The sequence below is a fragment of the Helianthus annuus genome, chromosome 7 (assembly GCF_002127325.2).
Source record: "Helianthus annuus cultivar XRQ/B chromosome 7, HanXRQr2.0-SUNRISE, whole genome shotgun sequence".
NCBI classification, from domain to species: domain Eukaryota; kingdom Viridiplantae; phylum Streptophyta; class Magnoliopsida; order Asterales; family Asteraceae; genus Helianthus; species Helianthus annuus.
The window spans coordinates 61,242,698-61,314,786 of NC_035439.2; positions in this window are offsets into that span (position 1 = coordinate 61,242,698).

The window sequence follows — 72,089 nt, forward strand, 5'->3', positions numbered from 1 at the left end:
CTTTGAACAGTAGAACATATGTTGAATTAATTGTTATGCCATGCTTGGTGATGAACATATTCGTGTAATACTACGTGTTGTGCCGATATGCAAACTGACTGTTATGTGAACATTAAATTGCATGCGTATCGTTGTGAACATGAACTGATTTGTTATACGTGCATACGATAGGACGTGAATGAATTACTTGTGAGTGCATAACCTAGCATACCGAGCAAACCAAGGTGAGTTCACACAGCCAAGGCATGGGTTCCCAGGGTGGGAATGGGTTGGATGATTACTTGTGCATACTTTGATACTGTAACGAACGACTAAACTGTTGATGCTTACGAACTACTCAACTGCCTTCGCACACACCCTGGTCGGTAAGGACTATGGTCGCGAACGAACTGATAAATTGCCTTCGCACACACCCTGGTCGGTAAAGACTACGGTCGCGAACTAACGAACCTAATCTTCGCACACATGCCTGTGAGGCCGCGATGGAACTGATACGATATGATACTTTATTGAACAAACGCACTATTACCCAAACTAAACTATTAACTGTGAACTCGCTCAACTAGTTTGTTGATTATCTGCTGCATGCCTTGCAGGACCTTAGGTACATATTGGAGCTTGCACACGGAGGAGCTGGTCGTTGTGGGGCTTGGATCTTGATCATCTTATTGAACACTTTTGATATTTGATACTTAATTGCTATGGGTTTTACAATAATACGCTTCCGCTAAACAATGACAACTTACTTATGTTTTGGAAACACCTTTCATATGGAAATGGTTTGGATTATATTGCATTTACTTTTATTGTATACAATGTTCTGTATGATTGGTGGCTTGATCCTGGTCAGTCACGCTCCCAAGCGGTGATACTCCGCAGGTGGATTTTGGGGGTGTGACAAAGGATATGTTTCGTGGCCGAAGGATGTCGAAGGATAAAGTCCTTGGTCGAAGGATATGTTTCGAGATCCTTCGAACCGAAAGTTGATCCTTCGAATCGAAGGATATGCTTCGATCTAGACTAAGTGTATTAAATAATAATTCTAATATTATCTTTTACAACCACAAGTAGTTACATGTATGCACAATGACAACACGTTTCATTAAAACACAACGCGTACAATAACAAGTCCAACAAGTCAACTACTAAACAGTCAAAGTCAACGCGCATTTAATGCGAAAGCAAAAGTCAGAAACTCGAGTTGTCACAATAAGCTTCAAACCGCCAGATGGCTTCTCGCCACGAACTTCCAAAACATCGCCAGACGGAAGAGGAATACGAACAATCTTATCGAAACAAACCACCTCAGCATGTTGTGTGGTTAACCAATCCATTCCAACGATAATGTCGAAGCTCCCAAGTTGCATTGGCGTGAGGTCAATAGGAAAAAGATGGTTATTAAGGTTCAACTGACAATTACGAATAACAGAATCGAGAACAAGAGGTTTACCAGTAGCAACTTCGACAGACAAGGGTTTCCTCAATTTAGTTCTAGGTATCGCAAGCAAAGGCTCAAAAGATAACGAAACAAAACTTTTATCGGCACCAGAATCAAAAAGAATAGATGCGGGTCGATTGTTGACAAGAAACGTACCATTGACAACCTCGTTGTCAGCCCTCGCTTCGTTTGCATTCAAATTGTATGCTCGTCCTCGAGCAGGATTCACGTTGACGTTCGTATTCGGATTCGCATTAGCATTTGCCAGCCTCGGACAGTTGTTGCAGAAGTGGCCAAACTCTCCACAATTAAAACATGAACCTGGTGGGAATCTAGCAGCATTCCCTTGTACCGGAGCTTGAACCTGGGCAACCTGATTTTGTCCTGAACGACAAACATTGGCTAAATGCCCAAGTCTACCACACGTCGTGCATTGCTTACAAGCTTGTTGTGCAACATGATGACCGTTGCAGCGAGCACAATGAGGTGCGGTACCGGCATACGCCTTTTTCGCAGGAGGTTGAGCCGGTGTGTTCTGTTCAGTCTGTGTCGTAACAGCAAAGTTCTGTGCACCCTTTCGCTTCCTTGATTTCTTCGATGACTCACCTTCTTTACCTTTACCCTTCTTCTTGTCTTTCGCAGAATCAGACGATTTCTTCTTGTCACCTTTGCGGGTGAGTTTACCCTTCCTGACTTGGGATTCAGTCAGGATAGCAGATAACTCGATTGCTTGACGAAGGGTAGTGGGTTTAACAGCGGTCACAATATCCAGCATAGAATCGGGTAGACCATCGATATATCTTTCGATTGCTTTGTCCGGTGGGGTAACCGTGGTGGGACACAATAGACTGAGTTCCTCAAAGCGATCCGTGTACGCACGGTGCTCAGCCTCATCTTGTTTTAAATCGTCAAACTCTCGCTCCAAAGCTCGAATCTCGTGACGGGGACAGAACTCTCTCATCATGAGAGCCCGAAGCTCATCCCATGTTTGTGCCAATGCCACTTCGGCACCCCTATAGCACGTAATACCATTCCACCAGGTAAGCGCTCGCTTCTCAAACACGCTTGAAGCAAATTCAACCTTACGTGCATTCGGACATTGCACATGCCTGAATGTGTTCTCAATACTCTCGAACCACTGTAGGAGCGAAGTTGTTCCTTGCGACCCAGAAAACTTTAGAGGTTTAGCAGAATTGAAGTTCTTGAAATTACACTACGCATTGTTGTTTTTATTATTTTTATTGTTGTATATCTCGTGAACTTGAGTTACAACACCGGGAAGCACAGCAGCCACTTGCTGAGAGACCAGGGCTGCGATTTCTTCAATAGTAAAAGATTGTGCTTCACGTCGAGGAGGCATTGTCTAACAAGGAAATATGAGAAACGAGTAAGGTTGATAATTAGGAAAAGCAAAAGATGTATCGACAAAATACAAGGAAGGCGATCATTTGTTCGTTACCTCGAACAAACAAACGACACGCGGTGACTAATCAAAGTAAATAAATCAAAATAATGTATCGCGAAGACATGCTCGCCTATAAGTGAACACTCACCCCAAGAGTTCCCAGGTAAGAGTGACTGGTCCGATTATGTGGATTTGTACGAACACTCTAGCCTTAGACAGAAAACTCAGAGTACAGGCATTCACTCTTCCAGTTTGCACGTGTTCACATTATTTAAACCCAAACTTTGACGAGATTTTGAAAATTCAAAAGGCACTAAGCCCAATATGAATCAACTGGAAGGGTTCAAAACCATATAACAGAGGGTTCAAAACCTAGTAATCAATCATCCTAGAACGGATGATTAATTTTCGAAGCAGATTTGGATTTGTGTTCTCGTTGTGGTTATTACCTAAGGATAGGTGACGGTTTTGTTTTAAAATTTTAACACAAGTAAACTTGTGTTAGGTTCCTAAAGTTATAGTCTAGGTCATAGCATTACTAATAACCTAATTCCCTATAACCATTGGCTCTGATACCAACTTTCTTCTGTCACACCCCGACCACGTAGGACAACAAACCGTGGCGGAAACATCGGGGAGTGTTGTAACAGAAGCTATTGTTTCATAACCATGGATACAAAAAGTGTTTCGTTTTATTGATAATATTAAACATTGCATTGTCTTAACATAGAATAAACAAGTTTTACATCGTCTATCACTATTATTATGTCACTAAGGCCCCGTCCAGATCCTATGTGACGCATGCATCCTAGAAATCGATCAAGCATCAACACCTGAAACATATGTAAAAACTTAGTCAGCAAGGAAATGCTGGCGAGTACATAGGTTTTATATGAGTAACGGAATCACGGCTCGTTTATATGTTGCAGTACTTTATTAGACTACAAGAGTCAAAGTACAAACCTTGTTTTGAAAAATGTATTGCAACATAGTTAACCAACTCAAATCAAGTTGATTATAGTTTACAAAATCTCGTAGCCATGCTTCTTAACCCCAAAAAAAAAAACATTTGTTTTAGAAAACCAACTTGATAAATATCTTGTAAAAGCTCGTTAAAAACTTGTATAGTTTATATCTCTTAGAAAAAAAACATCGTTGTCTGACATCGTTTCAAAATCGTTTACCCAAGTGAACAAAATAACGCCACGATATGTAATATGATGAAAACACTTATATATAAGAAGTACCAGCGGCGTATCTACCATGTTTTCACCATATTACTCCCGTCTCGTTATCTATACACTTAACCAAAAACCAATCGTTTATCAAAATCATTTAACATTATTTCCAAATCGTTTCCAATTCGTTCCCAAATCGTTTCCATATCGTTCCCAAATCGTTCTCATATCGTTCCCAAATCGTTTACTCGTTTAGATCGTTTAAATCGTCCTCGTTTTAATTGTGAAAACTTATATATGGTCGTCTCGTTAATAACATTCAAACCTTTGTGACTCGTCCATCGTTCAACTCGTTCTCGTATTAACAAACCGCCAAAGGGTAAGTTAACAAACATCAGATTCAGTCGCTACCCACAACCCCCACACATACCATGGGTGTAGTAAAATAACGGGATTTGTCAGATCCTATGGTACCATAACCTAATACTGGTTGGCTTGATCAATGCTAATGAATGTCATTTGTTATGTAACTACAACCATCAAGTTTCGTTCACATTATTGAAATCGTTATTAGTTTAGTAAAAATCGTTTTAATCGTTTTTGAAATCATCGTTTAAACCTTGAAAACATTTCGTACATATGAATCACCCCAAAACATTTAAAAACAGTAAAATAGGGGAACTATGTACTCACGTGTAGTGCAAAGTATCCTCGATCAAATAGAACTTCAACAAACTCGAGCAAACCAGAGAAATCAAGTAGCTCCTAGTAATCGAACCACTAGTTAAACAATAGACGCCTAAATCGGGAGATCGGACAGAATGAGGTCTTGTAAACCAAATGAGTGTTGGAACTCATGTGATATGGTTTAACAAAGCCTGCATCCTAAATCAGAACCTAACCTAAGTGCTTTCGACCCATCGCGACCCATTAAGGTAGCTTACGCTACTTTAACGCGTCGTGCACGCAAAAGCGCGTTCGAGACGTCTAACTAGTCCTATGACAAGTATTATATGCCCATACATGTTTAATTATGTTACATAATTAGTTACGTGTCAAAAGTTTAGGTTACATATGCTAAATTACCAATTGTGTATGAAAAGGGTATTTTGGTAATTTTACCAAAGGCATATAAATTACCTATCATGCGACTAATCAAACCTAAGTGACCATAAGATATAACCTCGGAAGGTTAATCCCTATTCTACTATGGTCACACAACACATGTTTGGTCGGATCCTAATGATCGACCAAACGGGTCGTGTTCAAAAGTCTAAGCGGGTGTTTAGTCTGCTTGACTTACGACTCTACACAAGCACTAATACTAACAAGTGACGAGCTAAACATGTCGAAACATGTTTAGTTAAGTTAGAAAACAAGTTTTGATATCAAAACAAACGGTTTTGATATCCTAGAGTAGTTTGGTTACAAAATATGCGAGAAAACGCATTTTGGCCGAAACTACGACTCGTCACTGAGCCTAGATAACGTGGTAATAAGTAGGTATAGTCACTAGGGACTATAACCATCATGATTACGCTCACGTTATGAAGTTCAAAAGAACTTCGCGTTGACCATAAACTGGTCAAAGCAGAAAGTCAAACACAGTTTGACTTTAATGATAGAAACGAACGAAAAGAACGAAGGAATACTTACAAACGGTCCCCGCAAGCTTTGACCCGATTCACTCTCAGGTAGGAAGCAATTACTTCCACTTAGAGAGCAAGAATCAGATCAAATGTGAGGAAACCAAGTGAAAGCAAGTGGGTATTTATAGATTTTCAAGAGCCGTTAGGATCGTTTCTCGAAGATTGAGCTTTGATCTCATCCGTACAAGTGGGCACATGGTATTAGGATACCATGGGCTCTCAAAAACCATCAAAATTGGCCCATAGAATGATCAAAACCATGTCCAAAAACCCTGCAAACCAGTTGCTGTTTCAAAAACTGGTTTTCTATTACTGGGAAACTCACGCGGCCCGCGTCAGCATATAGACAAAACTCAGGCGGGCCGCCTGGCCTTGTCTGATCTGCACAACTTTCAGAAATGGCAGTTTTAGTCCCTGAACTTGCAAAACATGCATTTCGGCCCATTTTTGACACGTTTAAGCCCCGTTAACCTCATTGCAAGGCTCTAAAATGAAGTTAAAGTATAGGGAACTCAAAACATGCTCAAAAATATCTCGGATGTCGGTTCGTTTGGTCGTACAGTTGCGTTATTCGCTTAATTACGACGGAAGTCGTAACGACGCAAAAACGATCCAAATTAAGCGACGAATGGAGTTTTATCATGCCAAACACTAAAATAAAATATTTTAATGCTTACATCAATTTTTGGATGTCCGGATACATTCAGAACGTAAGATATGCGCGAAAATACAAACTTGTGCACTTTTTGACGCTTTTAGTCCCTATTGATCAATAAAGTTTATTTTAGCATACCGAACGCCTCAAAGCCTATTTCTAAGCTATGTAAAGGTTATTTAGGGTATGTTTAACTTATGATCAAGTTCCGGAGTGTTCGTTACTATACAAATCGGTATAGTTTCGCAATTTGACATAAATAGTCCCTGTGATCGAACAAGGTTGATTTTAACACACCGAACCATCCAAAACTTATTTCTAAGTTATGTGGAGGTTATTTGAGGTATGTTAAGCCTATTTCACTATTCCGGAGTGTTTGTTGCATTAAACTGGTTATATTTACGCATTAGTGCGCGTATAACCTTCTAGAAAGCGATTTAGAGCTTGAAATTGGAATCGAATCGAATTGTAAAAATCACCAAACACAAATACACACATAATACATCAAAACACATATAATAACACCAAAGCACATTGTTTTATTAATAATCAACATTGTTTTACATCGTACATCGATTACAGAGCACAGTTGTCACATGAGAAATACGGGCTTGGATATCGGTTTGAGCTTGAATATCAGATTGAACACGAACACAATGAAGCTTAGTACGTTCCATGCCACTCAAAGCGTCGGCTACGACGTTCGCCTTACCAGGATGGTAGCGAATTTCGCAGTCATAGTCGTTTAGAAGCTCCACCTAACGTCGTTGCCTCATGTTGAGTTCTTTCAGATTGAAGATATGCTGAAGACTTTTATGGTCTGTGAAGACCACACATTTTGTACTGTACAAATAGTGTCTCCAAATCTTAAGAGCGAAGACAACTGCACCCAACTCAAGATCATGAGTGGTGTAGTTCTTCTCATGTATCTTCAACTGCCTTGATGCGTATGCTATGACTTTGTTTCTTTGCATCAGGATGCAGCCAAGACCATTTAGATGCATCGCAATAAACGACGAAATCATCATTGCCCTCGTGCAAGGTTAGAACAGACGCGTCGCAAAGTTTTTGTTTTAAAGTCAGGAACGCTTCCTCTTGCTTGAATCCCCAATCAAAGGGCTTGTTCTTCTAAGTTAGAGCAGTTAGAGGAACTGCAATCTTCAAGAAATTTTCTATGAAGCGGCGGTAATAACCCGCAAGACCAAGAAAAGAACGAACTTCAGTAGGGGTAGTAGGCGTATCCCAATCCTTAATCGCACTGATCTTGGAGGGATCTACATGAATACCTTGTTCGTTGACAATATGTCCTAAAAATTGAACTTCTTTAAGCCAGAATTCACACTTGGAGAATTTGGCGAAAAGTTGCTCTTTCTTTAGGAGTTCCAACGTAAGACGAAGATGTTGCTCATGATCAGCTCGCGTCTTAGAATAAATCAAGATGTCATCAATGAAAACGATGATGAACTTATCCAAATAAGGCTTGCAGACCCTATTCATCAAGTCCATGAAAACAGCAGGGGCATTAGTTAAACCGAATGGCATGACTGTGAACTCATAATGCCCATAGCGAGTGCGTAACGCTGTCTTGGGAATATCTTCTTCATGCACACAAAGTTGATGATATCCAGATCGCAGATCAATCTTTGAAAAATAAGAAGCGCCTTGCAATTGATCAAAGAGATCATCAATGCGAGGTAGGGGATATCGATTCTTGATGGTGAGCTTGTTAAGCTCACGATAATCGATACACATCCTAAAAGATCCATCCTTCTTCTTGACAAAAAGAACAGGAGCACCCCAAGGTGAAAAGCTAGGACGGATAAAACCTTTGTCAGAGAGTTCCTGAAGCTGCTTAGACAACTCTTGCATCTTAGACGGTGCAAGACGATATGGAGCTCTGGCAATGGGATTTGCACCAGGTACGAGATCAATACGGAACTCGACTTGGCGTGCTGCGGGTAGACCGGGTAAATCTTCAGGGAATATTTCAGAATAATCCCGAACAACAGGAATATCTTGAATAGATTTACCTTTGCCCTTATCCGCTACAACATGTGCCAAAAAGGCCACATAGTTCTTTCGCAGATACTTCCGAGCTTTAAAACAAGACATGAGGTTGAGACCACCAGCAGGTTTCTCACCACGAACCTGTAGGATCTCACCTGTCGAAAGCGGCATACGAATGATCTTCTCGAAACAAACTATCTCTGCATGGTGCTTGGCTAACCAATCCATAACCACAATAACGTCAAAGCTTCCAAGTTGCATAAGCGTGAGGTCAATAGGAAAAAGATGGTTGTTAAGGTTTAACTGGCAGTTGCGGAGAACAAAATTAAGAACAATGGGTTCACCGCTCGCCACTTCTACTGTCAATGGTTTACCTAGTTTCGTTCTAGACACGCGAAGCAATGGTTCAAAAGATAACGACACAAAACTCTTATCGGCACCCGAATCAAAAAGAACAGATGCTGGCTGATTATTAATAAAGAACGTACCGTTCACCACATTATCATCTGCTTGTGCCTCTTGCGCGTTCATGCTGAAGACTCGACCTCGAGCCTGAGCCGGATTTTGATTCTGGTTGGCTAGTCTTGGGCACCGGTTTCTGTAGTGGGTCAGATCCCCACAATTGTAGCACGAACCAGGAGGAAAATGAGGTCGTGCAGCTTGACCCTGTTGCTGAGCAGGAGGCTGAGCAATTTGTTGAGCTTGGTTCTGGTTAGCAGGTATGCGGCAGGTGGCAGCAAGATGGCCACTTCTCCCACAATTGGTGCATTGACGACACTGCACATGTGGTGCGTGATGGGCGTTACACCTGTTGCACAAAGGTGCATTACCAAGATAAGGCTTCTTGGCCAGTGGTTGCGCAGGCTGATTTGGTGCAGTCTGAGCTGTGCAGTAACGGCATAGTTTTGGGAAGCCTTCCGCTTCCTAGACCCCCTTGTAGAACCAGAATCCTTGCCTTTCTTGTTTTGACCTTTCTTGCTATCTTCTTGGTCAGCTGCCTGCTTCTTACCCTTGTCACCCTTTTTTGTGCAGCTTTCCCTTTCGAATCTGCGACTCAGTCAGTGTCGCTGATAACTCGATCGCCTAACGGAGTGTGGTAGGGTTACTACCAGTAATGATGTCTTGTACCGAGTCAGGTAGGCCGTCGGTGTATCTTTCGATGGCCTTGTCGAGTGGGGCAACCATTGTCGGGCAAAGCAGACTCAACTCCTCAAACCTATCAGTATATGCCCGGTGCTATCCACTGTATTGTTTTAAGTCATCAAACTCTTTCTCCAAAGCTCGCTGTTCATGACGAGGACAGAACTCCCTCATCATTAGTGCCCTAAGTTCAACCCAAGTCTGAGCTAGAGCAACTTCTGCACCGCGATCCCTCATAACCCCGTTCCACCACATAAGAGCCCTCTTCTGAAACACACTCGAAGAAAACTTGACCTTGCGATTGGTAGGACACTGCACGTGATGGAAAGTATTCTCAATTCTCTCGAACCATTGAAGAAGCCCAGTTGCTCCCTCAGAACCACTAAACTTGAGTGGTTTAGCCGAGTGAAAATTCTTGAAATTACATGGAGCATTGTTGTTGTTGTTGGCTTGGTTCCATTGAGCAAAGAGGTTTGGGAGTGCAGCAGCCATTTGCTGTGCAATAATTTCTGCCAGTTCGGCATTTGCTACCTGATTTTCGCGTCGAGGAGGCATTCTAAAAGAGGAAAACATGAAAGGAAACGAGTGAGATGATCGGATGAAGAGAATGAGATGAAACAAAATCAACAAAAGCAAAGATGGTGGTTATGCATCGCAAAGCAACCAAGCGACACACAATGTCTAGTCAAAGTAAATGGGTCAAAAATAATGTATCGCGAAGACATGTTCGCCTATAAGTGAACACTCACCCCAAGAGTTCCCAGGTAAGAGTGGCTGGTCCGATTATGTGGATTTGTACGAACACTCTAGCCTTAGACAGAAAACTCAGGGTACAGGCATTCACTCTTCCAGTTTGCACGTGTTCACACTATTAAAACCCAAAACTTTGACGAGACTTTTGAAAATTCAAAAGGGTTTCAAAACCTTACAACAGAGGGTTCAAAACCTAGTAATCAATCATCCTAGAACAGATGATTAATTTTCAAAGCGGATTCGGAATCGAAGTTCTCGTTGTGGTTATCACCTAAGGATAGGTGAAGTGCATGTTTTAAAATCTAAACACAAGATAACTTGTGTTAGGGTCCTAGAAAGTTATAGTCTAGGTCAAAGCATTACTAATAACCTAATTCCCTATAACCATTGGCTCTGATACCAACTCTTCTGTCACACCCCGACCGCGTATAACATGCAACCGCGGCGGAAACGTCAGGGAGTGTTGAGACAGAATTATTTGTTTCACAACAATGGCATACAAAGTTATATTTTATTTATCAAACAAGCGTGTTACATTGTCTTCAAATAGGAAATAAAGAGTTTTTAACATAATTAAACTAAGTCTATCTTCGTTTTATGTCTCTAAGGCACAGGTCCGCCCTAGTATCACAATCATCATCCTAAGCGACAGCTCCTGAAAACACATGTGAAAGTAGGTACGTCAGCATAAAAATGCCTGTGAGATACATAGGTTTTGTGAAAATAGAATTCATGACTTATGTTTGAGAAAATGCTTAGTCATGAACCTTGTAATTTGCTTTGTCTTGTAAATCATTTGAAAAACGATAAGATCAGATGATACTGTCACACCCCCAAAATCCACCTGCGGAGTATCACCGCTTGGGAGCGTGACTAACCAGGATCAAGCCACCAATCATATAGAACAATATATATAATAAAAGTAATTGCTATTAAACCAAACCCAATCCATATGAAAGGTGTTCCAACACATAAGTAAGTTATCGTTGTTTAGCGGAAGCGTATAATCAAAACCCATCATAATAAAGTATCAATTGTTATAAGTGTTTAACAAGGTAATCACGATCCAAGCCCACAACGACCTGCTCCTCCCTGTGCAAGCTCCATGTACCTAACGACCTGCAAGGCATGTAACAGAGGATCAACAACTAGTTGAGCGAGTTCACAGAAAGCAGATGCGTAATAGTAATTTCGTTTGTAACATGTGGCTCTACTGGGCCGATAGTACATTCTATTGGTGGGGGCTTCCCATGTTTTATAATCCACTAGACTACTCGTAACCATATGTGTTCTTCACAATCCGAGAACAGTAGTAAGTATAAGTTCACGTAGGTCTTACGTGAGTATCCTTCACATCCGAGGATAGTAATTAAGTATAAGTATCCTTCACATCCGAGGATAGTAGTACGTATGAGTATCCTTCACATCCGAGGATAGTAGTACATATGAGTATCCTTCACATCCGAGGATAGTAGTATGTATAAGTATCCTTCACAACCGAGGATAGTAGTATGTATAAGTATCCTTCACAACCGAGGAAAGTAGTAAGTATATGTGTACATGGATTGCACATATGGGTCCTGCACAACCGAGGACGATGGTATGGTAGTCTAGTAATAGTGTCAGTACGAATCTATTCAACCTTATTCCTTTAAAACCCATTCCCAAGCCCCGGGAATCCCATGCCTTAGTAAGGGTGTGAACTCACCTTGGTTTGCTCGGTATGCTATGCTCTAGGGTTTATCAATTGTTTAAGTCCGTTATACACGACCTAGGATATATTGCACATGATTTATTCAATTAGGGTTTACAATCCTCGATATTCAAGCAACGGTGCTTTGTGTGTGTTTATTGTGTACATGATGATATCACATGGAATGTTCACGCACGTAGAATCATTTAGTTGCATTCAGTATCATATGATTATTCACATAGAATCATACATCATGTAATCAATTCATCGTATTCACATATTTCATGCGTCACATCTTTACTTTCACCTTTAAGTCTAACATGGAGGTTAACGTACGTGTCACTGTTAACACATTTCGTGTATTTAACGGCGTTGATAAGCTTAATAAGTTTAACCGAGTTAGCGGCTTAAGAATGTGACATACATAACCTATCAGATTCAATCATTATATATATACGTACAGAGCCTCATATTAAACAAACATCAGATTCAATATTCAGACAAGTGTGGGGGGGGGGTTTCCCCTGTTTGAAAATCGGATAACATAAGGGGGGGGGTGGGGTATCAAACTCGGACATGAAAGGGGGTTAAAAACTCAGATAGCAAGTGTGATGAAGTAGAAAGTCGGACATGGGCTTGGGGCCTAAAACTCGGACAACCCAAGTGTCAAGAAACTCGGACACATCATCCTTAAACCTTTAGAAAAGGTCGGACCCTTATGCATTCAAGAAACTCGGTCATATGGCCCCCTTAAACTCGGACCATATGCCCTCCCTAAACTCGGTCATGTTATCTAAGATCAAAAGCTCGGACTCACCTAAGCTTCATAAACTCGGACTTTGCTTCTACATATGAAACTCGGACCTAATACCCTATCACAAAGGTCGGGTAATGTTTTGGTCCACAAAACTCGGGCAATAAAAGTGCCAAAGAAACTCGGTCTACATGCTAATCATCATAAAATTCGGACAACATTCATGTGTACAAAACTCAGGCACATATATTCAAAAAACTCTGAGTAACAATAATCATATGATCGTAGAGATTATAGCAGTTACGTTTTCGTTGTTCCACAGTTATGCTCATCATTCTACGAACCCTAACTTCATTCACCTAGACAGCAGATTCACAATCAATTGATCGATGCATAACAATAACAATCATCACAGGATCAATCTACCAAGCATACCCTAATCATCATCATCATTTCAATAATCAAGATTCAAATTAAGCACAGAACCATCAAATCAAATCTAGGGTTTTGCAAGAATTACAAGAATCAAGAAGTGATATCAATCAAATAATAAACAAACAATCATTAACAATTACCTTGATTCGATTCTTAGATGAATTGACAATCAAACTTGATGCAAAAGACTTGTGACACCAAGAAGGATGAGGAGATGATTGTAGAGAGGATTAGGGGAGGTGAAAGTGCGTGTTTTGATTTCTTGTGAATGATTAGAGAATGATTAGGGAAGGGAATTAGGGTTAAGTATGATTTAGGTTTCACTAATAACTCTTTACACCCTCCATTAATCTATTTTACAAGAGTGCACTATCTCAATTAATTTTACAGTTTCACTACCAAGTGTGTACATTGGACAAGTTTATCACAATTAACACATAGTCATGCACAATCACACAATACACTTCATTGTATCAAAACGTATACAATTCTATAGCAATCAATTGTGCAAATAATTAATTACACAAACAATGAACGTGCAATAAATGCGAAATAGAAATCTTGGAAATTCGAGTTGTCACATTATCCCCAACTTAAAAGAAATTTCGTCCCGAAATTTGGTACGCACTCACTGAGGAAGCTAGGTAAGCTGTATTGTTCACTGGTTTTCCTGGGGTGTCACATCATCCCCCCGTTGATTTGGAATTTCGTCCCGAAATTCAGTAGTAGTAGCTTCAGCCTCAGTAGTGGATGCATTGGTTTCGAATAACTGGGGGTACTTTTCTATCATCTGGTCTTCGCGTTCCCAGGTGTACTCTGGGCCACGTTTGGAGTTCCAACGAACTCGGACAAGAGGGATTCTCTTGTGTTTGAGGACCTTAACATCCCGGTCCGTGATTTCAACTGGTTCCTCGACGAACTGCAACCGCTCGTCGATAGTGAGTTCCTTAAAAGGAACTATGAGGGTCTCATCTGACAGGCACTTCCTCAGATTCGACACGTGAAATACATTGTGAACTGCACCGAGTTCAGCTGGTAGGTTCAGTCTGTAGGCTACTGGGCCTATTCTTTCAGTGATTTCGAACGGTCCAACATACCGTGGATTGAGTTTGCCTCGTTTACCAAATCGAACCACACCCTTCCAGGGTGAGACTTTAAGTAAAACCCGGTCCCCGACCTGAAATTCCAATGGCCTCTTACGCTTATCCGCGTAGGCTTTCTGACGGTCGCGTGCTGCCGCCATGCGTTGTCGTATCTGTGCAATCTTTTCTGTGGCGTCCACTACAATCTCTGGACCCGTAATCTGACTATCCTCCACCTCTACCCAATAGAGAGGTGACCGGCATTTACGTCCGTACAATGCCTCGAATGGAGCGGCTTGAATGCTGGTGTGGTAACTGTTATTGTATGAAAACTCCACTAAAGGGAGGTGCTTTTCCCAGCCGTTGCCGAAATCGATAACACACGCTCGAAGCATGTCTTCTAGAGTTTGAATCGTGCGCTCAGACTGCCCATCCGTCTGAGGGTGATATGCTGTGCTCATGTCTAATCGTGAGCCGAAAGATTTGTGCATCGCTTGCCATAGTTCTGACGTGAATCGTGCATCCCGATCCGAAATGATGGAGGTGGGCACCCCGTGCCTCGTGACAACTTCTTTAAGATAGATGTCTGCGAGAGTGGAGAACTTATCCGTTTCCTTTATAGCCAGGAAGTGCACAGACTTGGTGAGTCGGTCCACGATCACCCATATAGTATCATTCCCACGCTGGGATCTGGGTAGGCCTGTAACAAAACCTATGGAAATTTCTTCCCATTTCCATTGCGGTATCCTGGGTTGCTGAAGTAGGTCTGAGGGTTTCTGGTACTCTGTCTTGACTCTCGCACAAGTCAAACATTTGCCGACGTAAGTTGTAATGTGGGCCTTCATGCTAGGCCACCAATATGTAGTTCTAATGTCGTGGTACATTTTATCCGACCCTGGATGTACCGAGTAGCGAGACTTGTGTGCTTCATCCATCACAAGTTCTCGTAAACCGCCGTATAGTGGGACCCAAATACGTCCTGTTACATAGTAGGCGCCGTCTTCTCTTTGTTTTAACCGTTGCCTTGAGCCACGCAAAGCTTCATCCTTTACGTTTTCTGGTTTCAATGCTTCCACCTGAGCATCTCGTATTTGTGCAGGGAGATCAGACTGAGTAGTGAGCTACAAAGCTCGTACCCGCCTAGGTAGAGTGTCTTTTCGACTGAGAGCATCAGCCACAACATTAGCTTTGCCTGAATGGTACTTGATGGCGCATTCATAGTCGTTTAGTAGTTCAACCCATCGACGTTGGCACATGCTCAATTCCTTCTGTCTGAAGATATGCTCGAGACTCCTGTGATCGGTGTAAATAGGGCACTTGGTACCGTACAGGTAGTGTCGCCATATCTTAAGCGCGAAAACAACAGCTCCAAGCTCTAAATCGTGCGTCGTGTAATTCCGTTCGTGAACCTTGAGTTGGCGCGAAGCATAAGCATTGACCTTGTCGCGCTGCATTAACACACATCCAAAACCCTGGATGGATGCATCACAGTATACTACAAAATCGTCCGTGCCCTCTGGCAATGAGAGAATAGGTGCGCTGCAAAGCCTATCCTTTAAGTACTGAAAAGCGGTTTCCTGGGAATCTCCCTAACGGTAGGTAACACCTTTCTGTGTCAGCAGTGTAAGTGGCTGAGCAATCTTTGAGAAATCTTTGATAAGCCGTTTGTAGTAACCCGCCAAACTCAAGTATTGGCGTGTTTCCATTGGTGTACATGGTGCAGGCCAGTTCCTGATCGAATCTACCTTGGATGGATCGACATGAATCCCATCCCTGTTCACCACATGGCCTAAGAAGTGGACTTCACGAAGCCTGAAGTCGCATTTAGAAAACTTGGCGTACAATTGCTCCTTTCGAAGAAGTTCCAAGATAAGGCGTAAGTGCTGCTAGTGTTCCTCCTGACTCTTGGAGTAGATCAGAATGTCGTCGATGAAGACAATGACGAACTTGTCAAGATAAGGTTTGGACACCCTGTTCATAAGATCCATGAAGACTGCAGGCGCGTTCGTAAGCCCGAATGGCATGACCAGAAACTCGTAATGGCCGTAGCGAGTTCTGAATGCTGTCTTGGAGACGTCCTCATCCCGGACTCTCAGCTGATGATAACCTGACCTTAGATCAATCTTGGAGTAGTAACTCGACCCTTGCAACTGGTCGAATAAGTCGTCAATGCGAGGAAGAGGATAGCGGTTCTTCACCGTGACCTTGTTCAGTTCGCGATAATCAATGCACATTCTGAAAGTGCCATCCTTCTTTTTCACGAATAGTACTGGAGCTCCCCAAGGCGAAGAGATAGGTCGGATAAATCCCTTATCCCAGATTTCTTGTAGATGCGTCGATAGTTCTTCCGATTCTGATGGAGCTAAGCGATACGGTAGACCAAGTAAATCTTTAGGAAATACCTGAGGAAAGTCGCGTACAACTGGATGATCTTCCAACTTCTTTTCTTTCGCTGATGCGTCAGTAACGAGAGCCAAAATTTGCGGTGTGGCCCTTCCGCGAACATTTCTGAGCTTTCAAGAAAGAGGTGATGCCAACCACAGCACCACTTTTGTCGCCTTGAACTTCGAGAGGTTCTTGACCAGAATAAGGAATGCGAACAATCTTTTCTTTGCATAGGGTTTCTGCTTGCTGCTGCTGCTGGCGATTCTAATTTGCAGGCCGTGGACTCCTGAATCCTTAGCTTCATGGCCCACCTTGAGACACCTCTGGCAACGTCCCTCGTTGCACTAACCACCGTGGTGTCTGTTGCATTAGTTACACATTGGGTGAATTCCCCGGTATCCACCCTGCCCCTGACCACCGGAAGTTGGCTGACTCGGCCCTGGTGATCACTATTCTTGCGCTGCTGCTGTGTTGGAGACCGAACGGTAGCTGAACCCTTGCTGGAATACCCATCCCATTTCCACTTGTTGTCGCTAGGAGTAGCGGGAGTAGCAGAAGTGGTAGCGGTAGTAATAGCGCTGATACAACTAGGCAGCCTGTTCTGTTCCACTGCTTGATCCGTGAGGCGATGAGCAAGACGCTGAATGTCTTGGATATTGTCGAGGTTAGCCGATGTAGCACTGCTCTGAATCGCTGAGGCTAGACCCTTGAGGTACAATTCGATACGCTTTCTTGGAGGGCCCACCATGGTTGGACACAAGATGGCCAGTTCGTTCGACCGTTTCGTATAAACTTCAATTTCTGACCCCGTCATTTTCAAATGGTAAAGCTCCACTCCCAACTTGTGGATGTCATCATGCGTGCAGTATTCCCTTTTGATGCGTTCTTTGAATTCGTTCCAGGGGTGGCGTGAGCAGCTGCCAGCCCTAATATCTGAACTTGCACGTTCCACTAGGTTAGCGCGACGCCTTCCAACGTGCCAGTGGCGTACTTGACCCTGCGTGCCTCAGGGCATTCACACATCTCGAATACTGACTCGAGCTTCCCAACCCAATGGAGTAGTCCCACTGCTCCTTCTGTGCCACTGAATGTGCTTGGACGACAGTCCATGAAGTTCTTGAATGTGCAGACAGGTTACTGTGCGTTCTGACCCGTTGCGCGAGAAAGATAGGTCAAGGTTAAGCGCGAGAGTTGGGTCACGAGAGTAGGATCTAACATCCTAGGATAGGTCTGGAATAGCAGGTTATACCTCCTGCTTGTGCGGCTGCAAGCGCCGCAGACACTTGTTCGTTAATGAGAGCCGTCAACCGGGCTTGAGTCATGTTAACACGTCCAGACATGATCGAACTGTAAAGGTAGCATAAGTATCAATGGTTCGCGAGTAGTGCGATGACAGAAAAGTGTAGGCACATGGGTGTTCTTAGGCAGTAACAAGTAGTGAGTAAAGTAATGTAAGCATACTACGAGCAAAGTTCTATGCAATTCTAGCATGTAGGCAATAAACATAAACCTTATTACCTAGGATGTTGAGTCTTGCACGTGGAGCGAAGCGTCGTTGTGGATCGTTGAGAGCACTGTTCTGGTTATAGTCTGGTTTTAATAAAAACGTTTTCCCATATTAAAACCGAGTTCTCTATAACCAATGGCTCTGATACCAATCTGTCACACCCCCAAAATCCACCTGCGGAGTATCACCGCTTGGGAGCGTGACTAACCAGGATCAAGCCACCAATCATATAGAACAATATATATAATAAAAGTAATTGCTAAACCAAACCCAATCCATATGAAAGGTGTTCCAACACATAAGTAAGTTATCGTTGTTTAGCGGAAGCGTATAATCAAAACCCATCATAATAAAGTATCAATTGTTATAAGTGTTTAACAAGGTAATCACGATCCAAGCCCACAACGACCTGCTCCTCCCTGTGCAAGCTCCATGTACCTAACGACCTGCAAGGCATGTAGCAGAGGATCAACAACTAGTTGAGCGAGTTCACAGAAAGCAGATGCGTAATAGTAATTTCGTTTGTAACATGTGGCTCTACTGGGCCGATAGTACATTCTATTGGTGGGGGCTTCCCATGTTTTATAATCCACTAGACTACTCGTAACCATATGTGTTCTTCACAATCCGAGAACAGTAGTAAGTTTAAGTTCACGTAGGTCTTACGTGAGTATCCTTCACATCCGAGGATAGTAATTAAGTATAAGTATCCTTCACATCCGAGGATAGTAGTACGTATGAGTATCCTTCACATCCGAGGATAGTAGTACCTATGAGTATCCTTCACATCCGAGGATAGTAGTATGTATAAGTATCCTTCACAACCGAGGATAGTAGTATGTATAAGTATCCTTCACAACCGAGGATAGTAGTAAGTATATGTGTACGTGGATTGCACGTATGGGTCCTGCACAACCGAGGACGATGGTATGGTAGTCTAGTAATAGTGTCAGTACGAATCTATTCAACCTTATTCCTTTAAAACCCATTCCCAATCCCCAGGAATCCCATGCCTTAGTAAGGGTGTGAACTCACCTTGGTTTGCTCGGTATGCTATGCTCTAGGGTTTATCAAATGTTTAAGTCCGTTATACACGACCTAGGATATATTGCACATGATTCATTCAATTAGGGTTTACAATCCTCGATATTCAAGCAACGGTGCTTTGTGTGTGTTTATTGTGTACATGATGATATCACATGGAATGTTCACGCACGTAGAATCATTTAGTTGCATTCAGTATCATATGATTATTCACATAGAATCATACATCATGTAATCAATTCATCGTATTCACATATTTCATGCGTCACATCTTTACTTTCACCTTTAAGTCTAACATGGAGGTTAACGTACGTGTCACTGTTAACACATTTCGTGTATTTAACGGCGTTGATAAGCTTAACAAGTTTAACCGAGTTAGCGGCTTAAGAATGTGACATACACAACCTATCAGATTCAATCATTATATATATACGTACAGAGCCTCATATTAAACACACATCAGATTCAATATTCAGACAAGTGTGGGGGGGGGGGGGGGGTTTCCCCTGTTTGAAAATCGGACAACCCAAGTGTCAAGAAACTCGGACACATCATCCTTAAACCTTTAGAAAAGGTCGGACCCTTATGCATTCAAGAAACTCGGTCATATGGCCCCCTTAAACTCGGACCATATGCCCTCCCTAAACTCGGTCATGTTATCTAAGATCAAAAGCTCGGACTCACCTAAGCTTCATAAACTCGGACTTTGCTTCTACATATGAAACTCGGACCTAATACCCTATCACAAAGGTCGGGTAATGTTTTGGTCCACAAAACTCGGGCAATAAAAGTGCCAAAGAAACTCGGTCTACATGCTAATCATCATAAAATTCAGACAACATTCATGTGTACAAAACTCAGGCACATATATTCACAAAACTCTGAGTAACAATAATCATATGATCGTAGAGATTATAGCAGTTACGTTTTCGTTGTTCCACAGTTATGCTCATCATTCTACGAACCCTAACTTCATTCACCTAGACAGCAGATTCACAATCAATTGATCGATGCATAACAATAACAATCATCACAGGATCAATCTACCAAGCATACCCTAATCATCATCATCATTTCAATAATCAAGATTCAAATTAAGCACAGAACCATCAAATCAAATCTAGGGTTTTGCAAGAATTACAAGAATCAAGAAGTGATATCAATCAAATAATAAACAAACAATCATTAACAATTACCTTGATTCGATTCTTAGATGAATTGACAATCAAACTTGATGCAAAAGACTTGTGACACCAAGAAGGATGAGGAGATGATTGTAGAGAGGATTAGGGGAGGTGAAAGTGCGTGTTTTGATTTCTCGTGAATGATTAGAGAATGATTAGGGAAGGGAATTAGGGTTAAGTATGATTTAGGTTTCACTAATAACTCTTTACACCCTCCATTAATCTATTTTACAAGAGTGCACTATCGTAATTAATTTTACAGTTTCACTACCAAGTGTGTACATTGGACAAGTTTATCACAATTAACACGTAGTCATGCACAATCACACAATACACTTCATTGTATCAAAACGTATACAATTCTATAGCAATCAATTGTGCAAATAATTAATTACACAAACAATGAACGTGCAATAAATGCGAAATAGAAATCTTGGAAATTCGAGTTGTCACAGATACGTATAATTAATTGTAAGTTTAAATGAATAACCTAGTAAAATGAGTTTGCATAAGATAAGTTGTTTGTAAAAATAATGTCTTGTGAAGAATATGTTATTTGTGTAAAATGTAATATGTCTATACTCTAATGATTTAGATAACGCTACGATATGTAATATTATACAAACACTTATATATAGGAAGTACCAGCGGCGTATCCACCATGTTTGTATCATATTACACATGCCTAGTTACTCAAATCATTTTCCCAAACCAACCACCAAAGTGTATTGTTCATGTATAAATAAATTGTCAAGTGTTATTGTGTAGACCATATCAAAAATGTCCATGTTTAATGTAAACCACCAAATGTGTATATCAATGTCAAATTGTTTATGTTTAATGTAAATCATTGTAATGTGTATCCAAAATATCATGTATGGCATGTGAAAATATATCAATTGGGCCATAGGTAAAATGCACAAACACAGGGTATTGAATTAAACATAGTTTAAGTCAAAGTTATGTTTTGTGGAACAATTGCATGCTATACTGATACAAACATTTATGCGGTATTGTGAAAGTTCATACATTCAAGCCTTTGTGACTGTGGTGATAGACCTTTAAACAAATTAAAGGTCTATCTGTTTTATTGTTTATCGAATTCGGTCATTCCTTCCAATACAAACAAACCCGAGATTTCAGGAATAGGAGTTGTCAAGTCCTATGGTACCATTACCTACTAACGAGTGGCGTAGCTAATGTTAATGAATGTACATTGTATCATTTGAACAAACCAAATGTCATACCAAAATGTAAGCATGTGATGAATAACAATTGTACTAAGTATGCACACAATGGGCATACATAGCATAAAATGTAATGTAAAATAATGTACTAAGTATGCACACAATGGGCATACATAGCATGAAAATGTATTGCAAAATGATGTACTAAGTACGCACACAATGGGCATACATAGCATAAAATCAATGAAATCATGTACTATAAATGTACTATTGAACATAACAAGCATATGATATGAAAGCATGAAAGGCACGAAAGTAACAAGTAGGCACATGTGTTTCACCCCAAAATGTTTGGAAAACAGTAAAAGGGGGGTCTATGTACTCACCTGAGATTGCTTTGAAGTTCTTGTATAACAACCAAATAATGCTAGAGATCACGGATATCAAACGGCACCTAATATAGGTAACTATGTTAATATACCAGACCTAAATCGGAGGATCAGATAGTATGCGGGTTCGTAAACCAAACGAGTATGGAGACTCATGTAATATGGTTTAACAAAGCCCACATACTAAAGTGAAACTTAACCTAAGTGCTTACGACCCATTACGACCCGTTTTGGTAGCTTATGCTACCTTAACGCGTCGTTCGCGTAGAACGCGCTTGGAACACCTAACGTCGTGACCATAAGGTATAACCTCGGAAGGTTATTCCCTATACAACTATGGTCACCTAATGTGTTTGGTCGGATCCTAAGGATGGACCAAATGGGTCGGGTTCGAAAGTATAAGCGATTGTTTAGATCGCTTACCTTACGACCCTATATAAGCACTATACTTAAGTGACGAGCTAAGCATGTTAGAACATGCTTACCTAAGTTTAGAAAACAGGTTTGGTATCAAAACAACGGTTTTGATACCTATGAGTAGTTTGGTTACAAAATACGCAAGAATGCGCATTTTGGCCGAAACTACGACTCGTCACTGAGCCTGGATAACGTGGTAATCAGTAGGTGTAGTCACTAGGGACTATAACCATCGTGATCACGCTCACGTTATGAAGTTCAAACGAACTTCGTGTTGACCATAGGCTGGTCAACGCAGAAAGTCAAACATAGTTTGCAAGAAAAACGAGTTTTCGCATCTGCAGGGCTGACGCGGCCCGCGTGAAGGTTGCCCTTAGTCTTACGCGGGTCGCCTGGAGGTTCTGATCAGATGCCAAGTTTCAAAAATGACAGTTTAGGTCCCTGTTATGGTTTAAGGCCATTTTCGACACGTTCAAGGCCCGTTAAGCCATCTTTAAGGCCCTAAAATGATGCCTAAACATTGAGGACATGAAACATGCTCAAAAATATGTCGGATGTTGGTTCGTTTGGTCGTACGATCGCGATGTTCGGTTAATTACGACGGAATGCGCATAAGCGCGAAAAACGATCCAAATTGCGCGACGAATGGATTTTTCTCATGCGAAACACTAAGGGATAATATTAAGATGCTTACATAAATTTTTGAATGTCAGGATGTATTCAGAACGTAAGTTATGCGCGAAAGTGCAAACTTATGCACTTTTTGACACTTTTAGTCCCTGAATGATCCAAAAGTTTATTTTAGCACACCGAACACCTCGAAGCCTATTTCTAAGCTATGTAAAGGATATTTATGGTGTGTTTAACTTATGGTCATGATCCGGAATGTTTTTTACAGTTCAAATTGGCCTACTTTCGCAGTTTGTCAAGTTTAGTCCCTGTAAGCGAATTAACTTGTTTTTGCCATACCAAAGCCTTCAAAACTTATTTCTAAGTAATGTAAAGGTCATTTAAGGTATGTTGAGTATATGTTGATGTTCCAGAGTATTTGTTGCATTAAACTGAGTATGTTTACGCACCAGTTTGCGTATAATTCTCTAGAAAGCGATGTAGAGTTTAAAATCGAACAAAAGTCAAAACATGAAAAATGTAAAACATAACTAAACAAACATTGGGATCAAATAACATTGTTTTATTGATAACTGAACTGTTCACAATGATTTCAAGCACAAATGTTACAATTTCTTGGAGAAGAGGGAATGATCTAGGCCATACAATTTTTATAGACTGATTGGGGGACTTGTTCTCCACACAAACCAGCCCATATCATGAAAAACTAGAGATAAAAACCATCAAAATCGAGCTAAAAGACCAAATTCAATGTTTCTGTCTGATAGGCTCTCGCGCCCCGTGTAAGAATTAAGCTTAGGCTTACGCCCCAGGCCTAAGAACTTTGACAGATTTACATTTTTAGCCCCTACATGCCCAAAACTTGGTTTTCGATGCATTTTTCACACGTTTAAGCCCCGCTAACCCCATTTCAAGGCTCTAAAATGAAGTATTGGGAACTCAAAACATGCTCAAAAATATCTCGGATGTCGGTTCGTTTGGTCGTACGGTTGCGTTGTTCGATTAATTACGACGGAAGTCGTAACGAACGCAATAACGATCCAAATTAAACGACGAATAGAATTTTATCATGCCAATCACTAAAATAAAATATTTTAATGATTACATAAATTTTTGGGTGTCCGGATATATTCAGAACGTAAGATATGCGCGAAAATGCAAACTTGTGCACTTTTTGATGCTTTTAGTCCCTGAATGACCAATAAGTTTATTTTTGCACACCAAACACCTCAAAGCCTATTTCTAAGCAATGTATAGGATATTTAGGGCATGTTTAACTTACGATCAAGTTCCAGAATGTTCGTTATAGTACGAATCACCATACTTTCGCAGTTTGTCGAAATTAGTCCCTGTAAGCGAATAAACTTGATTTCGACACACCAAACCTTCCAAAACTTATTTCTAAGTTATGTAAAAGTTGTTTATGGTATGTTAAGCCTATGTCACTATTCCAGAGTGTTTGTCGCGTTAAACTAATTACGTTTACGCATCAGTTCGCGTATAACTTTCCAAAAAGCGATTTAAAGCTTGAAATCAAACAAGAATTGATATGTGAAAATGATACACATATTTACACAAATTCCAAGTATGAAATACAATATTTCATTGATTTGGTATATGTTTGATGGCCGCAGAGGTACAGATGTCACAGTTTCCGCCGCAGTTTTGTTGTTTTAACACGGCCGGGGAGTGACAACCAAATCCAAAACAACAACAACAACAACAATGTTATATCATCATGTAACTATAAACAATTCAACTCGGCTAAACCACTCAGGTTTAATGGATCTGAAGGAGTAACTAGGCTCCTACAATGGTTTGAGAGTATAGAAACCATGTTCCGCCATGTTCAGTGTCCCAGTGAGCGCAAGGTGGAGTTCGCCTCTAGTATTTTCCAAAAGAGAGCACTCACTTGGTGGAATGGTATCATGAGAGACTGAGGTGCCGATATAGCAATGGCACAAACGTGGGAAGAATTTAAAAATCTTATAAAGAAACAATTCTGCCCACGAAGCGAAATAAGGGCACTTGAAAACGAATTCTATTATCTAAAACAGGATAGTGGGGAATGTGAGCACTGTCAAATTTGCATGCTGCCGTACAATTAATTAACATTTAATTTGTACTTAATGACTGTGCTTGATTACAACTGTGAATAAACTGCTTTCTGATTTCTGTTATATACATACATATGCATCACATTTCATACTATCACTCCATTTATTTCACACAAACTTTAGTGACAAACTTGATTCACAAAGCATAGTTAGCACACTGAGCGGATAACCCAGAAAACATGCTGATAATGCCAGCACATAGACAGACACTATATAGAGGCCTAGTATGAGCCAGGGACAAGGTACTACATTAGTATGGAGTGTAGGGAAGTGAGGACCATAAAACTGCGTCACTAGGTGATAGTTATAGTGCCGGGAAGTGCCTAAAACACACTTTAAATGCAGAATTTTGCATTTATTTATAAAATTCAGCATTTTAATATGCTAGTAGAGTACAAAAATATGTCAGAATGGTCCTTTATACTTTCCTAAGTGCCGGGGATTAAGAGTGTTGCAAAAATATATATAAAAGTCACTATAAGGAATAATGAAACACTTTAACGGAACGTTATCCAACCGAACAACCGGACTTTACCCGGAACACTAAATTTTTGCCAAACACATTGTTTCACTATTTCGCGGCTTGTCGTGGTCCCTGTTTACCATAACACCCACTAAAAATCAATTCACTGACACATATAAGTCTATACTTGCTATCTAACTAACCATTACCTTTTAGTTGCAAAATTTATCATTAACCGCCCCCCCCCCCCTAAAACCGAATTCGGTCCCATGATGGACCCACAAATCATCTACACCATACTTCCATATCACTTCTAGATTATTAATTCAATTTTATATTAGATTGGTTCCTTGTTGATGTAAACAAAACATGATGGATGATCTTTATATGTAAGGCTCCAAGATCACAACCATACTTCAAATATTCACTCCCTCACTTCACTCTTTTCTCTCCCTCTGTCGGCTCCCATAACCGCCCCCATCACCACCACATAAACATCATCATCTTCATCAATATCAAGTTACATTCAAGCTTTGAAGGTGATTCAAGAAGGTTGCACTTGTGGAGCATTCAAAAGGACTTGGTTTCTAGCTTTTTCATCATCGTTTCTCAACATTTTCTCACTAGATTCTACCTAGCCTTGTGCTAGTAGTAAGTCTCGGTTTACTCTCGTTTATGTCTATTTTGAGTAGTTAAAAGATTATTTTATGATGGGATCATGTAAAATACAAGAACACTAAAAACCTAAACGTAAAGCTTACCTAAAGTTTACTTATGATTGAAACATGAAGATGGCATAATGTGACTAGTAGTGTATTGTTATGAGTATGTTGTTAATTATATTCTTGAATCTTGTTAAATAATATCTATTAATATGATTTAACAAGATTAGAGAATGGTTATGTATTACATAAATAACCACTTTCTAGTAAGGCATGAACTTCATAATAATGATTTTTCTTGAAATATAAATAAACAAAGTAGGTTGGTGATCTTGTAGATCCGGGTTATACAAAAAGTTTTGTACATAAACCAAGTTCAAGGAACGATCCCTAAAAGATTATGATTTTTACACACACTTACAAAATTTTTTTCTAAAGTAAAACAAGTGTGAAAATCCTTTTATTTACAAGAAGAGTTCAAGAGTTGTAATTTCAGTAAAAATTGCTTACGGGTTGTAAACACTAAATATTTTCAAGAAAGTGATTTTTAAAGAAATAAATATGTTTCGGAAGGTAACTAAGTCTACTAAAAGCTTTACTAAGTTACTACACGTTTTTGTGATATATCAAGTTCATAATTAACATGTAACGCATATAGTTTTGCTCTTGGTGATGTAAAATTACTTAAGGAATGATTGTTGATTGATTTTGACAAGAAAATGATATGCTTAATAGCATGAACACCTCCGTTTTTAGGGGAAACTCTGGCGAAATTTTCTAAAAATCCCAAGACTTAGAAACTTAATTTCTAACAAGCGTTTACAAATGTGTTTAACTTTATTTTTCAGAAATAAACTTCGCCATAAGTTTTGTTACAATATTTCAAAGTGACGGAGGTGGGTTTTCGTAAATAAAAGCGGGTAAATATATATTTAAAATATATATTTTACACTAAAGACACTTGTGTGAATATTTGTATACTTTGTGGAATAGTTACATTATTTTAGGGTGAAATAATATAACTTAACAAATACCATGAAATTTACAACTCCAAAATAATACCAAGAATCACAAGGAATAAATAATTAGGTTATACGCTTAGTATTGTGAAGCCAAACACAAAAGCGTAGCTTACAAAATATTCCGGAAATACTCTTATAAATATATTTTTGGTAAACGTTATTTTAGATAAGAAAGAGGTGAAAATATGATTTTTGTACGTATTTTATGTTATACCATATTTTTGGGACAAGAATGTATTATTATTTGGGAAAGTAAAAGTATTTTTACTCGAGTTCATTAAGAAATATAGTATTTTTGGGAAAATATATATATTTTCTTTGACTGTATTGTTTTGAATAAAAATAAAGTTATTTATAAATTCCTAAGTGGGACTTAAAGATATATATTCTTTTGGATTAACACACCGGAATACGACGCCACTACATGGCTAGATAAACAAATACAAGAATACGGATAACCATGTACGATAGACCCCATCCGTGGGATAATACAGAAATATTGTGTAAACAGTTATTCCAAAACTAAATATAATTATTATAACTTGGAATAATATCAAAAACGTAACTCAAAAACCTAAATACTAAAACAAGGCACGACCTGTTCGTCTAATAGACGTTAGACCATTGTAGGTAGTCGTGTTTGCTGAGGAGATTTGGGTTACACATACTGAAGACGCAATACTGTGAGTTCATGTCCCCCTTTTCTCTTAACTGTTTCCAGTTTTATACTTCGGGGGTGGAATACATGTTACAATAATTACAGAAACTTTTATACATGGTATGATTAGCTTAAGGAGGGTATACTACTTAGATCATGTGAGTGGGTAGGTGGAACTTAAGGCCATTAATCCTCGTTGTAGGACCGAGGGTCATGAGTGATAGATCTATTCGGGTGTAGCGAGCCCCATTCCTGAGTCCGCTGAGTGGACCATGAGGTGACTATGAGCCCGACGCCAAAATCTACTAGGTTTGAGTCTTCCTGCATCACTTCACACATATCATTAGCCTTGCAACCCAATGGTGATTGCTTTTTCCTTAATTGCTACATACCAGGGATTTTAATACATACAGTCACATTATAAAGGTTTATAATACTCACTTACACACGAACTCGCTCAACTTTATGTTGATTTTTCAAACTACATGTATTTCAAGGAATTAGCGGATCTGGCGAAGTATGCATAAGTCAAGCTGCGTTGAATAAGATGTCCTTCAGGGCAATAGGTTTAGGAGGTGTAACCCTTACCTGGACGGGTTACATGTCTTAAACCTCATTTTATTAAGAGTCTTTTGTTGTGTCTTATGAACACGTTATAGACAAGTATGGTATGTAACTTATTTTAAGTGTCGACATTTTCCAAACACTGATCTTGTGGTACTTTAAAACTTAATGAATGGATGTACGTCTTGTATTTTTATCATATAGCATTGTCATGATTGTTGCTATGGTATTAAGAAGTCACACCAAAATAATCCACGCTTCCGCAAAAGCCCGGGTGTGACAGCTTGGTATCAGAGCTAAGTTATAATCCACGCTTCCGGAAATACTCTTATAAATATATTTTTGGTAAACGTTATTTTGGATACGAAAGAGGTGAAAATATGATTTTTGTACGTATTGCTAAGTTATACCATATTTTTGGGACAAGATAAAATGTATTATTATTTGGGAAAGTAAAAGTGTTTTTACTCGAGTTCATTAAGAAATATGGTATTTTTGGGAAAAATATATATATTTTCTTGGAGTGTATTGTTTTGAATAAAAATAAAGTTATTTATAAATTCCTAAGTGGGACTTAAAGATATATATTCTTTTGGATTAACACACCGGAATACGACGCCTCTACATGGCTAGATAAACAAATACAAGAATATGGATAACCATGTATGATAGACCCCATCCTTGGGAAGGAAATACGAATACGAATACTTGGGAAGTATTAATACAGAAATATTATGTAAACAGTCATTCCAAAACTAAATATAATTATTATAACTTGGAATAATATGAAAAATGTAACTCAAAAACATAAATACTAAAACAATGCACGACCCGTTCGTCTAATAGACGTTAGACCATTGTAGGTAGTCGTGTTTGCTGAGGAGATTTGGGTTACACATACTGAAGACGCAATACTGTGAGTTCATGTCCCCCTTTTCTCTTAACTGTTTCCAGTTTTATACTTCGGGGGTGGAATACATGTTACAATAATTACAGACACTTTTATACATGGTATGATTAGCTTAAGGAGGGTATACTACTTAGATCATGTGAATGGGTAGGTGGAACTTAAGGCCATTAATCCTCGTTGTAGGACCGAGGGTCATGAGTGATAGATCTATTCGGGTGTAGAGAGCCCCACTCCTGAGTCCACTGAGTGGACCATGAGGTGACTATGAGCCCGACGCCAAAATCTGCTAGGTTTGAGTCTTCCTGCATCACTTCACACATATCATTAGCCTTGCAACCCAATGGTGATCTCTTTTTCCTTAATTGCTACCTACCAGGGATTTTCATACATACAATCACATTATAAAGGTTTATACATACTCACTTACACACGAACTCACTCAACTTTACGTTGATTTTTCAAACTACATGTATTTCAGGGAATTAGCGGATCTGGCGAAGTATGCATAAGTCAAGCTGCGTTGAATAAGATGTCATTCAGGGCAATAGGTTTAGGAGGTGTAACCCTTACCTGGACGGGTTACATGTCTTAAACCTCGTTTTATTAAGAGTCTTTTGTTGTGTCTTATGAACACGTTATAGACAAGTATGGTTTGTAACTTATTTTAAGTGTCGACATTTTCTAAACACTGATGTTATGGTACTTTAAAACTTAATGAATGGATGTACGTCTTGTATTTTTACCATATAGCATTGTCATGATTGTTGCTATGGTATTAAGAAGTCACACAAAAATAATCCATGCTTCCGCAAAAGCCAGGGTGTGACAGCTTGGTATCAGAGCCTCGATCGTAGCGAACTAGGATCCTTTCTCGAGTCTAGACTACGATCATTTGGGCTCTCACGAAAATGTTTTCACAACTTGTTATTCATTGCATATACAAAATGTCCAGATCCAGGGAACAAACGTTTTTACAAACAAAAAGCACAAATACACATTTCAAAATTCATATTTATAATTCAGTCTTAGAGGCTGAGGGAGGATTAGCCTTAGAGGCTTGGGATAATTAGTCTTAGAGACTGGGAAGGTTTGGCCTTAGAGGCCAGGGAGTTGCTCTTAGAGACCAGGGAATTGGTCTTAGAGAACAAGGAGTTGGTCTTAGAGACCAGGGAATTAGTCTTAGAGACTGGGAGTTGGTCTTATAGACCAGGGAATTAGTCTTAGAGACTGGGAGTTGGTCTTAGAGACCAGGGAATTAGTCTTAGAGACTGGGAAGGTTTGGTCTTAGAGGCCAGGGAGTTAGTCTTAGAGACTAGGGAGTTCAGTCTTAGAGACTGAGGAGATTTAGTCTGAGAGACGGGATGTGTTAGTCTTAGAGACTTAGGAGGTTTAGTCTGAGAGACTGGGTGGTTTAGTCTGAGAGACAGGGAGATTTGCCTGAAAGACTAGGAAAGATAATGTGAATACATGACTACGTGATAAATTATACTTATTTGCATACGCTGATTTCTAATGATTATTATGGATATACCTGCTATGACTACTATGTATCGGCACACACGTCACCTTCCTCGGGGAACGAATTGTCAGATAATAATGACCCTACGACCACCGCCACAGATGATGAGACTGTACCTGTGTCGGAGATATCTACGACAGACACTGAGAGTGACCCTGACATGCTGACCAAGGACGAGGACAATTTCCAACCGTTCGCGCTACTAGACTTTGGTGATGAATTACCCTTGCCGATGGTTTCCTTGACGAGAGTCTTCCTGTCGTTCTTAATTCGGTCCACGACCGCCTTACCATTTGGAAACTTTGGTGGAGAGCACCTCCTGACTCCAAACCTCGACAATGCGCCTCCTGTGGACATTCCTTCTGAAGGTTGGCTACTCAACGAATAATTGATGATGACATTGGCATATTATTAAAGGCTCTTCTGACAACACCTATGATGATGGAAAGTTTGACGAGCACGTTGTTACTAACTTCACTTTTGAGACCCCTGTTAACAAGCTATCCTCTGATTCTAGCATACAGCCAATCTGATTCTAGCATACAGCCAATCTCAGACTCCTTTGAGTCTGTGACATCTGCAGCCTTACAAATAGCCAGATCACGGCTTTCGACTATTGACATAGACGACGACGCCATTATAACTGTTGCAACTATCACTTGTTCGAGGCACCACGTCGTTACACGACCCAGAGACTGCCCCTGAGCTAGCTTCTGCACCTTTGTGGGGCAGCTCGATGTTGCACCTGCTGATCCTGCGCCCTTGATGGATCATGACCTTGTTTCTTTTGACTTACCAGACAATGTATCCTTTTTACTCGACCTAGTACCTGCACCTAATGATCTTCCTATCAGTAGAGACGTTTGTACCTGCACCCTCACCTGCGGATGTGGCTCTTGTGAAGACTGACGTCCATTGCGCCAGCGTGCCTATCGCTTCCTTTCAAAACATACCCTTACCCCGGGAAGGTACTCCAGGTCAGCACCCGCGTAACGATTCCTTTTGCCACAGTAGCATTTTCTACGACCTCGCGGGCCGCACCGTTCGTTACTTTCAAATCTACCGCGCTGGACGTGCCATTTCGAAGGTTCCTATCATACACTATACTAATTTTAGACCTTTACCATCCCTCACAATATGGAGGCTACACACGGAATGGGTGCTCCTGTAACATCAGCTGCAGATTGAGGGTATAAGCCGCAGAGTTTTTGGAGCTTGAGCTGGCAACACGTCCTCCACCCTGTCTATTGCCAGTATACTTTCATCAAGATTCCTTTTGCGCTCTCACCTGCTGCTATTACACCTTTCCCAGGTTTTGATGCTTGTCTCTTTATTGCCGAGCAGCAGATCAGTTACTTACTTCGACGTATATACAAGCTCGTGAAGGAGCTCACGCATGATAAACAGTTTACTTTTCTTTCCTTCTCCACCTCAGTCACCAGCATATTGGTTTCTAGATTATGCGGATTGCATTACATTTGGGTAGGACATTAATGATAAGCCGAGATTGTGGAGACTTTTGAAGACCACATCTGACTACGTAATTTTGATACACTAATATATTAAATGGACAAGGGTAGGGTGATTATGTGTCCCTGTTGATGTGATACATTTGGAAGATAACACAATTTTGGCCAGGGAATAACGAGAAGCCAATCATCATTAAGCATGCGACAATACTTTGTGACCAATGACCAACGAAAGCTTAGTCGCTATGTTTTCATTAAGTGCGTTATTGATCTATATGTGTGTGTTATAATTATAATGCTACGTGCTTACTTGCTATGCTCTCATTAAACATAATTACCAAATTACTTGGTTATACTATGATTATACTATTGCTTGATTGGTTGATAACCTATTATGTGTATGTGCATATGATCTCTAAACAACTATATGCACTACCCGAACGAATAAGACCTGACCTAACCTATCTTCTTCTCAGAAAATGTCGACACAAGGGAACTTCAATGCCAACAACCCTCCAACCACGTCGACGGCACGACTACAAGAACGCATCTCACAAGCCATCGCAAAACTCGAGGCCCTTCGCTCCGAACACGGCGGAGGTACCTCAGGAAATAACCCACCCAGCGACTGCACTTACGAGCAGTTCTTAAACCACAAACCTCGAGGATTCGACGGCACTGGGGGTGCCTTAGCTTTTGTGCGTTGGGTGGAGAAGACAAATTCTGTCTTACGGTTGAGCAAAAGTGCCCCAGAACATCAGGTCACATACGTAGCTGGGCTATTTTTAGATGGGGCTCTATCATGGTGGAACCTTCAGGTTCAGGCAATGGGCGAGACCACTGCGTATGCTTTGACGTGGCACGAACTGAAGGAACTGATGCGTAAGAGATATTGCTCTAAGGCAGAAGTCCAGAAATTGGAAACTGAACTATGGAGCTTGAAAATGGAGGGTCCAAAGATAGCTGAATATGTGCAGAGATTTGGCGAATTATCACAAGTTGCTTCACGTTTGGTGGAACCAGAATCTAGGAAGATCGAACGTTTCATTGGGGGACTGGCACCTCAGATTCTAAGCCTGGTAACAACGTCTAAACCTTCAACGATCACCGAGGCTATCGACATAAGCGTGGCGCTCACGGGAGAAGCAGTTAGACGGGGATAATTTTCCACTGCGAAGGAGAAAAAGGAGACTCTTGTAGAGTTTTCTGGGGATAACAAAAGAAAGCTTGCAAATTTCAAGGTGGTTACTCGGGGGAGTAGCAAGAAGAAGGCCAAAAAGGGAAAAGACTACATGGGTATACTACCTAAGTGCGACAATTGTCTACGTTATCATGTCAGACGATGTAAATATGAAAAATGTGAAAACTGTGGTAAGAGGGGGCATCCTAAAGAAACGTGTAGACAAGACACTGAACGTAGAGATGGAGGCCAAGAAGGCAGCAAGAACTACTTAGAAAACAACGACAACGACAAAGGCAGGTCAAGTGACAAACAATAATGTGCTCAAGGTTGTCTTAACTGTGGGAGTAAGAAGCATTTCAGAAAATACTGCCCTAAGAAGAATCAGGCACAAGGATAAAAGCTCAGTAGCAGAGCTAGGGGAGCACGCCGGGATTCAAGTCTCGGTACGTTCCATATTACTCAATGTTATGCATCTGTGTTGTAAGATATTGTTACAATTTCTAAGCCTCGCATCTCTAGAGTTTGAGAGTATACTTGGTTTAGTAGCAAGTGAGTTAGATAACTCTCACTCGATGGAACTAGCTAGGTAAAGCTAGTGGAAGCCAACGCAGTAACTAAAAAGGGCAAGATAGAACCTGGAGAGCGTAAGTTTACGGTTGCTCTACAACTAGTTGAGTTGGGAAGCTTCGACGAGGTAGTAGGGATGGATTAGTTGCCACGCGATCAAGCGAAGATTGATATCCGCATCCCGACGGTGAATGAGGGAACGATCTTGACTCATGAAGCAGGATACGCCCCTACAATCTACCAATTGCTTGAGGGCACAGGAAATTGTTGCTTAAAGGATGTGTAGTTTTCTTGACTCATGTCGTGGATAAGAGAGTCGAAGGACCAAAACACGAAGATATTCTAGTGATAAGGAATGTCCTGGAGTCTCCCCCAAAGACTTGCCAGAAATATCTCCTCAATGACAAGTCGAATTTCACATCGATTTGATTCCAGGCACCGCGTTTGTAGTAAATGCACGCTGGAGACTTACACCTTCGGAAATGCAAGGATTGACAGTGTAGTTTCAGTAGTGGATAGAGAATGAAGATAACAGACCAAAAATTCCCTTTTGGGTAACCCCATTTCTGCTAGTCAACAAGAAGGACGATGACTCTCAAATGAACATCAAACTACCAGGAGCCGAACGAGCTAGCCAACAAGAGTCCGCTACTCTTGCTAAGGATTGACAAACTACTTATAGGACTAACTGCGAGGATCCAACCCGTATGTCCCGACTGATTGAAGATCAAGTAGCTGTAAATTCAGGAAGAAAATACAACTGGGAAATTGTGGGACAACAACTTGTTTTAGACGTGCAAAAAAATGGTGTTTCCTACACGATGCACAGGACAACTTTACACAGAATGTGAAACTTTGAGAATCTAGGAAACATGTACTAGGACCTTTGGAAACCTTGGCCCAAACTCGTAAAGGTTGTTACTTAGGAACCACATCTGTTAACCCAAGCAGAAACCATTAACCTGACATATATGCCAGATCCGTTGGCCAAACAGAAAGTGCTTGAATTTCTTTTGTGACAACTCGAGCTTCCACGATTTGTTTGCCTTGTAACCATACGTGTTTAATATATGTTGGGATGTTATGAGAATATTGTATTATATGCTTAGTGTTATAAACTTGTGTTTGACTGACGACACATAAAGTTTCACACTAGTATCTCGACGAAACAACTTATGTATCGCCGCCAACCAACTCGACGAAACAAGTATGTTTCTTCATAAACATCTAGACGAAACAAGGCGTTTCGCCGGCCCAATGATTCGCCGAAGCCCAGTAAAGGCCCAGTACGTTACGCGGATATTTAGTGGGTATTTTGTTTCATTCGTCACACTGTTGGCAGTTTAGAAACCCTAGAACTCCCCCCCCCCTTCTGTGCGACGGCAATTGTAGAGAACCCCAGGCACCATCCATCTCAATCTATCTAAAACATCTGGCGTTACGGTTAGTGTCAAACTCTATGTGATGAATTTGGTGTGCAGGATTAGGGTTTTTGTAAAGATTAGGAACCTAGAATCGTTGTGCCGATGATTCGATGATTGCATGTGATGTTATTCTTATGAAAGTTTGATGATTGCAATTGGTTACATTCACTACTCATGTTTCTGCTAATATTGTAATTGTGTTAAATAGATCTCATCATCTAATACATTCAGATCTCAACATAAATCGCATAAGGGTACCTTGATGATTTAGGGATTCATGCTAGATAGTATGTGAAATAGATTAATGCATGATTGCTGTATGATTGTATGATTTCTGTATGATGATGAAGATCGGCGGTTAGGGTTCTGGGTAATTATCAGTTACACGACGTAACTGACCATATGGACGAAACGCATATCACGACCAAACAGGCACGACGAAACAGGAGGGTGTTTCGCCGAGGGTAATCACGACGAAACAGTAGGGTGTTTCGCCGAAAGGAATGCACGACGAAACCAGACGTTTCGTCGAATGGTGATTACGACGAAACTAAGGGGTTTCGTCGACTTAGAAATCAGCACAGTAAACTTAGTTACGTCTGTTAAGGATTAACTAGGTTAGTCATGTACTGTTAAATGTGAAGTATGATTGCATGAGCCTGTATAACTGATAAATGCTATGTGTTAGTTGTTACCTGCATGTACGTGATGATCTTGACTGTTAGTCGAACCTTGTAAATATCAACTGATCGTGTATACGTGCACACCATAGGCCTTGACTGATTAATTGGAACCAAGTAATTAGGGTGAAATAATATAACTTAACAAATACCATGAAATTTACAACTCCAAAATAATACCAAGAATCACAAGGAATAAATAATTAGGTTATACGGTCAGTATTGTGAAGCCAAACACAAAAGCGTAGCTTACAAAATATTCCGGAAATACTCTTATAAATATATTTTTGGTAAACGTTATTTTGGATACGAAAGAGGTGAAAATATGATTTTTGTACGTATTGCTAAGTTATACCATATTTTTGGGACAAGAGAAAATGTATTATTATTTGGGAAAGTAAAAGTATTTTTACTCGAGTTCATTAAGAAATATAGTATTTTTGGGAAAAAATATATATATTTTCTTGGACTGTATTATTTTGAATAAAAATAAAGTTATTTATAAATTCCTTAGTGGGACTTAAAGATATATATTCTTTTGGAGTAACACACCGGAATACGGCGCCACTACATGGCTAGATAAACAAATACAAGAATACGGATAACCATGTATGATAGACCCCATCCTTGGGAAGGAAATATGAATACGAATACTTGGGAAGTATTAATACAGAAATATTGTGTAAACAGTTATTCCAAAACTAAATATAATTATTGTAACTTGGAATAATATCAAAAACGTAACTCAAAAACATAAATACTAAAACAAGGCACGACCCGTTCGTCTAATAGACGTTAGACCATTGTAGGTAGTCGTGTTTGCTGAGGAGATTTGGGTTACACATACTGAAGACGCAATACTGTGAGTTCATGTCCCCCTTTTCTCTTAATTGTTTCCAGTTTTATACTTCGGGGGTGGAATACAAGTTACAATAATTACAGACACTTTTATACATGGTATGAGTGGGTAGGTGGAACTTAAGGCCATTAATCCTCGTTGTAGGACCGAGGGTCATGAGTGATAGATCTATTCGGGTGTAGCGAGTCCTACTCCTGAGTCCGCTGAGTGGACCATGAGGTGACTATGAGCCCGACGCCAAAATCTGCTAGGTTTGAGTCTTCCTGCATCACTTCACACATATCATTGGCCTTGCAACCCAATGGTGATCTCTTTTTCCTTAATTGCTACATACCAGGGATTTTAATACATACAATCACATTATAAAGGTCTTTACATACTCACGTACACACGAACTCGCTCAATATTATGTTGATTTTTCAAACTACATGTATTTCAGGGAATTAGCGGATTCGGCAAAGCATGCATAAGTCAAGTTGCATTGAGTAAGATGTCATTCAGGGCAATAGATTTAGGATGTGTAACCCTTACCTGGACGGGTTACATGTCTTAAACCTTATTTTATTAAGAGTCTTTTGTTGTGTCTTATGAACACGTTATAGACAAGTATGGTTTGTAACTTATTTTAAGTGTCGACATTTTCCAAACACTGATGTTATGGTACTTTAAAACTTAATGAATGGATGTACGTCTTGTATTTTTATCATATAGCATTGTCATGATTGTTGCTATCGTATTAAGAAGTCACACCAAAATAATCCACGCTTCCGCAAAAGCCAGGGTGTGACAGGGAAAACCTTGCCTATACTGACCGATTTGAACAACTAAGCCTACTTTGCCCCACTATGGTCACACCTTTGGATCGGGCCGTTGAGAAATACATTGATGGCCTACCTAATCCTGTCCAAGACATTGTCACTGGCAGGAAACCTGCAACGCTTAGGGAGGCTAAGGAATTAGCCGCAACCCTAACCGACTCCCAGGTTAGAAAAGGGAAACTTTTTAGAAAGGGAGACGAGAAACAAAACATTGAAACTACTAAGGAGAATTCAAAGGAAACAAAGGCCGAATCTTCTAAATATTCTAAGAAGCGCAAGACTTGAAAGAATTTTTGCAATTCCTGCACCAGTTCCACTGAACTCAGTACCCTTTAAGGGATTTTATCATGGAAAGCAACCTCGGTGCAATCATTGCAACTATCACCGTGCAACAAATTCTCCTTGTCGCCAGTGTACAATCTGTGGTCTATTTGGACATCTAGCTGTGACCTGCCGTATCCAGAACCGAGCAGCCTCTACTCAGACTCGCCCTCGAGCATGTTTCAATTGTGGTGATTTAAATCATTTCAAGCGAAACTGCCCTAAGCTTGCCAATGCTAATGGACGAGTGTTCAATGTCAATGAGGCTAAAGTTTATGATCAAGCATTTATGATCATTTGAACCTCTACATTTTCTGTTTATTTCTGAAAACAATGTACATATTTCAACTATGTTTGTAATGACAATATAAATTTCAAGAAGTTTATCTTTATCCTTGTTATTCATATTCCAATTACAAATTCCAATGTGATTACACTATGTGTGATTACAACTACATGCCGACTTTGAGGATACTGTTCTTTAGGAACTAAATCTTATAATTTAGCATAATATGATTGCACTCTAGTGCATTCATGTGACAACTCGAATTTCCAAGATTCCTATTTCGCATTTATTGCACGTTCATCTATTGTGTAGTTGTTTAATTGCACAAATAATTGGCTATGGAACTGTAACGTTTTTATACAATGAAGTGTATTGTGTGATGGTGCATGGTTGTTTGTTAAATATTGATAGACTTGTCAAATGCATAAACTTGGTGGTGAAACTGTGAAACTGTTTGAGATGGTGTACTATTGTAAAATATTATAATTAAGGGTGTGTAGAGTTATTGGTGAAACTTATATGATACTTAACCCTAATTCTTCACTAAACCTCACACAAGAAACAAGGCACGTACTTTCATTCTTTGGTTTTCTCTGACAATCATCATATCATCATTGGCAAGCTATTCATCACTTTTCGATTTCCACATTTTCTCTAGAATCAACACAAGGTAATTGTTAATGATTGTTTGTTGATTATTTGATTGATATCAATTCTTGATTCTTGTAATCCTTGCAAACCCTAGTTCTTGATATGATGGTCCTGTATTTACTGAATTGAATCTTGATTATTGTGTTATGATAATGATTAGTCGTGAAATCGTTGTTTGATGACAAGATATGCTTGATAGGATGAAGTTGTTAATTGTTAAAGTGATTCCTGTTATGCAAAGTATATTATTAGGGTTTTCTGTTCGTATGAAAACAAGAACGTAACTGATCTGATTTGTTTGATTCTGTGCAATGATTGGAGTTCACGCATGTAATTGTCTGAGTTTTAAGTGATAATGTTATGTCCGAGCTTTGATTTTACAAGTTGTCTGAGTTTCACATCATTTAGCCTTGTCCGTATTCTTGTGAAATAAAATGATCTGTCCGACTTTTACTAGCTAGATTGTAGTCCGACTTTTATGAATCAAACATGATCCGAATGTTGAAAATTAAAGTAAAGGGCCCAAGCTTTAGGAGAAGGGATCTTGTCCGAGTTTTAAAAGGAGCCCATGTCCGAGTTTTGTGAAGCTAATCTTTTGTCCGACCTTTTGAGGTTATGTGGCCCTAGTCCGACTTATATACACAACACACTTGGTCCGAGTTTTTGCTTGTTCTAGTCCGAGCTTTAACATGTTGTAGGGTCCGAGTTTTAGGAGGTTATTAGTCTGACTTTTATGAGCATACATGGGTCCGACTTTTCTTAGCATGTTAGTGGGAGTCCGAGTTTTAAGGGGGGACCTCTTGTCCGACCTTGTGACCCCCACACCCCTTATCCGAGTTTCAACCACCTCTTTTGCTCCGAATTTCATGTGTGAAAGTCATGTTGTCCAAGTTTTGAAACCCCCATGTGCTATCCGAGTTTTGAACTGGGGAAACCCCCCCCCCCCACACTTATCTGACTTTTAAAAAAGGGGCAAGGCCTTGTTTATTTTGTGTAGAATTAATGTGAGACCATGAATTGTATGCTGGTTGACGATTGGATCTGTTAAGATATGAAAGTTAATTTGCTAAGCCACTAACGCTGTTTAATATGCTATGTATGTTAAATATGATTAACTCAGATGCGCATGTGATCTAAGCAAAGTGTATTAATCCAGCTACGCGCGGATGTTATCGTTAGATTAAACTGTGTAATCAAAGACACGATGCATAAGTTATGTGAATACGATTAACTGTTTACGTGACGTATGATTCTATACATGGTCGTATGATACTGAATACAACTGTATGATCTTGCATGCGTGAGCATTCTATGTGATATCATCCTGTACACACTAAACACACAGAACACAGTTGCTTGAATATCAAGGATTTGTAAACCTTAATTGAATAAATCATGTGCAATGTATCCTAGGTCGTGTGTAACGGACTTAGACATTTAATAAACCCTAGAAGCAATAACATACCGAGCAAACCAAGGTGAGTTCACACTCTTACTAAGGCATGGGATTCCCTGGGCATGGGAATTGGGATTGAAGGAATGAGATTGAATAGATTCATACTGACACTACCACTAGACTACCATACCAGTGTCCTCGGTTGTGCAGGACACATACATAAACCCACGTATGCTTATACTACTTACTGTCCTCGGTTGTGCAGGACACATGCGTAAAACTCACATATGCATATGCTACTTACTGTCCTCGGTTGTGCAGGACACATACGTAAAATCTACGTATAACATCATTCACTACTGCCTCGGTTGGGTCAGGCACTCACGTAAAGCCTACGTGACATTCATACTCACTACTATCCTCGGTTGTGAAGGATACGTATGAAATACCTACGTAAAGCTTGTACGTACTACTGTTCTCGGTTGTGAGGAACACTTAGGGTTACGAATAATCTAGTGGTTATGCAACATGGGAAGCCCCCACCAATAGAACGTACTATCGGCCCAGTAGAGCCACATGTTACAAACGAACTTACTATTACGCATTTACTTTCTGTGAACTCGCTCAACTAGTTGTTGATCCTCTGTTACATGCCTTGCAGGTCGTTAGGTACATGGAGCTTGCACAGGGAGGAGTTGGTCGTTGTGGGCTTGGATCGGGATTGTCTTGTTAAACACTTATGACACTTGATACTTTATTATGATGGGTTTTATTTTATACACTTCCGCCAAACAGTGATAACTTACCTATGTTTTGGAACACCTTTCATATGGATTTGGTTTGGTTTAATGGCAATTACTTTTAATATATATATTGTTCTATATGATTGGTGGTTTGATCCTGGTCAGTCACGCTCCCAAGAGGTGATACTCCGCAGGTGGATTTTGGGGGTGTGACAGATTGGTATCAGAGCCATTGGTTCTAGAGAACTTGGTTTTAATATGGGAAAACGTTTTTATTGAAACCAGACTATAACCAGTACAGTGCTCTCAACGATCCACAACGACGCTTCGCTCCACGTGCAAGACTCAACATCCTAGGTAATAAGGTTTATGTTTATTGCCTACATGCTAGAATTACATAGAACTTTGCTCGTGGTATGCTTAGATTACATTACTCGCTACTTGTTATTGCTTGAGAACACCTACGTGCTTACACCCTTCTGTCATCGCACTACTCGCGAACCCCTCTCACTTACGTTACATTTGCTATGAAGATCATGTCTAGACGTGTTAACATGACTCAAGCCCAGTTGACGGCTCTCATTAACGAACAAGTTGCTGCGGCGCTTGCAGCCGCACAAGCAGGAGGTATAACCTGCTATTCCAAACCTATCCTAGGATGTTAGATCCTACTCTCGTGACCCAACTCTCGCACTTAACCTTGACCTATCTTTCTCGCGCAACAGGTCAGAACGCACAGCAACCTGTCTGCACATTCAAGAACTTCATGGACTGTCGTCCAAGCACATTCAGTGGCACAGAAGGAGCAGTGGGACTACTCCATTGGTTTGGGTAGCTCGAGTCAGTATTCGAGATGTGTGAATGCCCTGAGGCTCGCAGGGTCAAGTATGCCACTGGTACTTTGGAAGGAATCATGCTAACCTGGTGGAACGCGCAAGCACAGATACTAGGGTTGGCAGCTGCTAACGCCACCCCCTGGAACGAATTCAAAGAACGCATTGAAAGGGAATACTGCACGCGTGATGACATCCACAAGTTGGAAGTGGAGCTTTACCATTTGAAAATGACGGGGTCAGAAATTGAAGCTTATACGAAACGGCCGAACGAACTGGCCATCTTGTGTCCAACCATGGTGGACCCTCCAAACAATCATATCGAATTGTACCTCAAGGGTCTAGCCTCAGAGATTCGGAGCCATGCTACATCGGCTAACCTCGACAATATCCAAGACATTCAGCGTCTTGCTCATCGCCTCACGGATCAGGTAGTGGAACAGAGCAGGCTGCCTAGTTGTATCAGCACCATTACTACCGCTACCACTTCTGCTACTCCCGCTACTCCTAGTGACAACAAGCGGAAATGGGATGGGTATTCCAGCAAGGGTTCCGCTACCGTTCAGTCTCAAGCACAGCAGCAGCGCAAGAATAGTGATCAACAGAGCCCGAGTCAGCCAACTTCTGGTGGTCAGGGGCAGGGTGGACATCGGGGAATTCACCCAATGTGTAACAAATGCATCAAACACCACGGTGGTTAGTGCAACGAGGGACGTTGCCAGAGGTGCCTCAAGATGGGCCATGAAGCTAAGGATTCAGGAGCCCACGTCCTGCAAAACAGAATCGCCAGCAGCAACAGCAAGCAGAAATCCTATGCAATGAAAAGATTGTTCGCATTCCTCGTTCTGGCCAAGAACCTCTCGAAGTTCAAGGCGACAAGAGTGGTGCTGTGGTTGGCATCACCTCTTTCTTGAAGGCTCAGAAATGTTTACGAAAGGGTCATACGGCTATCTTGGCACTTGTTACTGATGCATCGACAAAGGAGAAAAGAATAGAGGATATTCCAGTTGTACGCGAATTTCCTCAAGTGGTTCCTGAAGATTTACCTGGTCTACCGCCTCATCGTCAGGTCGAATTCCAAGTCGAGCTAGCTCCAGGAGCAGCACCTATAGCTCGCGCACCGTATCGTTTAGCTCCAACTGAACTGGAAGAACTTTCAAAGCAACTGCAAGAGCTCTTGGATAAGGGCTTTATTCGTCCAAGCTCTTCGCCTTGGGGAGCTCCAGTATTATTCGTGAAAAAGAAGGATGGCACTTTCAGGATGTGCATAGACTACCGTGAGCTGAACAAGGTCACAGTGAAGAACCGTTATCCTCTTCCACGCATTGACGACTTATTCGACCAGTTGCAAGGGTCGAGTTACTACTCCAAGATTGATCTAAGGTCAGGTTACCATCAGCTGAGAGTCTGGGATGAGGACGTCTCCAAGACAGCATTCAGAACTCGCTACGGTCACTACGAGTTTCTAGTCATGCCATTTGGGCTTACGAACGCGCCTGCAGTTCTCATGGATCTTATGAACAGGGTGTGCAAACCTTATCTTGACAAGTTCGTCATTGTCTTCATCGACGACATTCTGATCTACTCCAAGAGTCGGGAGGAACACGAGCAGCACTTACGTCTTATCTTGGAACTTCTTCGAAAGGAACAACTGTATGCCAAGTTTTCAAAATGCGACTTCTGGCTTCGTGAAGTCCACTTCTTAGGCCATGTGGTGAACAGGGATGGGATTCATGTCGATCCATCCAAGGTAGATTCAATACGGAACTGGCCTGCACCGCGTACACCAACAGAAATACGCCAATTCTTGGGTTTGGCGGGGTACTACAGACGATTCATCAAAGACTTTTCCAAGATTGCACAGCCGCTTACTATGTTGACACAGAAAGGTGTTACCTATCGTTGGGGTAATACACAAGAAACGGCTTTTCAATACCTGAAGGATAGACTATGCAGCGCATCTATTCTCTCATTGCCAGAGGGCACGAATGATTTTGTGGTCTATTGTGACGCATCGATACAGGGGCTTGGTTGTGTATGGATGCAGCGGGATAAAGTTATTGCCTACGCTTCTCGTCAACTCAAGGTACATGAACGGAACTACACGACGCACGGTTTAGAGCTGGGAGCTGTTGTTTTCGCGCTCAAGATATGGCGACACTACCTGTACGGTACCAAGTGCACAATTTACACCGATCACAGGAGTCTCGAGCATATCTTCAAGCAGAAGGAATTGAACATGCGTCAACGACGATGGGTCGAGTTACTTAACGATTACGAATGCGCTATTAAGTATCATCCAGGCAAAGCCAATGTTGTGGCTGACGCTCTCAGTCGAAAAGATACTTTACCTAGGCGTGTACGAGCCTTGCAGCTCACTATTCAGTCCAGTCTTCCTGCACAAATACGAACTGCTCAGATGGAAGCATTGAAACCCGACAACGTCAAAGCTGAAGCCTTACGCGGCTCAAGGCAACGAATGGAACAAAAAGAAGATGGTGCCTACTATGTAACGGGACGTATTTGGGTCCCACTCTATGGCGGTTTACGAGAGCTTGTGATGGATGAAGCACACAAGTCTCGCTACTCAATACATCCAGGGTCGGATAAAATGTATCACGACATCAGAACTACATATTGGTGGCCTAGCATGAAAGCCCATATCGCTACTTACGTCGGCAAGTGTTTGACTTGTGCAAAAGTCAAAGTGGAGTATCAGAAACCAGCGGGCCTACTTCAGCAACCCAAGATACCGCAATGGAAATGGGAAGAAATTTCCATGGATTTTGTTACAGGCCTACCCAGATCCCAGCGTGGGAATGACACTATATGGGTGATCGTGGATCGACTCACAAAGTCTGCTCATTTCCTGGCTATTAAGGAAACAGATAAGTTCTCTACCTTAGCAGACATCTACTTGAAAGAAGTTGTTTCGAGGCACGGAGTGCCAACCTCTATTATTTCGGATCGGGATGCACGATTCACGTCAGAGCTATGGCAAGCGATGCACAAATCTTTTGGCTCACGATTAGACATGAGCACAGCATATCATCCTCAGACGGATGGGCAGTCTGAGCGAACGATCCAGACTCTTGAAGACATGCTTCGGGCATGTGTTATTGATTTCGGCAACGGCTGGGAAAAGCATCTCCCTTTGGTGGAGTTTTCGTATAATAACAGTTATCACACCAGCATACAAGCCGCTCCCTTCGAGGCATTGTACGGACGTAAATGCCGGTCACCTCTCTATTGGGCAGAGGTGGGGGATAGTCAGATCACGGGTCCAGAGATTGTAGTGGACGCCACAGAAAAGATTGCACAGATACGACAACGCATGATGGCAGCACGCGACCGTCAGAAAGCCTACGCGGATAAGCGTAGGAAACCGTTGGAATTTCAGGTCGGGGACCGGGTTTTACTTAAAGTCTCACCCTGGAAGGGTGTGGTTCGTTTTGGCAAAAGGGGCAAACTAAATCCGCGGTATGTCGGACCGTTCGAGATCATTGAGAAAATAGGCAAAGTGGCCTACAAGCTAAACCTACCAGCTGAACTCGGTGCAGTTCACAATGTATTTCACGTGTCGAATCTGAAGAAGTGCCTGTCATATGAGACCCTCATAGTTCCTTTTAAGGAACTCACTATCGACGAGCGGTTGCAGTTCGTCGAGGAGCCAGTTGAAATCACGGACCGGGATGTTAAGGTCCTCAAAAACAAGAGAATCCCTCTTGTTTGAGTTCGTTGGAACTCCCGTCGTGGCCCAGAGTACACCTGGGAACGCGAAGACCAGATGACAGAAAAGTACCCCCAGTTATTCGGGACCAATGCAACCACTACTGAGACTGAAGCTACTACTGCGGAATTTCGGGACGAAATTCCAAATCAACGGGGGGATGATGTAACACCCCAGGAAAACCAGTGAACAATACAGCTTACCTAGCTTCCTCAGTGAGTGCGTACCAAATTTCGGGACGAAATTTCTTTCAAGTTGGGGATAATGTGACAACTCGAATTTCCAAGATTCCTATTTCGCATTTATTGCACGTTCATCTATTGTGTAGTTGTTTAATTGCACAAATAATTGGCTATGGAACTGTAATATTTTTATACAATGAAGTGTATTGTGTGATGGTGCATGGTTGTTTGTTAAATATTGATAGACTTGTCAAATGCATAAACTTGGTGGTGAAACTGTGAAACTGTTTGAGATGGTGTACTATTGTAAAATATTATAATTAAGGGTGTGTAGAGTTATTGGTGAAACTTATATGATACTTAACCCTAATTCTTCACTAAACCTCACACAAGAAACAAGGCACGTACTTTCATTCTTTGGTTTTCTCTGACAATCATCACATCATCATTGGCAAGCTATTCATCACTTTTCGATTTCCACATTTTCTCTAGAATCAACACAAGGTAATTGTTAATGATTGTTTGTTGATTATTTGATTGATATCGATTCTTGATTCTTGTAATCCTTGCAAACCGTAGTTCTTGATATGATGGTCCTGTATTTACTGAATTGAATCTTGATTATTGTGTTATGATAATGATTAGTCGTGAAATCGTTGTTTGATGACAAGATATGCTTGATAGGATGAAGTTGTTAATTTTTAAAGTGATTCCTGTTATGCAAAGTATATTATTAGGGTTTTCTGTTCGTATGAAAACAAGAACGTAACTGATCTGATTTGTTTGATTCTGTGCAATGATTGGAGTTCACGCATGTAATTGTCTGAGTTTTAAGTGATAATGTTATGTCCGAGCTTTGATTTTAAAAGTTGTCTGAGTTTCACATCATTTAGCCTTGTCCGAATTCTTGTGAAATAAAATGATCTGTCCGACTTTTACTAGCTAGATTGTAGTACGACTTTTATGAATCAAACATGATCCGAATGTTGAAAATTAAAGTAAAGGGCCCGAGCTTTAGGAGAAGGGATCTTGTCCGAGTTTTAAAAGGAGCCCATGTCCGAGTTTTGTGAAGCTAATCTTTTGTCCGACCTTTTGAGGTTATGTTGCCCTAGTCCGACTTATATACACAACACACTTGGTCCGAGTTTTTGCTTGTTCTAGTCCGAGCTTTAACATGTTGTAGGGTCTGAGTTTTAGGAGGTTATTAGTCTGACTTTTATGAGCATACAAGGGTCCGACTTTTCTTAGCATGTTAGTGGGAGTCCGAGTTTTAAGGGGGGGGGACCTCTTGTCTGACCTTGTGACCCCCACACCCCTTATCCGAGTTTCAACCACCTCTTTTGGTCCGAATTTCATGTGTGGAAGTCATGTTGTCCAAGTTTTGAAACCCCCATGTGCTATCCGAGTTTTGAACAGGGCAAACCCCCCCCCCCCCCCACACTTGTCTGACTTTTAAAAAAGGGGCAAGGCCTTGTTTATTTTGTGTAGGATTAATGTGAGACCATGAATTGTATGCTGGTTGACGATTGGATCTGTTAAGATATGAAAGTTAATTTGCTAAGCCACTAACGCTGTTTAATATGCTATGTATGTTAAATATGATTAACTCTGATGCGCATGTGATCTAAGCAAAGTGTATTAATCCAGCTACGCGCGGATGTTATCGTTAGATTAAACTGTGTAATCAAAGACACGATGCATAAGTTATGTGAATACGATTAACTGTTTACGTGACGTATGATTCTATACATGGTCGTATGATACTGAATACAACTGTATGATCTTGCATGCGTGAGCATTCTATGTGATATCATCCTGTACACACTAAACATACAGAACACAGTTGCTTGAATATCAAGGATTTGTAAACCCTAATTGAATGAATCATCTGCAATGTATCCTAGGTCGTGTGTAACGGACTTAGACATTTATTAAACCCTAGAAGCAATAACATACCGAGCAAACCAAGGTGAGTTCACACTCTTACTAAGGCATGGGATTCCCTGGGCACGGGAATTGGGATTGAAGGAATGAGATTGAATAGATTCATACTGACACTACCACTAGACTACCATACCAGTGTCCTCGGTTGTGAAGGACACATACGTAAACCCACGTATGCTTATACTACTTACTGTCCTCGGTTGTGCAGAACACATGCGTAAAACTCACATATGCATATGCTACTTACTGTCCTCGGTTGTGCAGGACACATACGTAAAATCTACGTATACCATCATTCACTACTGCCTCGGTTGGGTCAGGCACTCACGTAAAGCCTACGTGACATTCATACTCACTACTATCCTCGGTTGTGAAGGATACGTACGAAATACCTACGTAAAGCTTGTACGTACTACTGTTCTCGGTTGTGAAGAACACTTAGGGTTACGAATAATCTAGTGGTTATACAACATGGGAAGCCCCCACCAATAGAACGTACTATCGGCCCAGTAGAGCCACATGTTACAAACGAACTTACTATTACGCATTTACTTTCTGTGAACTCGCTCAACTAGTTGTTGATCCTCTGTTACATGCCTTGCAGGTCGTTAGGTACATGGAGCTTGCACAGGGAGGAGCTGGTCGTTGTAGGCTTGGATCGGGATTGTCTTGTTAAACACTTATGACACTTGATACTTTATTACGATGGGTTTTATTTTATAGGCTTCCGCTAAATAGTGATAACTTACCTATGTTTTGGAACACCTTTCATATGGATTTGGTTTGGTTTAATGGCAATTACTTTTAATATATATATTGTTCTATATGATTGGTGGCTTGATCCTGGTCAGTCACGCTCCCAAGCGGTGATACTCCGCAGGTGGATTTTGGGGGTGTGACAATTCATACGAAGTTGGTAACACGATCACTACAAATACTATGAATAAGTTAATACTATTTTGTGATCATGGCATTACATACATTGTTGGTGCACGAATGTCTAAAAGCCTGCGTCTTAGTCTTAGTTGATCATGTATAGGGTCTAAGGGTCATAAATGATAATTATATTGTATAGGGGCTGATATGTAAAGTTTGTTTGTAATGTCCTGATTTCGCCCCAAATGACATTGTGTCATTTGGAGCGAAATCACATCTTTCTGATTTCGCCCGAAATGACTCAGTGTCATTTGGAGCGAAATCACCACCCCTATATATAGTGTTCTTGTTTTCTCATTTGTAACTACATGTCCACTGTGTAGCCGAACTGCTGCCGAACTTTTTCGTGAAAGATTAATGAGAAAACGTGTTTAAAGTAATCAGCATTTTGTTTCTACTCCTTTCTACTTTGATTCTAGTTGTTTGTGTATTTCCGCTGCATAAACGGTTGTGTTCTAGCTCTGATTGACTCAATCGATCGTCAATAATGGTCCTACAATTGGTATCAAAGCCAGTTATGAGCTAGAATCCTAGAATCAAAGCGTTTTTACTGCACTTTTTGAGTTTCTGGACATTCCAACGGATAAAGTGGACTGAACTTTGGATATATTGTGTAAAATTGTCTATTAACAAACCCTTGAGAGTTTCAGACCATAATACGGCTTAAAACTGATCAAAAATGTCTCGAAACCTGATTTCACCCGAAGGTGTCTTTGGTTGATTTCGCTCCAAAAGATTTGATTTCGCTCAAGCAGTAGAAGCGAAATCAGGGATTTCGCTCTTATTTGGAGGTTCCGCTCTAAGTGATATCTGTGATTTCGCTCCAAAGGTGATTCCACTCGGAATTACTTTTTGATTTTGCTCAAAACTATCAAAGTCTTGATTTCGCTCGAGTGTAAACCTTTGATTTCGCTCCAAACACACAACTTTGATTTTGCCTGAAACCTAAACTTGTGATTTCGCTCCTAAAACTGTTTGTTTTTTAAAATCATGGTTTGAAAGTTAAGTCCGTTACGTTCATGATATCGTGTTGGAAACCTAGTTTGTGTTGAAAATTTTTTCGATAAAAGTAACCTGTTTGCCAAAAAGTTAAACATTTTTGGAATTTGTCACCTAAAATGGGACATCAAGATTTTTACAACCTGTTTGCGGGAAGCGGCATGACGGCTACGCAAAGTCCGGCGAGTATAGTTCAAAATGTCAATATGGAGAATGAGCTAGGGATGATGCAGAAGCCACCGGAGCTTATGAGTTTGGACGAGTATGCCGGATGGTCAGGTCGTTTCAAAAATTGGGTCCAAGAAAACCACTTCGAATGTTGGATGAAAATAGAGAAGAAGTATGTACCACCGGTTGATGGATTGGGCTTGGAGAAATGTATCAGGAGTTTAACAGAAACTGAACAGATTGAGTTTAAGGCTGAGAAGAAGATGGTCAGTATTCTGCAACAAGCCATCGAAGAAGACATTCTTGTTTTATTGCAACATGATGACAACTCTCAATCGATGTGGCAAGCTTTAAAGTTGAAGTTCCAAGGCAGCGTATCGATGATTAAAAGCAAGAAAGCCTTAATCAAGAAAGAATTTGACATTTTTACAGGAATTAAAGGTGAAACGACAAAGCAGTTAATTGAACGGTATTGTCATCTTTTGGTAGAAATGAAACGGTTAGAGATTACCATGACAAATGAAGAATGGATTGACAAGTTGTGCGACGCATTACTGTATGATGAGTGGGGCACTTACTTAATGATGCTGAAGAATAATTCTGATTTTGTGAATCTAAACCTCAGCTCATTCATCGAGAAGATAGAAGCCCATGAGCTGGAATTGCTGAAAATCAAGAAGATGAACTCATCGAATGTGCAACAATATGTATTTCTGTATTACAAAGGCAACACTCCTGTTGCAACAAATCAAAGTCCAAAGACTCCTCAATCGCTTCTTCAAACACTCCTCAATCAAGCAACACCATTCGTGAACATTGAACCAAATTTGAAAGCTCAGGAACAGCCTTCACCTCAAAGCTTTACAAGTTCCAATAATCAGGCGTATGTTTCTGGGGTGCAATGCAACATTGCGGTGAACATTAAGAATGGAAACGAGATTACTGAAACAGCCACAAAACAACACATTGCATTACTTGCTTCCGTTCTAGAGGGTTATGAAGGTTTGGTGGCGGGTAGGATTGGTAATCCCGATATGACAAAGGAGGATTACGGCCAAATAGACCCGGAAGAGCTTGAGTTGATCGATATAAAGTGGTGCATGGCAAGTTTGGTAAGAAGAGCCCAACGTTTCATGGAGATCACAGGCCGGAACAGTCTCTCAAGTCCCGATCAAAAGTTAGGGTTCGATAAATCAAAAGTTACCTGCTTCAAATGCAAGGAACGTGGTCATTTTAAGAGAGAATGCCCTAATCGTGAAGTGAACAACCATCAGAACCCGTTCACAAACGATTATTATAGGCAGGCGATCTATCATCGACCTAACCAACAGCCAACTGTTCAGAGGCCGCAGATCGAGAACAAACCGGAAAAGGCGCTTATCGTGAATCAAGACGATGAAAAGGTAGCTGAAGGGTTTAGTTGGGATAAATACATTCCTGGTAGCGATGGGCAGGCCATGATGGCAGAAATTGTTGAAGTACCTGAAATGGTGACTGAGCCAGAGATAGTGACTGAAGATGTTTCAGTGGTTGTTGAAGAAGTTCCTGTTGAGAATGTGATTGACATTGAAGAGATTGCTGCAGAAGTCTACTATTATCAATCAGAACAGGAGGTATTGGCAAGCACTATGAAATCAATAATGCCTCCTAAAATTTTTGAATCTTTTGCAGGTTATTTCGAAGAACCGACAACTGGATCATATCCAAGATATGAAGAAAAGAAAGAAGTTGTTGAAGAAATTGTAAACGTAACAAAGGAGCTGATTGGAGAGACATTGAAAGATATCGCTGACAAAGCTCTTATGGGAAAGCCCAAAGAGGTAGACTCAGAACTCAAGGAGTCAAAGTCTATCAGTAGTGTGTCAGTCAAACAGGAGGAAACTGGAGATGAGGAGATCAAATCAGTCAAAATGTCTGAGTCTGAGTTAAACAATGTCGGTAAAATTGAATGTATTGAACAGGTTGTTGAGAAAGTTGTTTCAATCCCTGAAACACCATGCCAACAGTGTTTGCAACCGTGCATGGAGTGTCTTGAAAAAGACACTAAGTATCAGGAATTGAAACACCATGCAGATATGCTTAAATTTGACCTTGGACAAGTCAAAGAAGCTTACGATACTCTAGCTAGGTCAGTCAAAATGATCCAAAAAGAAAGTGTTGAAAATGACAAAGCAACAAAATTGGTAAAAGCAACACTGTTTGACAAACAAGTTGAGGTTAATTTTCATTTAGACACGATCACTTCACTTAAGAAAGAGCTTGAACTGACTAAAATTGAGAATGAGCGAATTGATAGAAAGTTAATGAGTTATGTGGCTTCATCTTATGTTCTTAAACAAATTGTCCCACATCACCCACATGCTGAACCTGTCTTTAACAGCGTTCCACCCCCAATGTGGAATCATTATACACATAAGTATCCAGATGGGGTGGAAGCTGCTTTAAACCTCAATTTGAAATCAATTGAGGACGATTTGCCTGAGAGCATTGATGTTACATTCTCTGCATCCGACACCGACAACGAATCACAGGTTATCAAAACAGTTGTCGATCAGGTGCTAGATGAAGAGAGTGATAACACTGAGAAGTCTCAATCTGAGAAAGCTGTTACAGAATCTGAAGATGAGGGTAATTTCTTAGATCGGTTTATACCGAAATCGGACAAGAGTGCGAATGATGATTCGATTATGGTGGTATACACTATGATTGGAGGAGACAAACTTTATTCCGATTTCGAGTATCCTCTTCAGAATGTGAAGATTGAGAATGTTGAGAAAGTGTTCAAGCTGGTTGAGATGAACATTGATGAGGTTAACAACAAAGAATTCTTTTCAAAATCTAAAATTTTTTTTGCTACGTCACGTCCTACCAGTTTGGGTAAAAAGGAATGGGAAGGTAAAGGTAATAACAAGAAAAACAGATTTAAAAATAAAGGGATTGGTTTTGACAAGAAGATGGCTAAGCAGGTTAAGCCAAAAGAGAAAATAAACGACATTTTTGTTGTTGGCCCTTGTGTTGATGATGACAAGGACTAAATATTTAGTCAAAAGGCCATTGACGATTTCAATGCAGCGCATAAGTTGAAAGAGGAGACTGCTAAGTCAACTTTTGTCGAATATGACAAAAGAGTGTGTTATCGCTGCAGTGAAATCAGGCATATGGCAAAACAATGCAAGAAAGTGTTTGAAAAACCAGTTTTTGTAAAACCAACTGTTCAAAAACCTCGACCAAAATCACCGATTGATACAAAAGGTAAAAAGCCAATGGTTTCTCCGATTCGGATCCTAAAGAGAGGAGAATCTTTGAAGTCCGAGGATAAGCCGAAATCGACCTTTGAGGTTGGCGAATCTTCAAAGTCTCGCAAGACTTCAAAAATTTATCCTAAAACAAAAATTTTTGAAAACCAATCATGGATCACGAAGTCGAAACCATCTGTTGAGGTGAAAAAGATGGAAAATGCTTTGAAAATTGACACAGAGGTTTTAAAAGATGATGTTGTTGAATATGAATTTGAACTTGATAGATTTCTTGCAGAGTTTCCCCTGATTAACAACAAAGTGAAACCAATGGTGAAAGATAATGGTCCAAATGCCACATTTAACTTTCCTAGAATTGACGAGAAGTGTGATGTTGTGTTTGGTACTCTTTTGAGGTTAAGAAATCATGGGCATCATTGTTTGAATAAGTTGATTTGATGTTTGCAGGGGCTGCCCAGGTCGATCCTCTCCAAGTGGATCATGGATAGTGGTAGGCTTTGCAGGGAATCGAGGAGGGAGAATCATTGGACAGGGAACGTTGACGAACGGTGTTATCTCTTTCGAGAAAGTAAACTATATCATAGAATTAGAAAATAATTTACTTAGTATTTCTCAAATTTGTGATAAATCGTTCAGTGTACACTTCACAAAGAGAGAATGTGTGGTTTTAAAACCAGGGTTTAAAATCCCGGATGAGATGGTGTTGTTGCGAGCCCCACGTGAGAACGACCTTTATATTCTGGATATGAGCGTCGCAACACCAACAACTCATCAAACACAATGTTTTGTGTCTAAATCAAAAGCAATGGAAAAAGAATCAATAATGTGGCATCGTAAGATGGGCCACATTCATGTTCATAAAATGAATTTTCTTGTGCACAATGATTTAGTTGATGGTGTAAATCTAAAGAACTTTCATTTGAATGATGATTGTGTTGCATGTAAAAAGGGAAAGCAGACTCGGAAGTCACACCCACCGAAGATACTCAATTCGATCAGGTTACCTCTTAAGAGATTGCACATGGATCTCTTCGGGCCTGTCAATGTAAAGAGCATCAGCGGAGATTTATATTGCTTGGTGGTGACTGATGACTTTACAAGATTTTCGTGGGTCGTGTGCTTAGAAAGAAAGGATCAAACCTTTGAGTCGTTGATGGTTTTGTTCAAGAAGATGGAAACGGTGTATAAGCTGCCGATCCGGAGAATTCGCAGTGACAATGGAACGGAATTCAAAAACAACAAAATGTACGACTTTTGCAATGAGAAGGCAATTCTTCATGAATTAAGTGCGCCGTACACACCACAACAGAACGGTGTTGCTGAACGAAAGAATCGGACCCTAATAGAGACAGCTCGCACAATGTTAGCCGATTCCAAACTACCAATCTTCTTCTGGAGCGAAGCAGTGTCTGCAGCCTGTTACACGTTGAATCGAGTACTCACTGTCAAAAAGTACAAAAAGACATGCTTTGAGCTGCTGCACCGATATAAGCCGAATCTTGAATTTCTGGAGCCTTTTGGGTCTCCATGTACATTTATGGATGAGAATGGAAAATTTGGGGCTAAATCAAATGAGGGTTTCTTTGTAGGTTATGTCAGTCCTTTGAAGAGGGTATTCGTACCGTGCCTGGGGAAGGTGATACAAGTCCAACATGTGGATTGTCAAAAGCATACTCCGTCACCACAACTTCCCGGACAAAGATTCCTGTTCGATTACGACAAGCTCTGGGAGTCGTTTCATCTACCGGTTCAGCCAAGTGACGAGGAACTAGCACTTCTGTACCAGTATCAGCAATCTATGTCACAGGAACAAGTGCTAGACCGCTAGTAGTTTCTCAACCCATGTTGGACCGTGTTCCGACCCTGAATAGTCAGTAGAGAACGTTCATCTTCACGTACGAAGGCGAAATCAACGTAAATGAAGTAACAACAGCTTTCCTATTCAATTCCTTTCCTTTTATTGCTTTCTGATAATGATTTGACAAAGTTTCACACCTAAAGCTTGCAACAGTTCCGCTTCAACATGCACAAGTTGGTTACCAGGTTTCGCTTTGAGACCTATATATACTCCATGAGATTTCGCTTGAATGTCATGACGAATAAGCGAAACCTTCTCAATTTCCTAATAAGCGAAACCCTAAGATGACACATAAGCGGAACCTTCTATAAATGTACATACAAGCGAAACTATCAACATATAACCTCATTTTGACATTCTAGACCCTATGTTGACCCATCTTAACCTTAAGACTTAATGCAGACGAACTCAACAGACATTTCATGCATCAACAGACTCCCCCTTGGATGTTGACGTAGTCTTCAGCTCCTGAGTCTTCAGTCTTGGTCTTTTGTCCAACTCTGTCTTCACATCATAAGCATTCTTCACAGGTTTCAAATCACAACCTGACTCCATCTTCAGACTCCCCTTTAGCTGTTGATCCAGACTCCCCCTTTCACAGACTCCCCCTCTCATTATGCTAGAATCTGAGAAATCTGGTTCAAGCTTTGACAGTTAGCTTCCATTGGGAATAATGAAGTCTAAACCTGTTACTCAACCAATAACATTACACTTTTATCTTTTCAACAATAAATCACTAACACAATCAGCTTTAGAAGTCCACTCAAGTATTCAGGTCCAAATTAATGACCCTGATACTTAGTTAATCTACCAAGTTCAATTTAATGACCTTGGTTGATCATTTGACGAACCAAACTGATTTTGTAAAAACATTTTCACATTTTCTAAAAACAATGTAACAAGCACCAACATAATGAACTTGGTTTATCTCTGAAAACATTTTCAAACTCCAACAAAGTAAGCTCTCCTCATTCTTCACCTCAGAACTTTCCTGCATCTGCTTCAATTCTCGAGAATCAGACAATCAACTTTCCACTCTGGTTTGTCTAAACTAAGGCAGAATTGAAAAATCTTTTTGGTTTTTTTAATGTGTTCTAAACTACTAAATGACATACAGAAAACTTAAATTGCGGAAAAATAAAGAAATTTAACTATATACAAACTTATTTTTGGCAAGTGTGTCAGGGAATCATATCAGCTTTTCGAACAAATTACTAGTACCGTTAAGCTTAATTACATGCTCAGATTTAAACAATTCACCTTGATTATCGATATACTGATCCATCTTAAATTCTCACACAGATTTCAATCTATTCAAGATACTATTTATGTGTTTTATGAACTTAGCTCAATTCATGTGTCCCACCTCTTGAATATATTCCCGAATCCAGAATCCCAATATTCAGTCTTACAGGTGAGAATACTACAATGATATCTGTACATAAATTAGGTATGCGAGGGCCGAGGGATCTCAGGTCGATACTTCCGTATGCGCAGAGAGATATCAGCTTCGACTTTTCAGTATTTTTGTTGGTGCACTACATCTGTTGACTTCGTCTTGGATCAAGTCTTAATCTTAGAGTGTTAGATCAGGGCACGTTATTCGAGAAAACAGGAGATTGTATAAGTGATAGTCAAAGGTTTCGCTTGTATGGTCATTGGTAGAAGGTTTCGCTTGTAGTGACTTTGATAGGTTCGCTTCAATGTCAGTTGAAGGTTCCGCTTGAACGTCATGCATGTTTAAGTGAAACCTAAACACGTATAAATAGCAGTTAAAGCGAATCATTTGTAATGGTCTTGTAACTCGTACCGAGGTGCTGCCGGATCGAGATTTGGATGTAATCAGTGTTAAATCAATGCAAAGAGGTGTTTAAAGTGATTTGCTAGTTGTTCCTAAGTCAAATACTTATTTTCCGCATCTGTATTTGATAGAATTTCCTCTGAACGACTCGTTCGGGTCGCTACCCGATCCTACAATTGGTATCAGAGCTTCAGGAGGAGGAGTTCTGCAAAGAATAGCTGGAATTTGTCAAGATTTCTTACTTCTACACTTTCTTTCTTCAGTTTCAGAAATTTTCACCGGTCAAAATCAGTTCAAAATTTCAAGGATTGTGCGTATCAGTATAAAGATAAACCCTGGAAAGTTTAGTGTTAAAATTCGCATTAAAAATGGGTCAATTGAATGTCCGAATTAGTTTCACTTGAACGATCACTTCATAGATCCGCTTGAAAGTACAAGATAGTTTCGCTTATTGTTACATCATTTCAGGTGGTTCCGTTTCAAAGTTCAAGAGGTTCCGCTTCAATTGCCATTCTTAGTGGTTTCGCTTATAAGTGTCCGCTTCAAGTGAACAAACTTAGTTCCGCGTCAGTGATCTTCTGTAGTTTCGCTTGTTTGTACCTTATAGTTTCGCTTCAAGTGTACAATTGTCTTAGTGGTTTCGCTTGAAAGACTGTTGTGAGAATTTTTGTAAAAATTTGAAAATGGATGAGGAATTTTTCAATGCATTCGCTACACCAGTTACCCCAATGAGTATTGCACAAAATACAATGCTAGAAAACGAATCGGGTACAATGCAAAAACCACCCAAACTCATGAACATAGAAGAATTTAAAGGTTGGGAAGGTCATTTTGAGAACTGGGTACAAGCTAATTACCTAGATGCTTGGGAATGTGTCGAGACAAAATATGTTCGACCACTGAATGATGATGAAGAGCCTGTTCCGATAAAAGATCTAAGTGCAGATGCTAGAAAGAAATACAAAGATGAGAAAATGATGTTAAGTCTTCTTCAACAAGCAGTGAAAGAGGATATTATGGTGCTTTTGCAACACAATGGAACTTCATATTCAATTTGGAAAGCTTTACGGTCAAAGTTTGTGGAAGTGAAGAAATGGTCAAAAGCAAGAAATCGCTTCTAAAGAAAGAATTTGATCTATTTTGCGGGTTAAAGAATGAAAGCACAAGAGAGATTATCGAAAGATACTGCAATTTGCTTGCTAACATGAAGAGATTGAGTATTGAGAAAAGCAATGACGAGTTGATCGAAAAACTTGCTGATGCTTTGCCATATGAGATTTGGGGCACATATCTTATGAAGCTCAGAAACAAGAAGGGTTTTAGCAATTTGACACTCAACAAGCTCATTGAAAAGATTGAGGCTCAAGAAATGGAACAACGAAAAGTTATTCGAATGAAAGATTTTGATGGTGAACAGGATATCGGGTTATACTATAAGGCAGGGGTGAATGAGAAATCATCAAATCTATCTCCTAAAATTGAAACTGCTTACAGTGTCAAAAATTCATCTGAAAGTTCATCTAATGGATCAAGCAGCAAAACAAGTTTTACATCATTTTCATCTTTTGATCCAAACATTTCAGCAACGAAAAATGGGAAGAAACTTCAGTGCAATATTGTATTAAATCTTGAAAATGATCAGGATTATTCCGAGGAAGTTGCTAAAAACCAAATGTCTTTATTAGGAATGGTTTTTGAATCTTATAGTTGTTTTGTTGCAGGTCATATCGGGAATCCAATGCTAACAAAGGAAGACTACGACCAAATAGATGCTGAAGAGATGGAGTTGATGGACATAAAGTGTTGTTTGGCTAGCGTGTTACGGAGAGCTGAGAAATTTAAGCAGATCACGGGGAGAGATGATCTTCGTGAGGCTAATGTTTCTACTTTAGGTTTCGACAAATCTAAAGTCGCTTGTTTTCAGTGCAGGGAAAAAGGACACTTCAAGAGGGAGTGCACTAATCGCCAAGCAAGTGGCGCTCAGAATCCGTTTAACAACAACAATGATTACTACAGAAAAGCCATCTACCATCAAGTTGCTCAATCACCATCACAACAACATCAACATCAAGCTCAAACTGCACATGGAAAACCAATAATTGAAGATTCTGGAAAGAAAGCATGTGTGGTTAATCCATATGAAAAGAAGTCATTCAGTTGGGATAATTATATTCCTGATAATGCAAAAGCTTGTTTGATTGATCAAGAAGATGAAAAGTTACCAGAGGGTTTCAGCTGGGAAAATTTTACTTGGGATGATTATATTCCTAATCAAACTAGAGCTTATACTGCTTTCATGGCAAAGGTGGAAAGTGATTGTGATGATGATACTGAGTATTGGGCAAGAAAATTCAAAGCTGATATGAAGTTGCTGGCAGAAAGTGACAGCGAGGATGAGAAGGCAAATGTTGGTCCCTCGGATGGGATCTTCCTGTTCGTAAATGTAGTTGAATCGTAAAGTGATCAATGCGCGGAATTCATGTAATCACATAGCAGATATACAGAGACAACATCCTACTTTGAATCACCACCTGATATTCTATTGAATGATGTGAAAATGTACAGGAGCTAGAAAGAAATCAGACATACAAAAGGTAGGTAGCAAATGAAAGTGTCAAAAGGTTCTAAATAAACTGTCCTACTCGCTATTTATAGGCAAGGACAAAATAAGAGAGTGCTGGCCGATCGGCTGGGCTAGCCGATCGGCTGACAATGCTAACCGATCTAGTAGCCTGCTCGATCGGCCGGGCTGTCCGATCAGCTGGGCGAGCCGATCGGCTGGCATCAACAGCACTTTAACAAAAACTTCACCGATTCTGTCCTGGTTTACATACACACAAACATAACATACACACAACTATACAAAATATGACTACATGTTGACGAAAGCTACAGACGTTATTGCACTAACAGACTCCCCCTCGGATGTAGCTGTAGTTCCTTCCAACATAGTCTTTATTTCCTCCTGTTGCGTCTCCTCTCTTTGGCCTTTTGTCTTCTCTGTTCAGCTCATTCCTCTAACATTCTCCTTCTTTTATGCCAGCTCTCATTTGTCCACCATTTTCGGTATTCTGGGTCGCCATCACGCTTTCGATCCCACTTTGGAATTTTGTTCTCTTCAGATTCAATAGGCGTTTGATCTGTAGGCGGCACATACCCAAGATTTCTTCTTCCCCTTTCTGCAGCTTTTCTAGCTATCTCTTTCTGTCTTTGACTTCGCTTGTACACCTTTAGGAACTCATCAACTTCAAGATCTCTCCATTTCGTCTTCCAATTTTTCCCTGAATTGATTTCTTTTGCGAAGCAAACATTTATCACTCCTTGATATTGCATAGCTATCTCTTTGTCTTTCTTATCATAGATTATCTTGTTGACAAATAGACAATCTATATCTTTCTTTGAACAGTTGACCAACCACATAGGATCCAAGATACTTATTCTTCGACCTTCTCCAGTGGTCTTGTCATACAAAGAAATAACCGCTTCAGTTGTAGAGGGATTATATAGCCAAGCTTGAAATAGATCGTAAAAATCTTGTTCAATGGCTCTGAGTGGCATATTCTTCAAACATCTTGGAGGCTTCACATCCAACATAATGTCTTTTTCTCCACTCTCCAAGTATTTAACAATCTGCTTCGGATATTGTGGTTTCCAATCTGGATAATTATTCTTTGCTTGCCATTTGATGTAATTCCACAAATCCTGATCACGTTCTCGAACTTCTGGACCGTAGTAATATTGTTTGATATTCTTTGTAACCACCAACTCATCTACGTCCCACCAGGGTAAAGTAGCTATGTCAGCTAAGAATTCAAAGTACTGTACACCCTGCTCCCTTCTAATTGCATAAACTTTCAAGTCTTCCAGATATCCCCAAGATAGAATATCTCCCCAAGAAAGATCTTTGTTATGAGTGAAGTATTGAAGAGCCCTGAGAGTCTTTCTTTCTTTTGGCATATTCTTGAACCATCGTTTTCTTTCTTTAGCTGTTATCTCTCTAGAAACCGGTTCAGGAATATCTGCTGTAGCAACCCTTTCTTCAATCTTTCTTCTCAACTCATCTTCATTCTTTTCTTGAAACAACTCTGTGAAAGTAGGGAATGCAACATCTTCACCTTCATAATGAAAATCCACCCTATCTTCTTCTGAATCAGATGCGCTTTCAACAATCACTTCAACATAATGATCAACTTCATGAGGGTATCTAGGCTCGAAATCTTTTGCAGGTGAGTGAGGAATTTCATCTTCAATATCGAATTTAAATTTTCCATCTTCCAAACCAAATTCTTCTAACATTTCAGCCCGCGTTCTTTTAACCTCTACCTCTCCTTGTTGTTTACTAGATAAGTAAATGACAGTAGGGTTAGAAAGAAGTACCTGATCAACAGATTGTTTTCCAGACGACGATGCTTCATGATCAACTTCATCCTCCTGCTCATTTATTTCATTATTCATCAGCTCATCCACTCTTTCTTGAACATTTGGTTCACTGATTAATAAACCCGAAGCACCTTGATCATTGTCGTCATTGCCTTTGTCATCTTTATCAGACTTATCATCAGTTTTATCATCTTTATCATCAGAATCATCTTTATCATCGGAATCATCTTTATCTTCTTCTTCATCATCTCCAAACAACTCTCTATCAGAATCTTCATCCACAATCTCTCCACGTGCTATCCTTCCTTTTCTTTTTAGATCCATAAACTTTAATAACTTTGCCACTTCTTTTGAATTATATGGCACAGGGTAAGCATTTCCAACTAACACAAATTTGTCAGTTGTATACTCCAGCAGTAGTACTTCCCTTGCTCCTCTTCTTCTTTGAATAATTTCAACTCTTCGAAGGACATTTTCAGCAATAATTGTCGCACCCCGACCACGTAGAACATACAAAACGTGGCGGAAATGTCGGGGAGTGTTGTAACAGAATCAGTTGTTTCAAATCCATGGTAAACGAAGTTTCGTTTTATTAATCAAACATGAAAGTTTACATTGTCTTAAACAAGAACCAAAGAATACATAACATAAATTAACTAGTTCTTGTCTCGTTTTAAGTCACTAAGGCACAGGTCCGCCTAAGTATGTCTTGATAAGTCCTATGCATCATCTCCTGAAAACACATGTGAAAATAGGTACGTTAGCATAAAAATGCCTCTGAGATACATTGGTTTTGTGAAAACGGAATTCATGACTTATGTTTGAGAAAATGTTTAATCATGAACCTTGTAATTTGCTTTGTCTTGTAAATCATTTGAAAAACGATAAGATCAGATGATATGTATAAATAAGAGATCACTGTTTGGTTAAACGGATAACCATGTAAAATGTGTTTGTATAAGATAGGTCGTTTGTAAATCAATGTCTCGTGAAAAGTGTGCTATTTGTATAAAATGTTATATGTCTCAAATTGAAATGATTCAAATAACGCTACGAAATGTAATACCATACAAACACTTATATATAGGAAGTACCAGCGGCGTATCCACCATGCTTGTATCATATTACACACGCCTCGTTACTGGGGTGTGACAGAAAAGTTGGTATCAGAGCCAGTGGTTATAGGGAATTAGGTTATTAGTAATGCTTTGACCTAGTCTATAACCTTCCTAGGACCCTAACACGAGTTTACTTGCGTTTAGTCATAAAACAATACCGTCACCTATCCTTAGGCGGCGACCACAACAAGAACAAAAATTTCAAAACCGCTTTGAAAAATAATCATCTGTTCTAGGATGATTGATTACTAGGTTTTGAACCCTCTGTTATAAGGTTTTGAACCCCTTTGAGTTTTCAAAACTCTCGTCACAGTCTTGGGTCCTAAATAGTGTGAACACGTGCAAACTGGAAGAGTGAATGCATGTACTCTGGGTTTTCTGTCTAAGTCAAGAGTGTTCGTACAAATCCACATAATCGGACCAGTCACTCTTACCTGGGAACTCTTGGGGTGAGTGTCCACTTATAGGCGAGCATGTCTTCGCGATACACTATGAGGATCTATTTGCTTTGACTCAGCCTTGGTGTTGTTTGTTTGCTTCGTGGATTTAAACAAATGACCATCAACCATGATTATGGCCGGTAGTTGTAACATCCTATTCTTACCCAATGCCATTTCATTTGTTTTCTTTCTTGTCTCTCATTTAGAATGCCTCCTCAACGCAAAAACCAGATAGCGACTGTAGAACTGGCAGAGATCATTGCGCAGCAAATGGCTGCTCAATTCCCAAACCTATTTGCTCAATGGAACCAAGCCAACAACAACCATAATGGCCCCTGCAACTTCAAGACGTTCAACTCAGCTAAGCCATCAAAGTTTTCTGGGTCTCAAGGAGCGACTGCACTTCTACAATGGTTCGAGAGTTTAGAGAACACCTTCAGACATGTTCAATGTCCAAATGAGCGAAAGGTAGAATTCGCATCTAGCGTCTTTGAGAAACGAGCTTTGACATGGTGGAATGGTGTGATGAGAGATAGGGGTGCCGATGTGGCACTAGCTCAAACATGGCAAGAGCTTTGAGCTCTGATGATGAAGGAATTCTGTCCTCGTCACGAGATCAGGGCCTTGGAAACGGAGTTCGACGATCTTAAGCAAGTTAGCGGTGAGCATCGAGCCTACATGGATCGTTATGAGGAGTTAAGTTTGTTATGCTCGGATATGGTTACACCTTTGGATAAGGCAATCGAAAAGTACATTGATGGCCTCCCTGACGCAATACAAGACATTGTGACTGGTAGCAACCCTACTACAGTTAGACAGGCCATTGAGCTATCTGCAACCTTGACTGAATCAAAGATCAGGAAAGGTAAACATTTCCGAAAAGGTGACAAGAAACCGGTCGGGGAATCGAACCCAATCGTGGAATCAAAGACCATGGATGAACAGACTGAATCCCCTAAGAAGTCAAAGAAGCGGAAGGCCTCTCAGAACTTCACCGTGGTCGCTCACAATGGTCAAGCCGTCCCCAACCAACCAGCTCAGCCCCCTGCTAGAAAACCATACAATGGAACAGCACCCTTATGCAACCAATGTAGCCTCCATCATCACGCCAACGTACAGTGCCGCAAATGCCAAACTTGTGGGCTTATAGGCCACACAGCAAGAGTCTGCCCAGCTGCAGCTACGCCAAACCAAGCTGGCAACAATCCTGCTCAAGGTCGTTTTCTACCAGGCTCTTGTTTCAACTGTGGTGAGATGGGTCATTTCCGAAGAAATTGCCCAAAGCTTGCTAATGCAAATCCAGCACAGGGATGAGCATCTGACTGACTAGAAGACAACATCCTTTAGAAATAATCACGTCTTATGTATTATTTTCTTTTGATGTCAAGATCCAAGAAAACAGTTGTTATCGTTGTTTATAAATAAATCTTTTATTTACATTGCAATGTATTTCTATGGTTGCATGTATAAACGACGTATCCCTTACAATACCGACAATCAAGATACCGTATTCCTTGAAGAACAAACTACCCCCCAAAATTCTCCCATTCTATAATCGCTTGCGTCTTCCACGAAATTCCTAAGTACCCGTTTCTTCTAAGGAAAACGAAATACAAGGCGCAAGTTACAACACCTGACGAATACCCAAAGTACCACTATAAATCCTTAATAGGGTACCTAAGGATTTCCCGTAAGTCCTTAATTGTTGTATACCTTAATTCGAATACGATAATTCCTTGTAATCAAAAATCGAATTTTTGGAGATCTTTCTATCTTCTCAGATAGATTCCAGTGAACATTGAGACCCGTCGATTGGTTTCCATATCCGTATTCAATCAATAATAAGTTAGTAACAAATTATAATCAAGTTATACAATTATGTGACCTTGTGCTTATGTGTTCCCTTATGTGTTGTTGTGTGATCCAAATCTTCGTAGAATCTTACATATCCTTGTACAAGAGATTCATAGTAGGATACCCAAAGGTATTACTTAAAATCCTCAATGGACTTCTATGTTATAGTTAAGTCCCTTGGATTATAAAGTACTACTTCAAAATTAGACCCCTTGAGTGGTCTAGTTAAACAGATTGATCCAAAAATCTGGTTAGGGATATCATGTGATGATAAAGCTGAAAGGACTCCTTGGTGGCCTAACTAAGAAGATCCCCTGTCGATCTAATTAAAAGGACCCGCTGGAAGTCTAGTCACCCTCATCACAAGTTTGATATCCTTCCCCAAAACATTACAAAAAAACTGTGCGGACTGTGCAAGGGATTACGTAATTATGGATGCATACATAATTATGGAATTTAGTGCACAGAAACCACAACAAGTTCTGTCATGTGTCTAGAGTTAACCCTATTCATTTCCAACTCTGATGAAGCAACCGTTGAAAATGACTCCGTTAGTTCATTTTCGTCTCTGATGATTTATCCGTTGGGGAAATGAATATCCGTTGTGAAATCCTTCATTTCCAACTCTGATGAAGCAACCGTTGAGAATGAATTTGTTAGTTCATTTTCGTTTCTGACGATTTATCCGTTGGGGAAATGAATATCCGTTGTGTAATCCTTCATTTCCAACTCTGATGAAGCAACCGTTGAAAATGACTCTGTTAGTTCATTTTCGTTTCTGAAGATTTATCCGTTGGTGAAATGAATATACGTTGTGTAATCCTTCATTTCCAACTCTAATGAAGCAACCGTTGAAAATGACTCCGTTAGTTCATTTTCGTTTCTAAAGATTTATCTGTTGAGGAAATGAATATCCGTTGTGTAATCCTTCATTTCCATTTCTGATGAAGCAACCATTGAAAATGACTCCTTCTGTTCATTTCGTTTCTGAAGAATGACCGTTAAGGAAATGACAGGACATTACTTTGCATATCGCTGATGGTTATTTGGCAGAGTCACAAATAGACTCCTACGAATAAATTTCGGGACGAAATTTCCTAAAGTAGGGGAGACTGTGACACATGTGTCACCGCGACCATCAAACAAATACCAAGCCGATGAAATATTGTATTTCATACTTGGGATCTTGTATAAATATGTGTATTTTTTACACATATCAATCCTTGTTCAATTTCAAACTCTACAACGCTTTCTAGAGAATTATACGCAAACTGGTGCGTAAACGTACTCAGTTTAATGCGACAAATACTCCGGAACATCAACATATACTTAACATACCTTAAATAACCTTTACATAACTTAGAAATAACTTTTGAAGGCTTTGGTATGGCAAAAACAAGTTAATTCGCTTACAGGGACTAAACTTGACAAACCGCGAAAGTATGCCAATTTGAACTGTAACAAACATTTCGGAACATGTCCATAAGTTAAATATACCATAAATATCCTTTACATAACTTAGAAATAAGCTTTGAGGTGTTTGGTATGCTAAAATAAACTTTTGGGTCATTCAGGGACTAAAAGTGTCAAAAAGTGCACAAGTTTGCACTTTCGCGCATAACTTACGTTCTGAATACATCCGGACATCCAAAAATTTATGTAAGCATCCTTATATTATGCCTTAGTATTTGGCATAAGAAAAATCCATTCGTCGCATCAATTGGATCGTCTTTCGCGCTTATGCGCATTCCGTCGTAATTAAGCGAACATCGCGATCGTAGGACCAAACGAACCGACATCCGGAATATTTTTGAGCATATTTCAAAAATATTCCGGATGTCGGTTCGTTTGGTCGTACGATCGCGATGTTCGCTTAATTACGACGGAATGCACATAAGCGCGAAAGACGATCCAATTGATGCGACGAATGGATTTTTCTTATGCCAAATACTAAGGCATAATATAAGGATGCTTACATAAATTTTTGGATGTCCGGATGTATTCAGAACGTAAGTTGTGCGCGAAAGTGCAAACTTGTGCACTTTTTGACACTTTTAGTCCCTGAATGACCCAAAAGTTTATTTTAGCATACCACACCCCTCAAAGCCTATTTCTAAGCTATGTAAAGGATATTTATGGTATGTTTAACTTATGGACATGCTCCGGAATGTTTTTTACAGTTCAAATTGGCATACTTTCGTAGTTTGTCAAGTTTAGTCCCTGTAAGCGAATTAACTTGTTTTTGCCATACCAAAGCCTTCAAAACTTATTTCTAAGTTATGTAAAGGTTATTTAAGGTATGTTAAGTATATGTTGATGTTCCGGAGTATTTTTCGCATTAAACTGAGTACGTTTATGCACCAGTTTGCGTATAATTCTCTAGAAAGCGTTGTAGAGTTTGAAATTAAACAAGGATTGATATGTGCAAAAGATACACATATTTATACAAGATCCCAAGTATGAAATACAATATTTCATCGGCTTGGTATTTGTTTCATGGTCGCGGTGACACAGGTGTCACAATAATAGGCTCAATTGGCTCACCAACAATCAAGTATTCTGGTTCATGAGGCTCTTCAGCTTCAGCTTCAACCATCTCTTGATCATTTTCAACAACTTCTTGTTCTTGAACCTCAACCTCTTCAATCATTTCAATATCAGGTTGCGAAGAAGAACCTCCAACCTCTGGTTGACTCGAAGATGCATCGACTATCTCAACCTCTTCAACTATTCCTTTGTTCTTTAGGTTTGCTTCTTCAGCCAGTTGACGTTCACGTTCCAATCTCCTTTCGTTTGCTCTTATCACATCAATTTCGTCAAACGCGGCATGAATGTTCATCTTTAAATGACTTTCAACTACAGCAACCAGCATCTGAAGTTGTTGGTCTTTCATTACTTTGTCAGCTTTCATAGCTTCCATCTCCAACTTCATAGCCTTCATCTTATTTGACGAAGCTTCATTCATCTCATTGAGAAGCTGATTTAATGTTTGATTTACATTCTCCAGATCCTTTAGTTTGGCATTCAAAGAAGATATCTCTTGAGTTAACGAATCAAACACTTTAGAATTTCCCTCGACATCATCCTTCATTTGGTTCATCCTTTTCTCCTTTTCGACCAATGCTGCAACTACTTTATTGTGAGCTTCCATCAAATCATTAATTTGACTTTTCAGCATATCACGTTCTTCCTTAGCTTTTGCTTTCTCTTTCTCCAGATCTTTAACTTTCTTCATCAGTTCTTTAACCGCCTGATCATTGAACATACCACTTTCACCTCGAAGATCTTCTGAGAAAATACCAGTAACCGAACCAATATTGTCAAAGTCAAAATTAAAATCTTCTACTTTCTGATGTGATGACTTAGGAATATCTTGTTCAACAGGTCTTGGACTAGCAGCTCTGAATCCAGTGATCTCTACATAATCATCATCATCATCACCTGTCTTCTTTTTTGTTCCTACAACTGGAACTTCTTTTGCCTTCACTTCCGGTTCTTTTGGAACATCAACACTTGGTGATTTTTATTTCTGAACATGTTGAGTTGCCTTTCCTTCTTTATCTTTTTGTGACTCAGCTCCTGATTTCTTTGATCTGACATTTCTGGGAATTACACCAACTGGAGCTGCCTTTCGTTTCTTTCTTTGTTTCTTTGACTTTTCATGATCATAAGGAGAATCTTCATCATCTGAACCCTTTTGTTTCTTTGACGGTCTTTTCTTCAACTGAACTTTTCCTTTACCAACAGTTTCAGGAATTAATTCAGATTCAGATTGAGTTGCTTCAGAATCTCCATCACTTGAACTCCTTAAAGTTTCTGTTTCTGGTTGAACCCTTGTAACTTTTTGAGCATGGACACTTGTTCCTTGAGCTTGTTGTGCTGCAATCTCCTCATTCTTTTTTAAATAGCTTTCCAAAGATTGCTTTAATAGATCAGCACCTTGTTCAATCACTACAGATGGCTCTAGAACTGTCTCATCAATTAACTTCTGCTGTGGCTCTCCAGAAGACCCTACAAGACAAACATAGACAACAAGATTAGTAACGTTTAAATCATATGTGATCTAACTATCTTAACGCTCCCCCTTTCATTATACCCTTTTCTCCTTCTTTAGGAATAACAACCGCAGGGGATGAATTAGGTGTCCTTTTACTTTTTCCGTCTCTCACATGCCACCACCTAGTCTTTTTCTCAACCATCTCATTCATCTTCGAGTCTTCATTGTCTGAGTTGCTGTCGTCATGCCTCCATTTATGGTTTTCAGGAGCAACATATGCTTTATCTTTTATTCTGCAAATCATCTGCTTGGTTTTCTCATCCTTATCTTTTGTAATTCTTCCTATTGTTGTCTTATTTACAACACTCATCTCCATCACATCCTCACAATCTTTCGAAAGATCTTTGATTTTGTCATTTAGTAACATCATGATGAATCTAGGATACATGATGTACTTATCTGCTCCAGCTTCGCAATTCTCCTTCATGTATTCAAAGATCACTTGTGAAATGTTGTACCTTCTGTTTAGCACCAAGCTTGTTATCATATTCATGATGTAATCAGCAACCTCATCATATGCTCCCTTTTCTATGTCCCATTGAGTGTATCATGCAGTGCATTAAGTACCTATATGCTTTGGAGAAGCATCTTTTGTACATCTTTCCTTTAATGAACCCTGTGAATCCCATTCTACACCATAAACCTTTTACAGGACGTTCAGACATGATTGTTGGATCATTGTCAGAATCTTGTAAATCTAGAACTCTCCTCACATCTCCTACATCGAACTTAAATTCCATATCTACATCCTTTCCTGCTTGATTTTTCTTTCTCAATACTGCATGTATCATCTTGTCTGAATCTTCATATCTAGCAGTGTTCTAGAATGTTCTAACATGTGATTCATAAATCACAGTTTTATCAGACATAGCTTTAGCTATTCTGCTCTCTCAAAAACATTGCCATCTTTTCTACCACAGTACCAGTGGTTGATTCAGAATCAATTTCACAAGGTATGTTATGACTCTTGTCTTTCTCTTTTCCTCGTCCCTGTAAAAATATTCAGTGAAAATTATTCAAACAAGAACATGAAAATTCGGAAAATTTTTCTAACACTTTGAAATTTCTATGTGACAACACTACAGGATCGACTGGTCTGGTCGATCGAAGAGCATTACTGTTCGATCGGCTGAGAATGAATATAGTGGAAGTGCCTGGTCGATCGGCTGGTCCAGCCGATCGGCTGACAAAATTTGACAAAGAAGTTCATATGGTGTCCGATCGGCTAGCAAATGCCCTTCGATCGGCTAGCAAACTTATGCACAGAAATCTAATTATGTGAAGAATACTATCCTTTCAACAAATAATGCTGCCCTATTGACTAACATATGCTTTTCAATAGATTAGCACTTCCTGTTCGATCGGTTGGTCCAGCCGATCAGCTGGCACATTGCTGTTCGATCGGCTGGTCTAGCCGATCGGCTGACAATGTTGTTATTGCTGTTCGATCGGCTGGTCTAGCCGATCGGCTGGCAATGTTATGAACAAACAATATTCTTCAAAGAATTCAAACACACAGATTTCATAGCAAACATTTAGCACACATTTCAAGGCATAAATATTGAACTACCAAAAATCTCAACACAAACACATGATCTTCATTGCTACTCGATCGACTGGTCTAGCCGATCGGCTAGCACATTGCTATTCGATCGGCTGGTCTAGCCGATCGGCTAGCACAATGCAAAACCTCATTCCAAGCACTTAGCACATTCAAGGCACATTTTTCAAGACATGAACTACCTTATTCAACAATAACTAAGGCACATTATGATTGCTGTCCGATCGGCTGGGCTAGCCGATCGGCTGGCATCTTCGATGAAGAACAATTTGAAGAACATAAACAATTGATTCAAAAATTTATGCTATTATTACAAATTGAGCACAGATCTTGTTCCCGATGTTGTCGCGATCAAAACCCTATGTTCATTCTTGTCTAATTCGTCCAAAACAAGGTCTAAATTCATGATGAACATGCCGACTGCCGTAACATCTTAATCATAGATCTATCAAGTTTTAACATGATTTTTCAGAAATTGATCCGGTAAACTTAAGATCTTTGCATTAAGAACAAAACCCTATAACTAGCTTTCATCAAAACATCCTAAATCTTCCTAGATCTGAGAAATGAAGTCCGACAGGTATGAACATGAAGAACATGAAAAATTTCAAGATTTTGATGTTAGAAAACATACCTTTGCCATTTGAGATGATGAGTAAGCCAACAAATCAAATATATTGATGCAAAGAAAGATGAAGATCAAATGAAAACTGTGTAATTAGTGAGTCAGCTGAGAGTGTTTTTGGTTTGATCGAAGTGCGAAAAAGAACAAATGAAGCATGAACTCCTATTTATAGTTTGTCAATGAACCGGCTAGGCAGTTCGATCGGCTGGTCCAGCCGATCGGCTGGCCTGTTCGATCCAAGGCACTTTGACTTTCAAACCAATTTGACTTTTTGACTTTTTCCACATTATCAGTGTTCGAGAAATCCACTTAAGTATCTAGGTCCAAGTTAATAACCCTAGGTACTTAATTTGTCGACCAAGTTCAACTTAATGACCTTGGTTGACTCGAAGCAAAAACAAACTGATATTTTAAACATTTTTCTTAAAATTTTACAAGTTTCAACTTAATGAACTTGCATTTTGACTTTTTTTTTTGTTTGTATCAAGATTAGCTCCCAACTTGTTTTTCTGTTCAGAACAACTTCCTGCAACTTGCATCAGACTGTGAATCTGAAGATCAATCCTCCGCTTTGGTTTGTCAAAAATAAAGAAGAAATGTAAAATCTTTTTGAGTTTTTAATGCAGATTCTAAACTATAAAAGTATAACTGAAACTGAAAGACAGAATGTAAAGAAAGAAATCTATTTACAAACATATTTTTGATGAGCGTGTCAGGGAATCATATCAGCTTTTTAGACATGTTACAAGTACCGTTAAGCTTTATTTCATATTTAGGATTAAACAATTCACCTTGATTGTTGATATACTGATCCATTTTAAGTTTTCTCACAGATTTCAATTTATTCAGTATATGATTTAGATGTCTTAAAACTTAACTCATTCATGTGTCCCACCCTTTGAATATACTCACGTATCAAGTTCCCAGTATTCAGTCTTACAGGTGAGTATACCACAGATGATATCTGTAAGGGGTTAAATGCGAGGGCCGTGAGAGCTCAGGTCGATACTTCCGTATACGCAGAGAGATGACGGCTTCGACTTTTCGGTGTGTCCCCTTTAGAGGATCTTTTAATTTCAACAGCAGCGACTATCAATTTTAT